We start from the raw sequence: 72,089 nt of genomic DNA, 5'->3' as shown, positions 1-72,089 counted from the left end.
CTTCTTTTACCGTGGTGGGAGTCAGCCAATTACAGGCGGCTGAAATGCGGTCACTCTCCATCTCCACCCCCTGCGCACCAGGGACACATGCTCGGCACAAAAAATAAACTTGAGGAGGCGGGTGAAGTGGAGGACCGAATGTACCCCTGACGCAGGGATTCGGAGACATATGTTTCCATAGCCTCCGTCTCCGCCTGTGAGAGGGGATACACGTGACTCCTGGGAAGTGCAGCATCTACCAGGAGATTTATTGCACAATTGCCCCGTCGTTGGGGTGATAATTGAGTAGGCGAGAGCCAAATCGGCATATTCAGGGGGAATGCGCACGGTAGAGACCTGGTCTGGACTTTCCACCGTAGTAGCACCAACGGAAACCCCTAAACACCTCCCGAGCACTCTTGCGACCACCCCGTGAGAGCCCTCCCATGCCAAGAAACAGTGGGGTCATGACAAGCTAACCAGGGTAGTCTTAGCACCACGGTAAACGCAGGAGAGTCAATGAGGAAGAGACTAATTCTCTCCTTGTGAACCCCCTGAGTCACCATACCCAGAGGAGCGGTGTTCTCCCTAATCAACGCTGACCCTAATGGTCGACTGTCTAAGGCGTGAACGGGGAAGGGCACAGCCACGGGAACAATGGGGATCCCTAAACTAAGGGTGAACAATCTGTCTATAAAATTCCCAGCCGTGCATGAATCGACGAGCGCCTTATTCTGGGAATGCGGGGAAAACTCAGGGAAAGAAACATACAAAAACATGTGTGCAACAGAGGGCTCTGGGTGAGAAGGGTGCCGGCTCACCTGGGATGACACCAGAGTGCCCTGCCTGCTGCCTCGATCCCCAGAGGAACCAACCTGGCACCGACCGGCAGTGTGACCTCTGCGGCCACAGATGGTGCACGAGCTGAAACCTCCTCCAGTCTCCCTACTCACAGCACTTCCCAGCTCCATGGGTACCGGGTAAGTTCTCTGAGGTATGTCTGTCGCTGAACTTTAAGCAGTCCAGAAGACAGCTAGACATCGAAAAATCTTCAATGAAGTGACATGTAACCGACTTGTAAGAAGTGGTTACCCTTGATGTCCAGCAGTCAGTGGTAAGGCAAACTGCAGTAGCTTTTTGGACACTTTCCCGCACTGAAGCCTGTGTGCTCTCGTACAGTTGTGGAATAAGTGATTTTAAAAGGGTTTTCCTGCTTGGAATTGTGTATGTTGGATTTAGACTATTGCTATAATTTCTAAAACCGCTGTCCTCCATGATCGAAAATGGCTGGAAATCGGTGGTCATAATTTTTAGCCAATTCAATATCAATTTGACCTTGTTTTTCTACAGACAGAGACTTTGGCATAAACTGGTCCATAGAAGACTGCGTTGCCATGGGTCGCGGAGTAGACCTACTTGACTGAGTGGATACATCTCCACGTGTGGAGGTGCTGGCTCCACCACTATCACTAGCACGCCCGCTAGTTTCTCGAAGCTCCGCTACAGCTAGCTTCACAGTTGGGTGCACAGTTCACATATGCCGGTGAAGGTTGTGCCTAGAACCGGCTTTAAATTTGATTTTGTTTTGGCAAATTCTACACTGTGCTCTAACATTGTCTACATTATTCAAATGCATCCAAATGCTACTATGCTTCCAACTCATTTTCCAGCTGTTGTTTTCACAGCTGTCCTTCCTCTCTCTCCTCGGCTGCTAAGTGTGTGACTGTGAGTGAGTTGGCTCGGCCCTCCCTCACGCATCTTTGGTTCATTGGTTGACACTGCGTGTCTGATTGACAGGAACAACAGGTGAGGCTGTTAGTCTGAGCAGACAGTCAGAATGAATGCATGTGCGCTAGAGCATTTAGGCCTATATTATTTTATTTATTTTTTCATTCTTTGAATTTGTTCATTCTATTCATTTATATCTTTTGACTATTCATATCTTAATTTAAAAAATATTTGTATAAATATACTTGGCTCTTCTGATATGCGAGCTGGCTCCCAACGTTCACCTACCTCGTTCGAAACAACCCATCACTAATCCTTATTGTGGCTAGCTTCACAAGACATAACCCGGTCCGGTCGAGTCTCATGAAGCTAGCTGGCTGCTTATAGCGTTAGCTTTGGGCAACAGGGTTAAGTAGCTGGCTAGATATGTATTTTCATGAACTGAAGTTCAATTTCAATAGGCGAACAACAAGTGACCACCTAGCTAATACTTACTCACAAGGATTCTTAAATCATTGCTAAGAATAATGAAAATGACTGCAGTTTCTACTGGTAATTGTTTTCAGGCTGGTTGTATTGGTGCTAGCTAGGTACCAAGCTAAAGCCAGCTAGCTACCCCAGAAGTTGCTGTCCAACAAATAATGCCTTATTACCAATGCATTATTGTACAGCTTTGACAGTGCTACTGATAGTAGTGGTGGCGCTTGGCTTGCACGTACAAATGAAGAATACACAAAATCATTCTATTATAGAACTGAGCTATTTACGTTTATTTAACGTGTCAAATGGTGTTATTTGACATGTATCTTTTTTAAACACGCAAAGACCCAAACTGCGTTCCATACTAGCTGTCTCTGTTATATCTGGGCCTGGGAGGTAACATGACTCCTGTGTGCGGACACTGTCCTGCTCTCCTCACATACAGTAGAGAAAGAGCTGTCACTCTGAATGAAAGACTGTGATCCTGCCTCGCCTTCCTGTTAAGTTTATTGTGTAATTGCCTGTCTCAAATTCAGGACCTGACATGTCTAACACACCCTGCTGTTCTGTCCTGCTGTGTGTGGGTAGGAACTTCACTTCAGACTGGGTAAGATGTAGCGTGAGGCTAGCTAAGATGTAGTGTGAGTCTGGCTGACTCGACTATGAAGTGCTTTGAGAGACTAGTCAAGGACCATATCACCTCCACCCTACCTGACACCCTAGACCCACTCCAATTTGCTTACCGCCCAAATAGGTCCACAGACAATGCAATCTCAACCACACTGCACACTGCCCTAACCCATCTGGACAAGAGGAATACCTATGTGAGAATGCTGTTCATCGACTACAGCTCGGCATTTAACACCATAGTACCCTCCAAGCTCGTCATCAAGCTCGAGACCCTGGGTCTCGACCCCGCCCTGTGCAACTGGGTACTGGACTTCCTGACGGGCCGCCCCCAGGTGGTGAGGGTAGGCAACAACATCTCCACCCTGCTGATCCTCAACACTGGGGCCCCACAAGGGTGCCTTCTGAGCCCTCTCCTGTACTCCCTGTTCACCCATGACTGCGTGGCCACGCACGCCTCCAACTCAATCATCAAGTTTGCGGACGACACAACAGTGGTAGGCTTGATTACCAACAACGACGAGACGGCCTACAGGGAGGAGGTGAGGGCCCTCGGAGTGTGGTGTCAGGAAAATAACCTCACACTCAACGTCAACAAAACTAAGGAGATGATTGTGGACTTCAGGAAACCTCAGAGGGAACACCCCCCTATCCACATCGATGGAACAGTAGTGGAGAGGGTAGTAAGTTTTAAGTTCCTCGGCATACACATCACAGACAAACTGAATTGGTCCACTCACACAGACAGCATCGTGAAGAAGGCGCAGCAGCGCCTCTTCAACCTCAGGAGGCTGAAGAAATTCATCTTGTCACCAAAAGCACTCACAAACTTCTACAGATGCACAATCGAGAGCATCCTGGCGGGCTGTATCACCGCCTGGTACGGCAACTGCTCCGCCCACAACCGTAAGGCTCTCCAGAGGGTAGTGAGGTCTGCACAACGCATCACCGGGGGCAAACTACCTGCCCTCCAGGACACCTACACCACCCGATGTCACAGGAAGGCCATAAAGATCATCAAGGACAACAACCACCCGAGCCACTGCCTGTTCACCCCGCTATCATCCAGAAGGCGAGGTCAGTACAGGTGCATCAAAGCTGGGACCGAGAGACTGAAAAACAGCTTCTATCTCAAGGCCATCAGACTGTTAAACAGCAACCACTAACACTAAGTGGCCGCTGCCAACACACCGACTCAACTCCAGCCACTTTAAAAATGGGAATTGATGGGAAATGATGTAAAATATATCACTAGCCACTTTAAACAATGCTACCTAATATAATGTTTACATACCCTACATTATTCATCTCATATGTATACGTATATACTGTACTCTATATCATCTACTGCATCCTTATGTAATTACATGTATCACTAGCCACTTTAACTATGCCACTTTGTTTACATACTCATCTCATATGTATATACTGTACTCGATACCATCTACTGTATCTTGCCTATGCTGCTCTGTACCATCACTCATTCATATATCTCTATGTACATATTCTTATCCCCTTACACTGTGCATAAGACAGTAGTTTTGGAATTGTTAGTTAGATTACTTGTTGGTTATTACTGCATTTTCGGAACTAGAAGCACAAGCATTTCGCTACACTCGCATTAACATCTGCTAACCATGTGTATGTGACAAATACATTTGATTTGATGACAACTGTCCTCTCTAACTCTGGTTTGTCAGCTACTACTGTGTGGATTGTTGGGGGGACTTAAATGGGAGTGGAAGATGCTGAAGATCAACAGATGCCCCCCCCCCCCCCCACACACACACACACACACACCTCTACACTGCTCATGGCTATTTTCTTAGTCATAACTCTGTGTAACCATAGGGTGAGGTCAGGGTGTGATGTGGGGTGAGCATTCTATGGGATCTTGTTTTTGTACAGCTCTTGTAGCCTATGGAACAGTACGTTAATTTTGGTTTCACTTTGTTATTTTGTTGCTGGTTCTCATTTAAATAAATACGATAACCACAAATCATAACGCACGTTACAGAAGATCCCACCACAAAAAGACCAAGCAGCGTTTTCTGGAGGAGTGGACATGGGAGGAGATACTGGAAGGCAAGGGTCCCTGGGCGCAGGCTGGAGAGTATCACCGTCCAAGGGAGGAGATAGAAGCAGCTAGAGCGGAACGGTGAGGATACGAGGAATTAGAGGAACGGCAACTATACAAGAGGTCACGGCACGGAAGCCCGTGAGGCAGCTCCCCAAATTTTTTTGGGGGGGGCCACACGGAGAGATTGGCGGAGTCAGGGTTTAGACCTGAGCCAACTCCCCGTGCTTACCGTGGGGAGCGTGTGACCGGTCGGCCGCCGTGCTATGCGGTGATGCGCACCATGTCTCCAGTGTGCAGTCACAGCCCGGTGCGCTATATTCCAGCTCCCCGCATTGGACGGGCTAGAGTGGATATCCAGCCAGGATGGATGGTGCCGGCTCAGCGCTCCTGGCCTCCAGTGCGTCTCTTCGGCCCAGGATATCCTGCGCCGGCTCTGCGCACTGTGTCTATGGTGCGTCTGCACAGCCCAGTGCATCCTGTGCTAGCGCCACGCATTTGTCGGGCGAAAGTAACCATCCAGCCAGGAAGGGTTGTGCTGGCTCTACGCTTGAGACCTCCAGTGCACCTCCACGGCCCAGTGTATCCGGTGCCTGCTCCACGCACCAGGCTTCCAGTGCATCTCCCCAGCCTGGTAAGCCCTGTGGCAGCTCCACGCACCAGGCTTCCAGTACGTTTCCTCAGTCCGGTGAGACCTGTTCCGGCTCCACGTAGGAAGCCTCCAGTGATGATCCATGGCACGAAGCCTCCAGTGATGATCCAAGGCATGAAGCCTCCAGTGATGATCCATGGCACGGAGCCTCCAGTGATGATCCATGGCCCGGAGCCTCCAGTAATGATCTATGGCCCGGAGCCTCCAGTGATGATCCAAGGCATGAAGCCTCCAGTGATGATCCATGGCACGGAGCCTCCAGTGATGACCCATGGCCCGGAGCCTGCAGTGAGGATCCATGGCACGAAGCCTCCAGCGTTGATCCGCTGTCCGGAGCCTCCAGGGACGGCCTCCAGTCCGGAGCCTCCAGCGACGGTCCCCAGTCCGGAGCCTCCAGCGACGGTCCCCAGTCCGGCACCTGCAACGAGGATCCCCAGTCCGGGGCCTGCAACGAGGATCCCCAGTCCGGGGCCTGCGGCGAGGGTCCCCAGTCCGGGGCCTGCGGAGAGGATCCCCAGTCTGGGGTCGACGACGAGAGTCCCTGCACCAGGGGCGCCACCAAAGTAGGGGGAGCCAGAGGTGGAGCGGGGTCTCTTTGTGTTTGGCCGAGTGTGGTTCCCAATCAGAGGCAGCTGTCTATCGTTGTCTCTGATTGGGAATCATACTTATGTAGCCTTTTTCCCACCTATGTTGTGGGATCTTGTTTTTGTACAGCCCTTGTAGCCTACGGAACGGTACGTTCGTTTTGGTTTCACTTTGTTATTTTGTTGCTGGTTCTCATTTAAATAAATATGATGACCACAAATGATGCTGCGCCTTGGTCTCCTTCAAACAACACACGTTACACCGTTGGTTTTTAGCCTGTGTCATTTTTAATATGTAGTGTTCCAGTACACCCGTTCCTGTACCGCGGCTTGTCAATGACAATGCTGTTGGGCGTTTGAGAGTCCATTTTGTGTCTGGCAGTTTGAAAGGACTTGTTTGAGATTAATTGTCTGCTTACTGTCCTTCCTTAGAGCTTTCAGATAATTAATATCCACCGCACTGTCACACTGGAGAGTACAAAAACATAAATCTGAACTGAAGAGTATTCATGTCATTTGTTTGCTGCTTTAGGTCTCACCAGATATATTTTAGGCTTATTCATTTTTAACCACAGATTGTTAATGCTTCTTATGAGATTTAGAAAGTTTACTGTATGCTAATTGCTGTATTTTACAGCAATATACTTTACTTAATCCCGCTGTCTGCTAATTTCTGTCATTTACAGCAATATATTCTACTTAACCCCTCTGTCTGCTTTACAGCAGAATATACTGTTCTTAATCCTGCTGTCTGCTAATTGCTCTAATTTATAGCAATATACTTACTCCTCATTTTCAGTTTGGTTCAGTGAATCAGGTATTTGATGTTTCTGTAATGTCAAAGTCACTGAATTGAACACGCCTCATCTAACAAGATTTGTGTACACGTAATGGAAGCTAAATTAGCATACAAACTGTATGTATGTATACATACTGTATGTATGTAAAGAAAACTACTGTTTGACCTACCTGTAAAACACACAACAGAGCAAATGTAATGGCATCAAACACCTGCAAACCATGTGTTTGATGGATTTGATACGGTTCCACCTATTCCGCTCCAGTCATTAACGAGAGCCCTCTTTCCCATTTTAAGCTGCCACCAACCTCCTGTGCTGTAAAATTGACCTGATTATTGCTCCTTTCCTCTGTTATCATACAGTAATAATAGGATACCAAATCTGATCAAGTTGATATCATGCCCCCTCCTTTTCCTCTCCGCTCTATCTGAGATGTCAGTGGACATTATAAAAGGCCCAATCCAGCGGGTGACCTACTGTGGCGTTTGTTAAGTAATTTGCTTTTTGTCCACCAGCTTCTACACAATCTGTTTGGACCATGCATCCAAGATGGCCGCTGTTGATGAGAGAGAGTGAGAGATTGAGGGAGAGAGAGAGAGAGAGAAAGAGACAGAGAGAGAGAGAGAGAGAGAGAGAGAGCTGGCATCAGTTGCACTCAGCTGTATGGTTTGTGGGAAGAACAAAGCAGCGAGAAGGCTGAGCTCAGCATCCAGTATTGCGGTGGGGTGTGTTAACCAGATCCTGTTAGCCAAGTCTAGTATAGCAGAGTGTCTATCCGGTCCTCCCTCCCATCACTCACAGGGGTTTAGGTCATGGTTTATTGGAAGCATCCGCAAGCATTTTGGCGCTCATTGGGAGTTAATGAGAGGGTTGGTGTCATTAAAGTTTGTGTGACCCCTGTAGAGATGCAGCTGATGCCAGACAGAGGTCATCAGAGCACAGGGTTCAAATAAACTTTTTATTAGGCCATTCTAGAAGCATCCATGCACGGATACAGTAATACCCTTTTCATACACCGACAAAGATCCCACTAATGTATCATGCCTGCATCTTTTTTTTAACCCTTTTTCTCCCCAATTTCGTGGTATCCGCGGCCGGTTACGACAGAGCCTGGGCGCGAACCCAGAGTCTCTGGTGGCACAGCAACTCCCGTACGGACTAGGGAGAGGCAAAGGTTGAGAGCCGCGCATCCTCCAAAAAAAAAAAACACTGCTTCTTGACACAATGCCCACTTAGCCCGGATGCCAGCCGCACCAATGTACCGGAAGAAAACTGTGCTACCATGTCAGCGTACACTGCACCCAGCCCACCACAGGAGTCACTAATGCACAACTAGTGCACAATGGGACAGCCAAACTCTCCCCCAGACAACACTGGGCCAATTGTGAGGCACCCCCATCACAGCCAGCTGCAACACAGCCTGGACATTTTATTTAACTAGGCAAGTCAGTTAAGAACAAATTCTTATTTTCAATGACAGCCTAGGAACTGTCTTGTTCAGGAGCAGAACCACATATTTTTACCTCCTCAGCTCAGGGATTTGATCTTGCAACCTTTCAGTTACTAGTCCAACACTCTAACCACTAGGCTACCTGCCACCCTAAACCACTACACCACTCAGGAGGCCTGATTCCTGCATTTTCACAGATCCTGTAACCAAAATACAGGTATCGGGTCTGTATCAACGATTATCTGCTTTTATGCATGCAAATTCATTAAGACGTCCATTGTTTAACACCTCCCTAATTTGAAATGCAAACTGCCCCAATGGTTTAGCAACACCAATTCCGATTTGTCAGTTATCCACTGATATGCATGAAAGGGACCTGCCAGGTGTTATTTAAGGGGCTGTTTGAAAGGGGATCATATAAACATAACCTTATATGTTTTACAGGCAATATACCACATCTTCTGTCTGAAACGGGTATAAGTTGTTTGTGTGTGTGCGCATGCCTGTATGTGTGTGGGTGCATATGTTTGTGTGTGTGAGTGAGAGAGACAGAAAGAGTTTCTGTTTGTGTTTGTGCCTCTGTTTTGTATATACTGTTGCCTGATCCTCCTGTGAAAGGTACTTACAAACACATTGACACATGACCTTGCTCTTATTCTCATTTGATTAAATGACAAATGAATGAGCCATGTTCAAATCCATTCACACCTGTTTATTGTTCCAGCAACCTTAACCAAGCACTACATTAAACATTCAACTGGATCACCTGGTGTCTGTATGGGTGAGTGAAAAACAGAGCTGTTTGATTACATATATAGTGATGGATAGCAATGTAAATTGACTCTACCCTCAGTGAGCAGGGAAGGGCTACAAATAGTTCCTATTCATCATGACCATTACCACAACTCACTGTACTGGTGAGTCCTGACTGATGAGCATGTTGTATACACTATAAACTTAGGCTAACTAGAGATACTTTGGCCCTGTGGTTATCTAACGATTACATCTGCTTCTAATCAAGACCTTACTGTGAAATGCGTACTGGTCATGATGAATAGGAACTATTTGTAGCCCTTCCCTGCTCACTGAGGGTAGAGTCAATTTACATTGCTATCCATCACTATATATGTAATCAAACAGCTCTGTTTTTCACTTAACCAACAGGTGTAGACCTTACTGTGAAATGCGTACTTACAAGCCCTTAACCAACAGGTGTAGACTTTACCATGAAATGCTTACTTACAAGCCCTTAACCAACAATGCAGTTCAAGAAATAGAGCTAAGAAAATATTTACTAAATAAACTAAGTAAAAAATTCAATAAAAAGCAACACAATAAAATAACAATAACGAGGCTATATACAGGGGGTACCGGTACCGAGTCAATGTGCAGGGGTACAGGTCAGTCGAGGTAATTTGTACATATAAGTAGGGGTAAAGTGACTATGCATAGATAATAAAAAGTGAGTAGCAGTAGGGTAAAAACAAATGGGGGGGGGGGTGAATAGTCTGGGTGGCCCTTTGATCGATTAATTGTTCAGCAGTCTTATGGCTTGGTGGTAGAAGCTGTTAAGGGGCTTTTTGGTCCTAGACTTGGCACTCCGGTACCGCTTGCTGTGCGGTAGCAGAGAGAACAATCTATGACTTGGGTGACTGGAGTCTTTGACAATTGTTTGGGCCTTCCTCTGACAACGCCTAGTATATAGGTTGTGGATGGCAGGAAGCTTGGCCCCAGTGATGTACTGGGCCGGACGCACTACCCTCTGTGATGCCTTACGGTCAGATGCCATACCAGGTGGTAATGCAACCAGTCGAGATGGTGCAGCTGTATAACATTTTGAGGATCTGGGGACCCATGCCACATTTTTTCTGTCTCCTGAGAGGGAAAGGTGTTGTTCCACTCAGCATTTTTCGAACCACATGAATTACACTTAATTTCTCTCTTTAGATAGTGGAGTTGCAGTGCCATCATTGTTTCCACTGTGTCACACTGTCTCATACTGTATGACGAGGCATCTGCAACACTGGCAACATAAATCTCTGAAACAAGCTGTGAGCCACAAATATACTTTTAAAAATTTTACTGAAAATGTTACCATTTGTACATCTGCAGGCCATACACAAGGCCTTAAACTGGTGGTGTTGATCAGAGACATTTCCACTGTTTTATAGGGAGAATAGGCATCAAAAACATATTTGTTTTCAAATAGAAGGGTTGATGATCAACAGTTTATCCAACACTTGCACTGACACATATGAAGTCATTCTCCAGACACTGTCATTGTGACAGAGCTGTACAGCTCATGCTTGAAAGACAGCTGATTAACCCGTGTCTCCTATAGGTGTACTATGGCTCCTTAGTATGTAGGGCACATAGAACATCACTGGTTTGATATGCTCTCATTGACATACACACACACACATTGTTGTTCAATACCATTAGATATGTTATCATTAGAAATCAGTTACATCTGCCAGGCTACTCTGACACAGGTAGGTATGTACCCCAGACTCACTCTGACTCAATAGTGTTCACCAGCATACCCTCAGACACTTCTTCAATTCCCATGTCTGTTTTGTACAGACACAGGCCTAGCCTAGCCATGCTGGAATGTCTGAGGTCATAGACTCACAGACAGAAATCATACTCAGTGAGTCACTGTATAATTGACTGGGTAAATCAGTGAAGAGACAATTAATTGACATTTCCTGTTTTTGAATGCATCCACATTGTAATGTTTTCAATCAATATCAGCTGTTGACATGATAACTTTTCAGTTGTATCTATTGTTCAGTTGCTTTCTCAGGTTAAAGTCCTCAATGGATTTGGTCTCCATAGTCTAAGTCAGGGTTTCCCAAACTCGGTCTCCCCTCTGCACCCAGCGGGGGCCCCAGGACCGAGTTTGGGAGGGTGCCTAGGGGCCCTGACCTCCAGGCACGGTCTCCCCATTGATTTTGTTTGTCATTCTCACTCAGATATCATATTAACATGGCATAAGTCATGGAAAAATATGTAGAATTGTAGGAATTTTGCTTTAAAACGGATATTTTTCTCTCTCTGCCCCATTGTAAAATGTGCAGAATTGCAGTAAATTAACTTTAAAACGTAAATGTTTTCTTCGATGTCAAGATTGCGGCCAATAAAATGTTTTCCGTCGAGGTGGAGAGACCTAACCAAATCTCACTTAGGGCCTCCCTGGCCAGAGGAGTCACAGTTTTTCCCCATCCATAGCAAACACGACTGACTAAACTAATTGCATTCTAAACTGAAGATCCTGATTAGTTGATTGTTGGAGTAAAGTGTGTTAGTTTGAGCAAAAGTGTGACACCAAGCAGGCTCAAACTGCATTTACACAGGCAGCCCAATTCTGATGTATTTTTCTTCAGTAATTGGTCTTTTAACCAATCAGATCATATCTGAAAAAGAGCTGATGTGATTGGTCAAAAGTCCAATTAGTGGAACAAGATCAGAATTGGCTGCCTGTGTATATGCAGGTGTTAACAACAACAACAAAAAACGCTGTCCTACTATACACATGCGCCTACTAACTGGACCCTGGGAACTGAACTCTAATGTCCCATCTATCCCAATCTTGTACTTTTTTCTTTAGTTAAAAAACTACAATATGTTCTTCTAATCTAGATGGTCTGTCAATCTAAACCAATAAAGAGTGGACCGTTTCCATGGAACCGCGTTTCATTGCACCCTCCCATTGATATTAAACTCTGTGCGAGGCGGGCAGTCAGGCGGCTTCACACAACAACTCCCAATCACACGTCAGAGGCGGTTTCATTATTTAAAGTTGAATCAAGTGGAGAAGAAAGTTTTTGCGACAGAGACAGTGTTGCCTAGCAGCTCATAGGTGGTGAACCTAGTTGTTTTGCAGTTTATCGCACAGTTCCTACGGATATAATTTTTCTAAATCAACTATGCCCCAGACCGTGACACTGAAGGGACCCTCACCTTGGGGGTTTCGACTGGTCGGTGGAAGGGACTTTAGTACTCCGTTAACTATTTCGAGGGTATGTAGCCTAAATGTGTTCCCATTCATTTATTTTAATGTCAAAATACGATTGCTGCGTTGCGTCTAATGATTTGTGTAATTTGTCACCACCCCTTGTTGTGAATTGATGTTGAATTTCGACAAAGAATAATGCCAAAATTGATCCACAAATGAGGCTGACACATTTCACCGATCGACTGTCCGTCTCAACCACAGATTTTCATTTGACCATATTCACATCCAGGTGTTTACGTGATTGTGTTGTCAGCATATTCTCGGAGGCTCGCAGTCCCGCTTCCTATAGTTCCAAGTCAGATGGTGAAAACTATCCTCCCGCTCGTGCTTCGAAGTTTATTCAAGTGTGGCACTCACCACATTGTGCCGTTGTAGGGCTGCTGTTTATTACCCCAAACACCCACACATTCTGTGTCTATTAGGTGTTCCCTTTCCATGTAGTATACAATTTAACTGTTAAGGTCTTCTCGCATGGTAAAGTAGCCAACTGTTGAATGAAGTGTAGCGTGTTACCATGCGGTCATTGTGAAATGCGACGGTTGTTAATCTGCTCTGCCCACATAGAGAATGGGTGCGTTCGATGGGATCACTTTTATTGTCATCGCGGTTCTAAGTGTTGCATTATAGTTGTGTGCGACTACGTCGACTGCACGAACTTCACAAAAATCATGTGATCAAAGGTCATGCAATTTTGATCGAGTTGCTGCAGTTGCGTCTTACCAACTGCATCATGCAGCCATCACCTGCATTATGGGGGGCGCTGTTTGTCAACCAATCATTAGGTTATTTTTGTATGACCCACGCGAACAGTGGCCAAATACATGCTGAAACAGGAACCAACTTTGTTCGAAAACTACAGGGGAAGCGATAGGTTCTCTAACCAATTAATTCTACACACGTTATGTTTCCAGTTTGATATGGAGGAAAGTTTATTTCGACATTGATACAAAAACTTTTAGAAATAAAAGCCGCTATGTCAGCCTGGACTCGGGAGTAGACGTAACATAGCAAATGTAAACTGGGGACAGTCCAATTATGTTTCATATTGTAATGAAACAGCAGGGAGCAGGTCTTGAACCCTCGACCTTCGAGCCCGAGGTCCGGTGCGCTATCAAATGTGCCGGAAAAGCATGCTCGTGCAGTAGTCGATTTCCGTGCTTATAAACCCAGGGTCGTTACAGTATGTATTAATTATGGATGTTCATCCACTACGTACGTATTTGTTACAAATTATCATTTCTATGATATGTTGCAAATTGAAAGAATTCCAATTTGTTGTTGCTAAAGTTATCTAGATGGCCAATGTTCGTAGAAGGATTATCTAACATGTAAAGTAGTGAAAAAGTAGTAAGTATTTGTTAAAATGCAAAAAAAAGTCAGCGATTGAATCTAAACACGCAATTTTTGCCTTAAGTAACCTGTCTTATGTAACCATGCCTAACATATATTAATTTGAGTGTTCCAGATATACATTTATTACGTTACGTCTGAGAGCAGGCTGGCTATGTTGATTCCATGTTGAACCCCTACAGTGTCCAACTTTCGGCTGTCACAGATACTGTTCCCCTGATTTCACTTGCATACTTTGGTCTACTGTCGGCATCGTTAGGCTTACTGCTTGAATACACCCAACGATAGAAGACTCTTAAGGCCCAAAAGCTTATTTTAGCATAGGCAGTGTCCAATGACTGTATATGAATGGACAAAGCCATTGCTCACGTGACACCATTCATTCCTATGTGAAGACTATTGCGCATTGAAGCCATATGAAGTAGGTTAAGAGCGCATCTCATGGACCCATAAAATGCTAATTTTGAGCTACACCTGGATGTGACGATGTAGACTAGCTCAGTGCTGCCCCCTCATTAACTCAAGTTGAAGGCCGACCGGGGTACTGCAGACTGCCATTAGCAGTTTGGGGTGGCAGGTAGCCTAGTGGTTAGAGCATTGGGCCAGTAACCGAAAGATTGCTAGATCGAATCCAAGAGTTCACAAGGTCATCAGACCCTGAACAAGGCAGTTAACCCACTGTTCCTAGGCTGTCATTGTAAATAAGAATTTGTTCTTCACTGACTTACCTAGTTAAATAAATAAATATGTAAAAAAATTAGCAACTAAATTATTCTCAACTTCTGTGCCTTTTATTTTTTTTATTTACATGAAGATTGACCATTTGACCTGTTTTCTGAAAACAATGCCTGCAGTACCGTGGTTGGCCTTAAACTTCCGTGGCAGTCGTTCTCTCCTGTTGAGGACTTCAACCATTTTGATGAAATTGTTATTACTATTATTACTATCTAGGTTGTCAGGAGGGATCAGCAAATTAATTGTATTTGTGAGTAAACATTCCTTAACTGCAGGTGGCAGTAAAATGCCAAGCTTGGCTTTATACCTGCTTTATACCTGTTCAAACAAACTCCTATAAGTCGTAGAAGAAAATTGACTACTTCAAAATTGAGATGGCCTCAATCAGACCGCCTGTGCGCTCTGACGCCATAATGAGACTGACACAATGACGTGGCCGCTATCATTCTGTCTGCCAAGAAGACTCAAACAAACTTGCTACAATGTTGCCACATGATGTGGGGCAGAGTGTCTATTGGCCCACATGATATACTATTGACCAAAATGTGGGTAAAGGGTCGCTTTCTAAGGTTCTGAATGAGTCAGGGGGCCAGCAGTGGATTTGGCAGTAGCCAATGGTTGGTCTCAGTCAAGGGTAAACTGTGGTGGGCTCCTGGAGTGGGCCAGGTGTTGACATTTGTTTTTCATCAGAGATTGTGGCGCTGCTGAGGGATTCCAGTTGTTGTCTCAGCTGTAAGATTCCAGACCCTTTAACTACCACTCCAACCAAGGATGTCATTTTTTGATTCATGAGAGAAGACTGACTCCAGGTCAGCTGAAGGTACCCTCTTTCATGTTCCAGGCCATTGACATAATCACTTGGCCTAGTTGTTTTTTTAAAGGCCTGAAGAGCTTTAAGTTTACAGTACCTTTACTTTGTGCAGTGTAAGGACTGATCATCTGATATCATGACTGTGGTTTTCATTGTACAAAGACATTATTAGACTTTCTCAAATCTTCCTTAGGCCGGTGAGATCCATACCATACCCAAACTACATTGTTGGCACTATAACAAGGCTATGATTCAAGGTTTGTCAGATTTTGGCTGATGTCACTGGTCGTGCATCCCAAATGGTAGAAACTAGTGCACTATATGGGAAATGGGGTGCCATATGTGATGTTAATCACAGGGTAGAGTGAGATCCAATGGGGCTTAAAAGACCATCAGACCCAGTCCATAACACCAAGTCAAAGTGTCGTATGTAGTCAACTCCAACTTAAAAAACTCATAATGGTGGGAAAGGAATCCAACTGGGCTTATCCAGGGCGACGGTTCTGAAGCATTATATTTTTGTTTTTGCCCTAGCACTACGCATTGGATTCACACCAACTCATCAGGCTTTGATGATTTGAATCAGGTGTTTAGTGCTATGGAAAAACATTGGCACCCCTTTGGGTCCCCAGTACCAGGCTTGAGAATCACTGAACCAGGGGGTTAGTTATATGCTACGGTAGATCTATTGTTCAATTCTGCTGATATAGTATTCCCGGCTTGCTATTAATCACATTCACTGCATTCCTGCTATACTGCACCATGAGTGTACGTACTACACCATATGCAGTACTGATGTAGCAAGGTTACAATGAGTAAATCCACATGGGGACATTTGGACAACCCAACCCCCACATGGTTCAAGCTCATCGTAACCATTTAGGAAAAAGCAGAGAAGACATGCCTAACCGGCGAGATATTTCAGTGTTTTTCCATCCAAGTGCTCAGCGGCACTCTATTTTACACAGAGGGAAGATTCCCCTGCGCATATCTGAGTTCATGATCTAGAACACCTGCATTCTGAGACAGTGAAAGTTCTGGGTCCCAGTACACAGTCATGATAGCAGCAGCTGGTTTGTAGCTAAAGGTGCTAATTTTCTGAGGTTGGGGAATTGGGCCGGAGTTGATGAATGTGAAGTCCATAGGACTAGTGCATCTAAATTGCCAGCCAGTGTACCCAGCCAGGTCACTGACGTAATTGCCAAAGCACTTTGAAGGGATGTGTAGAAAATGGCAGTTGTGGGAGAAGACCTTGTTAAATCAATGTCAATTCAACACTCATGCACGATATGACGCAAGTGGCCAGCTAATGGTGCCAATTCACAAGCAGTTTTCCTCTGAGACAGTAGTTCACTGCTCCATGTAATGTACATTTAATACAAAAATGTGTGTTTTTATTAAGGATTATTCACAAGTTTCCTTTTCTGAGAATGGATGATTCCCAGCTAATACAGCACTTTCCCTAAAGGTTATATTTTGGTTATTTTACCTAACTTCCCCACAACATTCTTGGAAACATTTGTTCGCTAGGTAGGCTATACAGTTGTTGTGGACCTATACACTGATGCCAAGGTCAGATCCAGTTCAAAAGGTCTATACATATCAAGCCTTTACAAACCATTGTCTTGTGTATTTTCTCTACTGACTGTGACAACTAACTTTTACTCTTTATCAGAGATGTATTGTCTCTGAGTAGATAAAGCTGGAGTCTCCTGTACTTGAATCGTAATGTCTAAGTTTCCTCCTTTCAAATGTAAGGCGAGGTTTACTTCACCGACATTTGAACTCTGTTTAATTTTCCTCTCCTCTGAAGTTAAGTTATTTTAAGAGATAAGGATGTATCTACCAGGCAGTAAATCATTATGTTTCCTTCTCCTGGTTCTTCCTAAATTTGATTTATAGGCCTTTCTTGTTCACTTGCTGTTTTATGATTGTTTTCCTTAACACCATGGTGCTGAACACATTAGCTGTGTTTGAATGCCCATACAAACATATAGTATATACTCATTAAGTATGTAGTATAGTGTCATTTTAGTATACTGTAAACTAACAGTATCCTTTCAGTTGAGTGTACTAGCTCTTTGCCTGTCTGGAAGTTGACTTTGTTGCTATGCAACCGCTAGCTAGCTAGTTAGCATAACAAATGACTAGTTTGGGTGTGTTAAATTCAGTGGAGTGCCAGAGTATGCTCAAATTCAGAGCGTTGTCGATTGTCCGTTTTGTAAATTGAGCTTTTTTCTCTTGGAGCGCACCTTGGACGCTCGGGCCGAGGAGTAGGGTTGATTGTGCACGTTCTGACCTTTTAACATCAGCCAAGCACCCAAGCGAATGTTGGCTGGCTTGCTAGCTTCTTCCAGACACAAATGAGACTACTGACCATTTTACTCACCCTAGCAGAGCTGGTTATCCAGAGCGTTGGTGACTGTGCTGCTGGCAACCATTTAATTATGCTTTTTTGCTTATGTTTACTGACACTGGCCATATTCAATGGGTGTTGCGCACTCATTATTTCATTATTCTGTGCTCTGAGAGTGCTCTGAAATCGGAGTAGATAGCTGGAGTGAATTTACAAAAGCAACCGAATGTCCATTGAGAACGCAAAACGACTTTACCATTTAGCTATGCTAAGAATGACGGGAATAATCAAGTCAATAAATGTTGGGTAGTTAGAGGTCGACTGATTTAATCGGCATGGCCAATTACATTGCGTTCCACGAGGAAACTGCGTGGGAAGCTGACCACCTGTTACGAGAGTGCAGCAAGGAGCCAATGTAAGTTGCTAGCTAGCATTAAACTTATCTTATTAAAAAAACAATCAATCTTCACATAATTTAAAAAATATATATATTTTAGCTTTATTTTACTAGGCAAGTCAGTTAAGAACAAATTCTTATTTTCAATGACGGCCTAGGAACAGAACGACAGATTTATCGACAGATTATTTGTCATAATTAAAGCAATGAATTTGTATCTGCTCTCATTGTACTTCAGCTGCATATCATCTGCCATATTCTTCAAATCTGAAAACAATGTAAAGCAACGGCTATTTCCTTAAGAATTGCCGTATGGGTCCTAAAGTACGGAAATAGTGTCCTCTGCGTGTATACTTCATATTTTGGCCAATTTAGTACGACATCCGGAAACTTTTGACATACTAACTATATGCATACTATGACCAATAAGTGTACTATATACTAAATTCATGTCACAAATAGTATGGTTAGTATGAGTATTCCAACCCCGCTATTGTCTCTGTGCCCCTAAGCATCCTGTCTCTGTGCTGCATACCTAAGAGCCATGTGGCTTACAGCCAAATTAGATTTACTTACTTTTTGTCTGCCAATATTTTCCTGCAGCCATTTCCAGCACTTGAGGCATTCAACATGGTTTCAATTACCGTCGTACAAATGACAAATTCATTTATACAATTCTAGCACATACTCAGTAAAGAGTCACAAATAAAATAATGGATATTGGTCAATGGACTGCACTGCAAGGAGTGGACTCATTTGTAATGAACAGACATTTAGCTACACCGATTGGAATCGGAGCGTTACTGAACGACCGACGCCATGGTCATGTACGCAGCATAGTAGGCTTCGACATCCCCCCTTGATGGTATTGAAGTTCAGGAGCTCTCTCCCTGGCTTTGCCATCTCATTAGAGAGCCAATGTATTTACTCATAAGCTGTTCCATTGTTTATGGCATTGGCTCATTTCAACTCCTTTGTAAGAGTGCGACAATCAAACGGCATTGGGAATAATGTACGTAGCAAGTAATGCTTTTCCATACGCGTCTCCATCAACAAGCAAATGGTTGTTTGTCTGGTTGCCAACATCATTCCTGTGTTTCACCATGTGAGCCTTTCTGTTACCTTGCCTAGGTGTCAGTCAGGCCCACAGGGCAAAACTGTTCAGATGAATGCTGCTGTACTGTGGCACACAATGATGACACTAAACAATACTTTGACCCTGCCTTATTTCACACCTCACCAAGCACTGTTGATCCTGCTGTCTCCAAGCAAACACTTTTACTGTACGTTGGGGGACGAGCTCAGTCTTAGGCAGGCCCCATGGCCTTTGTGACATTAAAATGTAATATGCTAACTGTTATCTGACTGAATGTGTTACTGATTAACTGTGTCTCATTGTGTGAAGGGACCACATTCTAGAGTGACTCAATGTTTTTAGATTGCTCAGGGAATGCACTGAATATACATGCAATCGATTTTCATAAAATATGCCTAAGAAGGGATCTGGAGTCTGAACCTTTCACCAAACACCCTCCATACATTTAAACAGGGACTTCTGGTTTTACTAATAGCGTCAGTATAGTGTGTATCGTTGGGAGTTTGTGTAAATGCATCTGAGCGTGTGTTCTGGATAATTAAAGGCCTGTTGTGGAGGCTTGGTGTGAGAGCATGAGTGAGTCTCCTATGGATGGCCATTCATGCCCTGACCCTGGTCTTTGTCCCTCTACAATAACAACACAACCTCCTGCACCGTGACACAGCCACATCATTCACAATACACCTCTGTTTTCTCAGGCGCAGTCAGACCCCATGGCAGTGACCCTTAAGTTTACCGGAACTGGGACTGCCTGTGACCGAGAGGAGTCAGAGGCTATAAATTAAGCATTCCACACTGAAACTCTTGTCTCGGCTATTAGTTTTTCATGGGCCATGAATTTATATGCTTTTCCTCTCAAAGCACTGCTCAGTGTGCTGGCCTGCTCTCCTGCTGTGGAATCACTTTTTCTCCATAGATATTGTGAAGTGCTATAGATCAGGGTTTCCCAAGAACATTAACATTGTTCTTAGATTATTAAACTGCCGGCTGCCATTTTATTTATAATGGGCTGTGTCATAATATTATTTTAACACAATTGTGTTCCAACCATTGGTCCCAATGATAATCTATCCTATTGCAGACAGCATTCAGAGTAATATGCCATATTGAGATCAAGTTGTGATTGCTCTTTTATGAAGTGAGAGCTGTGCAAGAACAAAGAAATTGATTACAGAATAGTGACACGTCTGACATTTAACAAACATCTTCACTCTGCTTGAAGTATGGATTGGATTGGTTAGGGTTCGGCCCAACAAAGTTCATGTCACAGGAGGTAAAACACTCATCCATGTGTCATAGAGAAAGGATATTGATTGCCACTCCACTTGTATACTGAGTATATCATGTACAATTGTAATTGAAAATGATTTTTTTTGTACTTATTTGTGGTGTGGTTTTCATATCAGCCCTTTTGTTCTTCCAACCTCACCTACACACTGTTTTTCATCTGTACGGTTTTCTTTCACTTTTCTTTTGGTGCGAACAAAAACGGCACCCTCCTATGGCTGGTCTAGTTATATGGGGGGACGGACTGTTGTGATGCTTGGTTTCATTTGACCTCTGTCTGCCAAATCGAGATGTCCGGTAATGGAGACATGGAAAAAGATGGGCGATGGAGGGGGGTAATTATGTAAACAAGTGTCTGAAGGGGAAATGTACTCGGAGGAAGGAGGTGAAACCTCCTTCTCCCTCCTCTGTGGTCCAGACAAATGTCCACAGGAGCTTAATATATCTTGAGTAAGGACCATGGAGAGGAACCTGCACTGTATTTCAGTGTTAGACAGGTCTCGTTAGAGGGCCGTTGTTCGAATGGACAGCACTCATTGGCTGGGTGCGTCTTTAAAATAAAAAACTAATCACTATATAGTCCACCACTTTTGACCAGAGCCTTATGAGTCCTAGTAGTACATCATACAGGGATTTGGGTGGACTACTGTTGACATCCTGTAGATTTGGGTGATATGATTTTATTTTATTTAGGTAGTGAGGCACATTTTGTCTTCCACTGTTGAATTTCATTTTTTTAGAACCTGCTTGTCATGTAATAATGGTGACTATCATTGCCTTGACACTCATTTCACAATTTGACAACAAGTTGATTCCAGAGTTCAAACTACCAAGCCTTAACAATAACGATTTTAAGTGGCTGCCTGCTCATTTTGCTGTGTCACTCGCTGCTACTTGCATTAGGATATGTAAACCTATAGTCCTAGGGTAGGTAGCATTACAACCTGACTAGACTGTCAGTATTATTGCATTTTGGCTGGGGTGTGGCACTTCCACCCTAATACACAAAATAATATATATTTGTTTGGTGGTTAGGTAACACCGGACAGTAAGGCAGCACAGGGGGACCTGTGTCCTGGGGACACCATCCTGGCCATCAATGGCGACAGCACAGAGACCATGACCCACATGGAAGCCCAGAACAGGATCAAGGCCTGCATGGGGGAGCTCACACTGGCCGTCAGCAGGTAAGTCTACATGGTACTGTTTGAGTCCCACATGGCACACTACCACCTACATACAGTGCCTTGCGAAAGTATTTGGCCCCCTTGAACTTTGCGACCTTTTGCCACATTTCAGGCTTCAAACATAACTGTATTTTTTTGTGAAGAATCAACAACAAGTGGGACACAATCATGAAGTGGAACAACATTTATTGGATATTTCAAACTTTTTTAACAAACCAAAAACGGAAAAATTGGGCGTGCAAAATTATTCAGCCCCCTTAAGTTAATACTTTATAGCGCCACCTTTTGCTGCGATTACAGCTGTAAGTCGCTTGGGGTATGTCTCTATCAGTTTTGCACATCGAGAGACCGAATTTTTTTCCCATTCCTCCTTGCAAAACAGCTCGAGCTCAGTGAGGTTGGATGGAGAGCATTTGTGAACAGCAGTTTTCAGTTCTTTCCACAGATTCTCGATTGGATTCAGGTCTGGACTTTGACTTGGCCATTCTAACACCTGGATATGTTTATTTTTGAACCATTCCATTGTAGATTTTGCTTTGTTTTGGATCATTGTCTTGTTGGAAGACAAATCTCCGTCCCAGTCTCAGGTCTTTTGCAGACTCCATCAGGTTTTCATCCAGAATGGTCCTGTATTTGGCTCCATCCATCTTCCCATCAATTTTAACCATCTTTCCTGTCCCTGCTGAAGAAAAGCAGGCCCAAACCATGATGCTGCCACCACCATGTTTGACAGTGGGGATGGTGTGTTCAGGGTGGGGATGGTGTGTTCAGGGTGGGGATGGTGTGTTCAGGGTGGGGATGGTGTGTTCAGGGTGGGGATGGTGTGTTCAGGGTGATGAGCTGTGTTGCTTTTACACCAAACATAACGTTTTGCATTGTTGCCAAAAAGTTCAATTTTGGTTTCATCTGACCAGAGCACCTTCTTCCACATGTTTGGTGTGTCTCCCAGGTGGCTTGTGGCTAACTTTAAACGACACTTTTTATGGATATCTTTAAGAAATGGCTTTCTTCTTGCCACTCTTCCATAAAGGCCAGATTTGTGCAATATACGACTGATTGTTGTCCTATGGACAGAGTCTCCCACCTCAGCTGTAGATCTCTGCAGTTCATCCAGAGTGATCATTGGCCTCTTGGCTGCATCTCTGATCAGTTTTCTCCTTGTATGAGCTGAAAGTTTAGAGGGACGGCCAGGTCTTGGTAGATTTGCAGTGGTCTGATACTCCTTCCATTTCAATATTATCGCTTGCACAGTGCTGCTTGGGAAATCTTTTTGTATCCAAATCCGGCTTTAAACTTCTTCACAACAGTATCTCGGACCTGCCTGGTGTGTTCCTTGTTCTTCATGATGCTCTCTGCGCTTTTAACGGACCTCTGAGACTATCACAGTGCAGGTGCATTTATACGGAGACTTGATTACACACAGGTGGATTGTATTTATCATCATTAGTCATTTAGGTCAACTTTGGATCATTCAGAGATCCTCACTGAACTTCTGGAGAGAGTTTGCTGCACTGAAAGTAAAGGGGCTGAATAATTTTGCACGCCCAATTTTTCAGTTTTTGATTTGTTAAAAAGGTTTGAAATATCCAATAAATGTCGTTCCACTTCATGATTGTGTCCCACTTGTTGTTGATTCTTCACAAAAAAATACAGTTTTATATCTTTGTTTGAAGCCTGAAATGTGGCAAAAGGTCGCAAAGTTCAAGGGGGCCGAATACTTTCGCAAGGCACTGTAGCTCTGGTCAAAATATAGGGGATAGGGTGCTATTTGGGGGCGCACCCTTCAGACGCTATACTGACCTCCAAAATTGTCTCCTAAAGTTATTTTTAGAGGAAACCAGCCAGCATTGACGAGGTCTGATTGGAATGAATGACACAATGCATTAGCTTGAATTGTCCCACGCAGCCATGTACTGTTCTTTTCAGTCACAAGGAAGCCAGTCAGTGATCAATTCTCTACCCTCACAGAGCACTCTTGCATCACATTCATTAGGCATACACATTGTGGCACAGCATGGCCTCTGAAATGGACTGTTGGATTGATATTGTTTGTTCAGCCCATGATGGGTGAAACGGCTCTTTCCACTGCTTACACCAATGCATCATTCTTAGTTCAGCAACATTTGCGACGAGTTATTTGGTGTTGGGGAGAACAGGAGCTACATGTTGTAATGCAATATAGTTCTCTAATTCTCTAATCCAAAGAGAGTGGTCAGGCTAAACAGCCATTTGGATCAGAGAGCTCAGAAATGGGGACAAAGCAGTGGAAGATTTATTTTTAACTTTTTCCAGCTTCCCAGTGGAGGGTTTGAAATTCCCAAATGAGAAGAGTAGCTGGCTACTGCGGTTTGGGATAACAACAGATCCAGGTTGAACATGTCCTGAGTAGTAAAGTGAAGAGTAGGCACAGAATTGTAATACACTTCAGCCTGGACAGACTTTGCACATGCAATGGAAATGGAAAGGAGAATCAGCCTCAATTCCACATCCATGGGTAACCTGATCCATCAGATGAGCAGGAGTCATGGAGTTGTTTGAGCTCAATGTTTTATCCTGTCTGAAGAAACTTTCCACTTTCCGTTTGTGTGTATCTAGAATGTGCTTTCCCCGAAACGCTCCGGCCTCTGAGAAACAGTCCATTTGTCAGACTGAGCATTAAGTGCTATATCCACATAGGAGTTGTAAATTTATTTAAGAATACTCAAGGTTGAGTTCAGTGCGATCTCGAGTTTGAACTGAACGGCCCATTGCTGTAGAAAGACACAAGGCGAGCTTTCCTATGTCGAGTTTACATAAATGTACTTTAATGCTTTTAAATTAATCTTGGCTCTGACATATTTCATCAAAAGCAATATCAATCAAAAATGTTAGCCTCTACTCCATCAAATGCATGCTCTTTTCAATCAGTCAGGAGCATGAGCAAATTATTAGGGAAACCATAACTGGAGGTTAGAGATGAAATGCCATCCAACCTCTCCTGCAGAACCAAATAAGTGAATGCTGTTTCACATTCATCCATCTTTTCTATTCTCCACGACTTAATGAGAACATCCAAAAGGCACGTCACATGATGGTATGGAGAACACAGCAGCACGACGCCCGCTATCTACTGGCATGTGACCTTTTTCACTACACCATTGAGTAATTTCTGTTGGCCTGAGCTGCTGACTCTGGATGATGTGTTGCACAGATAACTATGCATCCTTTTCTCCAGCCCCAGCTGAAATGAGCTGCTAGCATTCAGTGCTAGGTATGGAGCTGGTGGAATGGGGAGGCGGGGAAAATCCACGTGGGTATAAGAATGTTACTTTACGGGGCAGATTTGTGCTGTGTGTATGACTGGAAATTCAATTACATTGACTGCATGTATAGTGTAGTTTAGCATTGGATTTCTCTCTTAAACCCAGAGGATATAGGGCACTTAAAGTCCCTCACTTTATGTAATGTGTGTTACATATTTGACCTGCATTTGAAACCTCAGAAGGTACATTCCTTTCACACTTCAGTAAGCACAAGGGAGGGGAGATTTTGGAGGGCTTAATATGGATAATGCTAACTTTATTGATTTCTTAACAACAGGAATGTTGTGTTGCATGTCAAAATCAAAAGTATTTGTCATATGCGCTGACTACAACCGCTGTTGACTTTACCGTGAAATGCTTTTTACTGTATTGTCCCTTTCCCAACAATGCAGAGTTAAAAAGTAAGAATGTTGGTAAATATTATCATTGTAAAATAGCAAAAATGACACTATATACAAGGAGTACCCGTACTGAGTTAATGTGCAGGGGTGCCAGGTAGTTGAGGTAATATGTACAATGCCTGAAATTATTTATACTGCTTATTCTGTACAGGCTTCCTTTTCACTTAGGTTAGTCAATTAGGTTAGTATTGTGGAGTAACTACAATGTTGAGCCATCTCCAGTTATCTCCCAGCCATTAAACTTGAACTGTTCTCAGTCACCATTGGCCTCATTGTGAAATCCCTGAGTGGTTTCCTTCCACTCCGGCAACTGAGTTAGGAAGGGTGCCTGTATCTTTGTAGTGACTGGGTGTATTTATACACACACAAATGTTATTAATAACTTCACCATGCTCAAAGGGATATTCAATGTCTGTCATTTTTTTTTACCCATCTACCAGTAGGTGCCCTTTGGGAGGCATTGGGGAACACTCCCTAGTCTTTGAAATTCACTATTCCACTGTGGTACCTTACAATTATCTGTATGTGTGGGGTACAGAGATGAGGTAGTCATTTAAAATACTATTTCTGCACAGTCCATGTAACTTAGGACTTAAACATATTTTTACTGCTGAACTTATTTATGCTTGCCATAACGAAGGGGTTGAATACTTATTGACTCCAGACATTTCAGCTTTTAATTAGTAAAAATATAGAAAAACACAATTCCACTGACATTGTGTACTTTTTGAAAGCACTACATGTAGGTAGGGGTAAACGTGACTAGGCCATCAAGATGGACAATGAACAGAGTAGCAGCAGCGTATGTGACCATTGCTTGTGTGGTTATAGTCCAGTGAGTGTGCATAGTCAGTAAAAAAACAAAAAATCAAGGGCTCAATGCAAATCATTTGGGTAGCCATTTGATTCATTGTTTAGCAGTCTTATCGCTTGGGGGTAGAAGTTAAGCAGCCTTTGGTCCCATACTTGGTGCTCTGGTACTGCTTGCCATGTGGTAGCAGAGAGAACGTCTATGACTTGGGTTATGTTTCCTGGGGAGACAGAAGTGTTGAACTTGTAGATGTATTTTTGTTTGGAATGACCAGAAGAGGCGGAGGCCAAGTTAACCCAGAAAATAATATTTTTGAGAACAACAGACCAAGCCCTCATTAAAAGACTGCTATAAAGGACTCACTGTGAGGCTGGAGAGGCCTGTAATTTTCTGGTGCTGCCGTTGGATAAATATATCAGCATACATCTCTGCTTGTGAACCAAAATGACATTGGTTGCAGTGAAGCTTGAAGCACTTAAGTACAAGAAAGTCTAAGTTATACCTCTGAATTCATTACTTTCATGACATTTTTTTTTCATAACCTGTTTTTAAAGAGCCTTCATAGAAGAAGCCCTTAGTAGCTAACCAGAGAGCCTCATGAAAGCAAATCAAAGAAATCTATGCAGTTCATAACTAGGCTTGGAAGAGCAGCTGTTTTTGGAAAAGACATTTGTCACACAGCAGTTGGAAGGAAAGAGAAAGGCGGAGGAAGACACGCCAGGACCCGGTTTCCCAACAGCAACTTAAGGCTAAGTTCATTGTTGGAACCTTCATAGGCGCATCGTTAAATTTCCCAAAACCACCGTTAACGGTTCAATTGAAAACGCTCGTAATCGAACACCTGCCTCACCACTCGCAGGAGAGGATTTGTTGTATAGGTTTTTTGTTGCCCTCCTGTGTATAAAGTCACATCTCAATTAAACATCGAATCGCATCGCATGGTGTAGCAGTCTGTCTGACTCCAGAACAAAGTTGACCACGCAGTTGCTAATGTCTTTGTAATTGATACAAACAAGCAACGTAGAAAAAGATACAAATGAAGACCAAGATGACTGCATTCAAATATAAAGGGTAACCTTGAGGTACATCTCAATATGATTGAAATGTATTTAATGTTCAATAAAGAGCAAAATAACATTGTTGGCTGTCTAATTCGTCTCAACATATTTCATGATGTGTAGCCTAACATTTGCGCAATGATGTGCCAAATCTATATTTAAAATAAGCCACCTCAATATTTGCAGCCGTAGGTGGTAATATCTCTCTAGGAGCTGATCCGTCAGTATTGTGAAGGACCGATTTGAATGGAGAAAGCTATCGAAAGAGATCACATATTGTTATGTTGTGTTGCTACCATGCAGTGTGTCATGTTTTGCTGCCTTGCTATGTTGTCTTGGGTCTCGCTTAATGTAGTGTTGTCTGTGTTTTGTCCTATATTTAAATTGTATTTATTATATATATATTTTTAAATCCTAGGCCCCCGTCCCCACAAGAGGCCCTTTGGTAGGCTGTCATTGTATATAAGAATTTGTTATTAACTGACTTGCCTAGTTAAATAAAATATCAGTATCGACACATTCTAAGATGCACTTAGCGACCGTTCTTTCTGCGTAGTGTTTTGGGAAATGCATGTTACGTCTTTGGCCGGTTTGTAGGAAAGATGCGTTGTTTAAACACACTATCGTGAACCCGGGCCCAGCTTCAGTAGAGCTTGACACAGTCACCACTTCAACCCATCCAACCCCCTTGCTTCATTTCCAGCCCCTGATATGCTCCCTCAGCACTGCGCTGTGAGGTAAAATGGCTCTGCTAGTTCGGCATTTCTGGCAGCCTGATCTAAAGGTGTGTCTCGCAGGGAGACTGGCCGTTACTAAACAGGCCCCGCTCCAAGTTCACTGTGGCGTCAGCTTCGGGCGGACAGAAACCTGGCAGGTCAGGGCCGTATTGAAACATGTCATGTCTCCCTTAGCTGGACTGTATATCTTGAGCCTCAATGAAGACACGGACCAGCTGTGGTGCATCTCACCTCTCAACTAATGAAGTCATGAGACCAGTGGGGGGGGCGCTGAGAGGGGTACAGAGACTGAGGGTGAGAGCAAAACAAAGCAGGAGTTGAAATTCTGCCACAGTTGTCCTGGTCTGACTGCCTGGACAGTGAATTAAAGCTGTGGAATTATGAATGGTACAGGGATTTGACGCGCAGTACTCCTGCTAGGGAGGGAGGGGACAGCCAAAGAGGGGAAAAGTCATCCCAGGGCACTGATGTTGCGGTTGAAAATGCCGCATCAAGTGAGCCGGTGGTCAGGAGGGGAGACTCCAGCCCTGCTGCTGCCATTTGATTTGTCTTCAAAATCAGGAATCTAGTAAGTATCCCCCAGGTCTGGTGAGGAGACCCCATAAGTGCGGTTTTAACAGTCTCCAAGATCAGAGGCTACATTTGATCTTGTCATGTTACTGATAATGAAGTAGCAGCATGATGGTTTTGATTTATAACGGTGTAATATCAAAAGACTGGTTTTCAGTGGGATCAGGAGGAGTCCAGATTCATTTGATAACAGGAAGACGTTGATGTAATGCTGTTGCTCGTAATCTTGTTCTGAGGGTAGCTTCTCCCCTCTAGTCAATGCGGCATGGCATTTTCTCACAGCTGCCGAATTAAACCATCCACATTCTGGGATTGTAACATACTCTGTTTCACTGAAAAAATGGCTAGCTTGGGACATGCTGTCCGAGTCCGTACAGCCAGCAGGATTTTCAGTGCGTCGCGCCAACAGGAATACACTTCTCTCCGGTAAAAAGGGCGGGGGTGTATGTTTCATGATTAACGACTCATGGTGTAATTTTAACAACATACAGGAACTCAAGCCACTTTGTTCACCTGACCTAGAATTCCTTACAATCAAATGCCGCCTATCTCCCAAGAGAACTGTCCTCCGTTATTTTCACAGCCGTGTATATCCCCCCACAAGCGGATACCAAGACGGCCAGCATGGAGCTTCACTGGACTTTATGCAAGCTGGAAACCATATATCCTGAGGCTGCATTTATTGTAGCTGGGGATTTTAACAAAGCTAATTTGAGAACAAGGCTACCTAAATTCTGTCATGAGAGTAACACACTCGACCTCTGCTACTCTACTCACCCCTCCTATAGGCAGAAACTAAAACAGTAAGCGCCAGTGCTTAGGTCTATCCAACGCTGGTCTGACCAATCGGATTCCACGCTTCAAGATTGCTTGGATCACGTGGACTGGAATATGTTCCAGGCAACCTCGGACAACAACATTGATGTATACACTGACTCGATGAGGAATTTTATAAGGAAGTGTATAGGAGATGTTGTACCCACTGTGACTAAAACCTTCCCTAACCAGAAACTGTGGATTAATGGGAGCATTCGCACAAAACTGAAAGCACGTACCACCGCATATAACCATGTGACTGGGAATATGGCCGAATACAAACAGTGTAGTTATTCCCTTCGCAAGGCAATCAAAATATCAGTGTAGAGACAAAGTGGAGGCGCAATTCAACTGCTCAGACACCAGACTTATGTGGCAGGGTCTACAGACAATCATGGATTACAAAAAGAAAACCAGCCCCGTCATGGACATCGTCTTGCTTTCAGACAAATTAAACAACTTCTTTGTGTGCTTTGAGGACAATACAGTGCCACTGACGTGAACCACTACCAAAGACTGTGGTCTCTCCTCCTACGTGAGTAAACGTGTTAACCCTCGCAAGGCTGCCCAGACGGTATCCCTAGCCGCGTCCTCAGAGCATGCGCAGACAAGCTGGCTGGTGTGTTTACGGACATATTCAATCAATCCCTATCCCAGTCTACTGTCCCTGCATGCTTCAAGATAGTCAGCATTGTTCCTGTTCCCAGGAAAGCCAAGGTAACTGAACTAAATGACTATCGCCCCGTAGCACTCACTTCTGTCATCATGAAGTGCTTTGAGAGACTAGTCAAGGACCATATCATCTCCACCTTACCAGCCATCCTAGACCCACTTAAATTTGCTTACTTCCCCAATACGTCCACAGACGATGCAATCGCCATCACACTGCCCTAGCCCATCTGGACAAGAGGAATACCTATGTAAAATGCTGTTCCTTTACTACAGCTCAGCATTCAACACCCTATCACCCTCAACTCATCATTTAAGCTTGAGTCCCTGGGTCTTGACCCCGCCCTGTGCAACTGGGTCCTGGACTTCTTGATGGGCCGCCCACAGGTGGTGAAGGTAGAAAACATCTCCACTCCGCTGATCCTCAACACAGGGCCCCACAAGGGTGTGTTCTCAGCCCTCTCCTGTACTCCCTGTTCACCCACGACTGTGTGGCCATGCAGGCCTCCAACTCGATCATCAAGTTTGCAGATGACACAACAGTGGTAGTGAGGGCTCCCAGAGTGTGGTGTCAGGAAAAATAACCCCAATGTCAGCTAAACAAAAGAGATGATCGTGGACTTCAGGAAACGGCAAAGGGAGCACCCCCCTATCCACATCGACTGGGCAGCAGTGGAGAAGGTGGCAAGGTTTATTTTTTTATTTTTTTATTCCTTGGTGTACATATCACTGACAAACTGATAGTCCACGCACACAGACAGTGTGGTGAAGAAGGCGCAACATCGCCAACAATCGAGAGCATCATGTCGAGCTGTATCACCGCCTGGTATGGCAACTGCACTGCCCACAACCGCAGGGCTCTCCAGACGGTGGTGTGGTCTGCACAATGCATCACCGGGGGCAAACTATATGCCCTCCAGGACACCTACAGCACCTGGAGTCACAGGAAGGCAAATATCATATTTTTATTTTATTTCACCTTTATTTAACCAGGTAGGCTAGTTGAGAACAAGTTCTCATTTGCAACTGCGACCTGGCCAAGACCAAGCATAGCAATTAGACACATACAACAACACAGAGTTACACATGGAATAAACAAAACAAAGTCTATACAGTGAGCGAAGATATTTAGGTCAGTTAGGATCACCACTTTATTTTAAGAATGTGAAATAATAAGAATGAAATAATAGTAGTGATTCATTTCATATTTTATTTCTTTCATCACATTCCCAGTGGGTCAGAAGTTTGCCTACACTCAATTAGCATTTGATAGCATTGCCTTAAACAATTTAAACTTGGGTCAAACGTTTCGTGTAGCCTTCCACAAGCTTCCCACAATAAGTTGGGATCTCTTTGCTCGCACACGCTTTTTCAGATCTGCCCACAAAATGTCTATAGGCTTGAGGTCAGAGCTTTGTGATGGCCACTCCAATACCTTGACTTTGTTGTCCTTAAGCCATTTTGCCATAACTTTGGAAGTATGCTTGGGGCATTGTCCATTTGGAAGACCCATTTGTGACCAAGCTTTAACATCCTGACTGATGTCTTGAGATGTTGCTTCAATATATCCACTTAATTGTTCTGCCTCATGATGCCATCTATTTTGTGAAGTGCACCTGTCCTTCCTGCAGCAAAGCACCCCCACAACATGATGCTACCACCCCTGTGCTTCACGGTTGGGATTGTGTTCTTCGTTTTGCAAGCCTCCCCCTTTTTCCTCCAAACATAAAAATGGTAATTATGTCAAAACATTTCTATTTTTTGTTTCATCAGACCAGAGAAAATGTATCCAAAAAGTACTATCTTTGTCCCCAAATGCAGTTGCAAACCATAGTCTGTCTTTTTTATGTTGGTTTTGGAGCAGTGGCTTCTTCCTTGCTGAGCGGCCTTTCAGGTTATGTAGATATAGGACTCGTTTTACTGTGGATATAGATACTTTTGTACCGGTTTCCTCCAGCATCTTCACAAGGTCCTTTGCTGTTGTTCTGGGATTGATTTGCACTTTTTGCACCAAAGTACATTAATCTCTAGGAGACAGAACGTGAATCCTTCCTGAGCGGTATGACGGCTACGTGGTCCCATGGTGTTTATACTTGCATACTATTGTTTGTACAGATGAACGTGGTACCTTCAGGCATTTGGAGGTCTACAGAGGTCTTGGCGGATTTCTTTTGATTTTCCCATGTCAAGCAGAGGCACTGAGTTTGAAGGTAGGCCTTGAAATACTTCCACAGGTACACCTCCAATTGACTCGAATGATGTCAATTAGCCTAATTTCTCCACTAATCCCTCAAACGCTGACTCTATTGGCGCATACGCTAAACTAGATCACTGAAAACAATATGTTCCATTGTGCCTGGCCTATTGGTGTGTATCATATTGTCTGCCTCTCCATCGGCCTCTGTTTCCACTCGTACGTCTTTGGTCCTCCTCACGGCTTTCTTACCATGTTCTATGGTTCTTTTGTATTTAAGCAAATGTCAATTAATTTGCCGCCAATTGACATGCTCAATAGAGCGTTCATATGTATCCAAGGAAACATCCTGGGATATAAAGTCTTGATATAAGTAGTGGGAAGGTCAGATCATCCCACGCAGTCTGCAGCTCATCCATCAAACACTTGCCCATAAAGCAGCCTTGATACGAACACCTCTGTGCTCATTTTTGAGGCATTGCCTCATGTGGCCGCAGCCATGCCAGCTGAATCGAGTGACCTCATCCTCCAGTTGTGAAGTTTACACCAGTGGAGAACTCAGAGGAATCATTGTTTTCTCCTGCCCCAGAGGCCTGCCTGCGTCTATGTACGTAGGTGTGAATGAATAGCTGTCTGACTTGCTGAGTGGAGTGAAAATCATATTTGTTCCTCTACATACGCACACTGCCCTCTGCTCCCTCGCTGGGGCTGGTGTGATGACATGACATTGGCCTTTTGGAAGCTGCCCACATAACAGCAAATAGTCAAGCAATGGCACCCCTGACATGTTTGGAAAATGGTTCAGGAATTCTAAAAAGCATGACTCACTACTCAAGTCTTTCACTACCCCCTCAAGTGTGCCATTAAATGCTGTATAATGCCATGCCAATTTGGATTTCACCTTTTTATTACCATATGGTTTTATGGGAAGTTCTAAATCTGTCTGGGACATGTATCACAGGGCATGTAGACTAGCCTATTGCATTTTTAAAACAGGACAAACGTACAGTATACCAACAGATTCTGTATTTAGTACATAAATGGGCCTAGCCATGGGAAAAGCCATAGGAAAAAAGCCATAGGAAAAAATCACTTTGTACAATAAACCCCATTGTCCTTCATTCAAAGTCACCGGACACAGAGAGAAGACTATCCTTATTTAAGCCTTTCCATCCTATTGTTTCTGTCCACTTGGATGACTGTCTTAACATGTTGAGCTAATCTAATAACAAGATGTACTGAGTTCATGGCATAGTTTTGCTGATCTGCTGTAGAGATGACTATCATTAGTGTACTGGAATGTGGTCACCTTTAGCTGCCAGTGTTATGCCTGCCAAACAAAGACGCATGCCACTTGCTACTGTGAAATTATTTTTTGGAGGGCAGTGCACAATCTCATCCCATGGCGTATGCCACTTATATTTAGCAGTGGTTAGTGGTATTTAATATGAATGGTCAAGTCATCTTTTTTTGTTAACGGTGTTATGGTGTACGTGTCCTGAGTTTCATCCCTTTTTATTCCACGCTAACAATCATATCCAGAAATGTTATTTTAAGAGCATCTTCTTAGTGACTGCTGTGAGCAAATAACCTGTAAACACAAATTGATTGGAGCAGATATGACCTCTTTAAAAGACTGAGCGTTTTTATAGATAAACAATGACTAACGTAGCTCTCTTTCCTGGGTATTGTTTTTCAGGTGTGAAGACAAAGTCTGGTCTCCAACTGTTATTGAAGATGGCAAGACCAGTCCATTCATGGCTACGTTGGAGTCTGAGTCCCCACAGGTATGAGCTGCACTTGTTTACATGGATAAGATTATACAGATGATCTACTGATAAACTACTGTTTTTCACATGATTTAGAGTTCCTCTGTCAGTTGGAAAGTATTGAAATTGGGCCTCAATTTGTTTCAAAACAATGATCTGCCAAATGCGTAGTCAAGCAAGCCAAGCCCTTGCCGTTGACCTTTTCAGAGTTTTCTGACACTGACCAGTGTGAGGCAGAACTAGCAGACAATGCCTGTATTGTGGCTGGGATTTCTGAGAAATGACCATTCCTCTTTTTAATTGTGGGCATTGGTTGTCATGTTGGTCGTTTTCCCATGTCGCTTCAGTGGGGAAATCCCTGTCGACTGGGCTGAATGGTCACACAAAGGCCTGAAATGAAAAGCATCGGTCATCAATTGAAGGTTGAAACTATATACAGCAGACCGATGCCTGTATTGACTTCCACATCAGTAGGCAGGCTGGTGGACATCTTTTTATGAAAGAGCTTCAATACATAGCAAGTCAATTCTTTCATATCACTGTAGGTGAATGGAACAGCGACGTTTTTGTCTATGTAGCTGAGCCTGAGTTTACATTTAGTATTTTATTCTTGGGGATTTATCTTCAGAAATATTGACATTTTATTGATTTAATATGTGTGACATCCATTACTAAGTCAAAGCCACTGATCCTAACTCTAAATATTTCAAATGGTCTTGGGGTACATGGTTGATATCCTATTTTTGCAAGCATGGTAGCAATAAGATATAAATCTGCCTAGTGATGAACAAGGTGAAGGACCACCCAATTTCAGCCTCGAGGCAATCCAAGGAAACTTAAGTTTTCCTGAGAAGGGGTCCTGGGGATTAGGACCTCCTTTTTGGATTTCACCATCTCAACACGAGCTGAAGTCTTGTCTTGATTAATACGAGGAAATACCAGACCTGAACGAGGGGGAGCAATCAACTCAAACTTTGTATATAAACAGACATGCATGCTAGCAGTACCTCTGTTTGTAATCAGAGAAGGCTGTACTCTCTATCTCCTGGAAAAGTTAGAGGGAGTTTTGGAAACCTTGTATCCACTCCTCTCTACTGAAAGACTGGTCTCCTTTTAATAGAGTTAAAGTTGAACTAAAAACAGCAAAGTGAGTACCATTTTGGCTCATTTGCTTCAGGGGGAGGGAAATGGTTGGTCCCTTGAGTTAGGCTAAATGAATGACCCAGGTTATTTCCTGCTCCAGGCTAGTGTAATATACCTTGAAAGAGGTTACCGGCATTGAACAATGCTGATTGTGTTTTCCAGACATATTAGGCACCACACGTGAACTCTCTACCAGCATCTGAAGTCATTGGAAATTCCAAACTAGCATCTGGGAATTCTAGCTAGCAGGAAGTGACACGGTGGTGTTTCCTTGAACAAGGAGAACATGGGATATTCTCAAAGTTGAATGACTGCATTTTTGGATCTGAGCCTGAACAGCTTTGAAACGAAAACTATTTGTGGGGAAACAGGAGGAAAATTGAGTATTTCCATGAACTCGTCTTACTCATCAACAGACAAGAGTTTTGTAAGATTATCAGAAAAAGTATGACTCATTTTGACAGTATTGCTAGAATAAATGGGGACTTATGCCTGTGGTCTACAGTGTGATGAAGTAGGTCTACAGGTGGCCAACCGCATGCCTCTGTATTGCTCTGCATTGTTCCCTCAGACTCATTGGAATCACAATTGTGGCTTTTGCAGTGGGCTTGGAAACTATGGACCTTTAGAATGTGGAAACAATGGGACTTGCATCACGATGGTTCCATTCTCAAGCTGCATTGGCAAGAGGAAGAGAATTCTCCCTCCTAGCATTTGAGAACTGACAATACTGTCTAATTGTGATGTACTTATAGGATCTTTCTATAGGGGTTTAGTGCGCTGTTCCATACATACTCTACCTCTGTCAAACATGTTCAATTATGACAGTTTTCCTCAAAATACAACACAGTGCCATTGAGAGTTCACATTCACTGCACCACATTCATCCAGGCCTTCAGATCGTAAACTTGTGACCCCACATATTAAGTTGTTTGTTTCCAGTAATGGGTGAAGTAATAACTAATCAGCTGGTAATCCCCAGAAATGTCAATCTGTATTTGGGTTGACCAAGAAGTCCCTCTCCCCCTGTCAGCGCACTGGGGAGCGGATGGGGTCATGGAGATCAGAGAATGGTGCGCTAGCTAGCCCGTTGTTTGTCTAACAGGCTGCCTACAGCCAGCCAGCTCTGGACACACTGTCCCTGTGCCTGCCTCTGGGATAGGAACAGGGGTAATAAAGAGCTCGTTTGTGGTTGGTTAGCAATGCAGAGTGCTTTGTGAAAAGCATAATTACCATGGGGAGGTGTAGTATGAGGGGGAAACTGTTAAGCAGGAATATGATTTGAATAAGGGTCCCCTTCCTGCTCTATACTTCTCCCTGACCAAACTCTGCAGTGTGTTGACTTGGGTAACAGCAGTAAATATCTCGTCCCCCTCCTTTCTGAGTCCTTATTACTATAATACATGTAGCTTTAAGTCAGAGTTTTTTTTTCTCCCAGGAGTCCTGTGGTTCAGTCTAAACGGTCCCCAGTCTGAAAGGCATAACCCCCCCCCCCGCCTAGTCACACAGGCTCAGTAGCCAGTCACCCAGAACCCAGAGCCATGCTTATTCACTATTGTAAAACAGGTCAGTGAAATCTGATGACTGACAGAATTTCTGAGCAGACAGAACTGCTTCTCATAAATACTTGCTGCTTTCTCTCTCCAGTGTTTCTGAGCTGGAGTCAAGGTTTGAAGAAAGGGGATTTCACTTTTTCCCATGTAGGAACTGAACTGAATGTGAGCGACTGAAAGAGTGCCTGGTAGTACTATAGCAACATTAGTTTTGATTGTGTTGGTTTAAATAACAAGATAAGGTTACTAGGTGATGTTATCTGGTGATTTTAGTTATGATTTAACAAAGCACACACTGTGGAAGGAGTGTCACCAGTTGGCACGATCTCCATTAACTATTTTGTGCCGTTTTAAAATCCCCATTACAGACCGGCATAGGTACGATAAATCAGTTTAATGGGACAGTCTGCTTACTGTGATTTATTTAATGAAAGTAATGGTTACTTCCATACCTAAGAGCAACTTAAAAGCACTTACAGTTCCTAAATGTTACCAACCTGGCACTTTTAAAAGCTATGCACCAGATGTGCTGCCTTTTTATAAATCTGCCATCCACTCGTATCTTTTTGCTGCAGACACGAGGCCATAGAACTGCATATTATGCAGAAAAAAGTGTCTTCCAACTAGTGGTCTCTAGAGTGGTCTCGGCATTCAACAGACAAACATGTGTGCCAGGGTTTTGAAGCAGACTCTTTACTCTCTTGGTCTCCCTAGCTCCATCGGTTAATGTGAAAATTGCCACTAAACAGGCAACATCCAAACATGTTTGTTCATTTAACATGCTTGAATACAGTAAATAATCACTGACGTTATCTGCACTCACTCTCATGAGGGTTTGGTGTAGCCAAAGTGTTTGCCAAGCATTTCAGCAGCCCTGTCGCTTTTCCCTCTTGGTGAGCTCGCTCAGGGCCCTGTCGCTTTTCCCTCTTGGTGAGCTCCCTCAGGGCCCTGTGGCTTTTCCCTCTTGGTGAGCTCGCTCAGGGCCCTGTGGCTTTTCCCTCTTGGTGAGCTCGCCCAGGGCCCTGTGGCTTTTCCCTCTTGGTGAGCTCGCTCAGGGCCCTGTGGCTTTTCCCTCTTGGTGAGCTCGCTCAGGGCCCTGTGGCTTTTCCCTCTTGGTGAGCTCGCTCAGGGCCCTGTGGCTTTTCCCTCTTGGTGAGCTCGCTCAGGGCCCTGTGGCTTTTCCCTCTTGGTGAGCTCGCTCAGGGCCCTGTGGCTTTTCCCTCTTGGTGAGCTCGCTCAGGGCCCTGTGGCTTTTCCCTCTTGGTGAGCTCGCTCAGGGCCCTGTGGCTTTTCCCTCTTGGTGAGCTCGCTCAGGGCCCTGTGGCTTTTCCCTCTTGGTGAGCTCGCTCAGGGCCCTGTGGCTTTTCCCTCTTGGTGAGCTCGCTCAGGGCCCTGTGGCTTTTCCCTCTTGGTGAGCTCGCTCAGGGCCCTGTGGCTTTTCCCTCTTGGTGAGCTCGCTCAGGGCCCTGTGGCTTTTCCCTCTTGGTGAGCTCGCTCAGGGCCCTGTGGCTTTTCCCTCTTGGTGAGCTCGCTCAGGGCCCTGTGGCTTTTCCCTCTTGGTGAGCTCGCTCAGGGCCCTGTGGCTTTTCCCTCTTGGTGAGCTCGCTCAGGGCCCTGTGGCTTTTCCCTCTTGGTGAGCTCGCTCAGGGCCCTGTGGCTTTTCCCTCTTGGTGAGCTCGCTCAGGGCCCTGTGGCTTTTCCCTCTTGGTGAGCTCGCTCAGGGCCCTGTGGCTTTTCCCTCTTGGTGAGCTCGCTCAGGGCCCTGTGGCTTTTCCCTCTTGGTGAGCTCGCTCAGGGCCCTGTGGCTTTTCCCTCTTGGTGAGCTCGCTCAGGGCCCTGTGGCTTTTCCCTCTTGGTGAGCTCGCTCAGGGCCCTGTGGCTTCTATTGTAACTGTCTGAGGGAGGCGCTGGAATCCATCCACACGTCATGTTTACACGGATTAAAGAAGTCGTAAAAGGCCAAGTTTACTGTCATGTCACTGCAGGAACACTTCGTAATACAATGCACTCTTATTTTTCTTCCCCTCTCTTGTACTTTGTTGCCAAAACCAGAAAATGAAAGGCTTCCTGGTACAATTACTGACGGTTATCATTGGAATGAGAGGGGGAGGGGCTGGGGGAGGGGCTTGGGAGCGGTGGTGGAGGGGTTGGAGGACGAGGGGGGGGCAGGCAGTGGCGGGCGGTGGCTGACGGGGGAGGGGTTGGACTGCTGGCTCAGATACAACTACACTCACCCTCTGCTCTGATGGTCTGGTGGTCCTCTCCTTGTCACCCCCTCTAGGAGCTACTTGTCTTGTCTTGGTTTGAAACACAGCTTGGGGTTGGGTATGGTGTCTAGGGCTCGGCAGAGAGGGGATTTGGAAATGGCCTATGCGTGGGTGGTCTGGGCCAGCCAGGGAACAAGGACCAGGCCACATCTGCTGAGATGACAGACAGGGATCCTGCTGCCTGCCCGGAGAGTCTGAACCTCTGTTTCCTGGGGCCAACCAGTGAATTCACCCAACACTCAACACACACGCATGTGTTAATCAACGGCCTTGGCTGTGTGGGATGACAACTATGTCTTGCACAACCATTTAAACAAGTCACTGCATTTGACATATTTACAGAGGATTTATGATTTATGATTGTGTGCCCCCTACAACAGCCATTAAGTCACTGTCTCTTGTTTGTTTGACAGTCATGCAACTAAAATCAACCGTTAGAAAAGTGATAACATCAACAAAAGATTGCAATCTGTAGCTTGGAGAGATGAACACACATGTAGCACCCACTACACTGTAGATTATCAGTATAGTTTGTAGAAGTCTGTCTGCAGAAGTAAACGTAACCAAATACTTCAACGTCATTGTATAGTTTGTGCAGGTCCTTGCTAAATGTTTTGACCTCTGTGCCAACAGTCACCTTCATGCCTTGGAGATGATGTCATTCATGTTCCCATAAATGTTAGGTGACGAACAAGCAGACTATGACAGATATATAGAAGTGCATTGGAAACAACCATACTTTCTTAATGGCTCCTCTGCTCTTTCCTTCTCCAGAATTTCCGACCAATCAGCACTGGACCAATCACCGGTGGATACATTAGTGGCTACAGCAGCGGTCACAACGGCAGTGGATACAGCAGCGGTCACAACGGCAGTGGATACAGCCGAAAACCCTCCAACATCTCCGAGGCGCCGCACCTCAACAACGGCACCTCCAAGCAGCTCAACAACATGCAGTACAACAACCCAGCCGGCCTGTACGCACACAACAATGGCAGCAATGGAGACCGAGACAGGGTCTTGCCAAAACAAATGGGCAGCCTGAGCCTGAGCTCCCCACACAGGTGAGGCATGGTGGCCATGGAGGAGTGGAAAACCTCTGCAGTAGTTTCAAGATATCATGGTATATTCACCATGTCAATGTGAAGACCACGTATGAAGTGTTGTATAACTTGTTAATGTTACAGTATCTTCTGGGATTTTTACTTTGTTAAACTGCATTTTCTTTTTAAATGTCACAGCATTTTCGAATGAAATCTAAAGACAATGCAACATTTAGTGGAGGCCTTTCAGTCAAGAAGCTGTTGATCACACTGAATTCAGACTAAAAATGACTTAATTTGTTATCTCTTTCAGCCCTGAGCCTCCGACGCATTCTCCTCTGGGACGTAATGGGAACGGTCCTAGTTTTGAAGTCACCACAGAGTCAGACGTGTATAAGATGCTGCAGGACCCAGAGGAGCCAGCCTCTGCACCCAAACAGTCCGGCTCCTTCAAATACCTACAGGGCATACTGGAGGCAGAGGATGGAGGTACCCTCATTTGTGGCTCTATATGACTGTCCATTTATTTAGCGGTTTGTACATGTCATTCACCCTATAGTTTATTTATTTATAAATGTGTGTATATGGGTCTCTCCCTCGAATGCCTTCTTTATCTGTACTACTTTCAACATTGTAGAATAATAGTGATGAGATCAAAACTATGGAATCATGTAGTAACCAAAGTGTCAAACTAAATTAAATTTGCGATTTTTCAAAGTAGCCACCCTTTGCCTTGGTGACAGCTTTGCATCCTCTTGGCATTCTCTCAACCAGCTTTACCTGGAATGCTTTTCCAACAGTCTTGAAGGAGTTCCCACAAATGCTGAGCATTTGTTGGCTGCTTTTCCTTCACTCTGCGGTCCAACTCATCACAACCCATCTCAATTGTGTTGAGGTCGGATGATTGTGGAGGCCAGGTCATCTGATGCAGCACTCCATAACTCTCCTTCTTGGTCAAATAGCCTTTACACAGCCTGGAGGTGTGTTTTGGGTCATTGTCCTGTTGAAAAACAGATGGTGGGACTAAGCGCACACCCGATGGGATGGCGTATCGCTGCAGAATGCTGTGGTAGCCATTCTGGTTAAGTGTGCCTTGAATTCTAAACAGTGTCACCAGCAAAGCACCAACACACCACCACCTCCATGCTTCACTGTGGGAACCACACATGCAGAGATCATCCGTTCACCTATTCTGCGTCTCACAAAGACAGTGTTTGAAACCAAATAACTCATCAGACCAAAGGACCGATTTTCCACCGGTCTAATGTCCATTGTTCGTGTTTCTTGGCCCAAGCAAATCTTTCTTTTCAGTAGTATTTTCTTTGCAGAAATTTGACCATGAAGGCCTGATTCTCAGTCTCCTCTGAACAGTTGATGTTGATGTGTCTGTTACTTGAACTCTGTGAAGCATTTATTTGGGCTGCAATTTCTGAGGCTGGTAACTCTAATGAACTTTTCCTCTGGAGCATAGGTAGCGCTGGGTCTTCCTTTCCTGTGGCGGTCCTCATGAGAGCCAGTTTCATAGCGCTTTTTTGAGACTGCACTTGAAAACCCTTTCAAAGTTCTTGACATTTTCTGCATTGACTGACATTCATGTCTTAAAGTGGGCTGTCATTTCTCATTGCTTATTTGAGCTGTTCTTGCCATAATATGGACTTGGTCCTATTTGGCAAAATACCATCTTCTGTATACCACCCCAACCTTGTCACAACTGATTGGCTCAAACACATTAAGGAAAGAAATTCCACAGTGTAACTTTTAACAAGAGACACCTGTTAATTGAAATGCATTCCAGGTGACTACCCCATGAAGCTGGTTGACCGAATACCAAGTGTACAAAGCGATCATCAAGGCAAAGGGTGGCTACTCAAATATACAATTCTGATTTTTAACACTTTTTTTTGGTTACTGCATGATTCAATATGTGTTACTTCATAGTATTAGTGTCTTCACTATTCTACAATCTAGAAAATAGTAAAAATAAAGAAAAACCCTTGATTGACTAGGTGAAACCAGACTTTTGACTGGTACTCTGTGTGCATATTCTGTATACTCATGATTGTTTATGTACATTTAGATATGTTTGTATATTTGAGCGAAATGGTTTCCGTTGGAAGTGTAGTGTGTGATTTTATTTCCAGACACCGGACTGTGTGAAGTTTATTGCATAACAACCTGAGAAATCACTTCCTGGTGTTTTTTGAACTATTCACATTCCAAGAAGTAGGCCTAGGCTCTCTGAAGTCCTTAGGAGTCATGTGATGTTTTAGGATCAGCTTCTTCCATCATGGCCATGCCCTAGCTCCTCAAGGAGAACCCAAACAGACCAGATAATCCCTAGGAACCTGGCATCCTGTCTGTCGGAGCTCCCTGAAGGTTTTGGATGAACTGCAGGCCTTGTTATTCTTTGAATTTGTCACTAATCACTTGCAGGTGTTACAGGAGTTTAAGGAAGAGAAGTCAATGGTTTCAACAGAATTGGATTAAATTGCACCAGGACGATTAAACTGCAGCAGCGTTTTAAATGTTTGTTTTTCACAACCACAAAGGGCGTAATTGACACTGGGTTAAGCTTCTGGTAAGATGCTGACACCTTGAAGCTCTGTTTGTTGCTCTCGGTCTGGAAATCCTTGTTTTGTTCTGAAGGATTTTATACTCTTTTCCAGCTCAGCGTTGATGTTAAGACCGAGAGGAGTGTTTGACTGCGTGTGATATTGTCATCCTCATCCTTTTCAAAATAAAACGTTCCGCTTTTGAAAATGTCGGCATCCCTGGGATTTCAAGGGAGAACAAACGAGTTGGTCTGTTATGCTTGAGCCCAACAGGCTCGGATCTTACCATCTGTGGTGTCAGACAGGGTTGTTGGTGGAGACGATGGCATGACGGATTCGGTTTATTAGGAGTGAAATCCCTGGCTATAGCAATCACTGAAAAATCCACTACTTTACAGTGACAAATAATAGTCAGACATAGGAGGGAAGTGATCATTTATTTACTTTGCTTTTGAGGATGCAGATGTGGCACACACTGTACCGCCTGTAGTTGAAAAATAAACAAGTCAACTCTGAAGTCTCTGCCAATCCCCTGTGTAGGAGTGTAACCCTTTTGAGGTTGTTCAAAATAAGAAATATAGACTGGGTTCCATAATGTTTTATTTGGTTTGTTTAGGAATGTTACTCCCATTAGCCACTGCGGGTAGCCATGATCTGGTTCTAAAAAGATGCTCAAATAACTAAGATAAATAGGTGGAAACTCCAGGCACCGGATCTACAAGTTGGGGGGGATCACAAGCTATGAACTTTATTCATAAAGACTTCTTAGTAGATGTCATTCCTACACATATAGCATCTTAATTTGACCAGTATTGTCACAGCAAAATAATCCTGCTGCAACAGGATTTGAACGTTTTAGTCCATAATGTTGCTTGATCAGAGGTTAGCCTACTTTTGGCTAATAACCTCTGTAAAGTGCCATACTGTTAATATAACAGTTAGTGTTGGTTTTCAGTGAATTTATGTCAATCACAACACTCATCTGCACTTCCTGTGGTGCAGGAATATTCTCAGTAACAAGAGTGATCAAATTAAGATCCTACCATCTGTATGTTCCATCCTCTCCTATGGAGTTTATGGATGGGAGTATCACGGGGGCAGCTCTCCATAATAAGACGATTGTCTGAGACATGAAGTGTATCTGTCAAATGACGCTAGCGCTGCTTAGTGGCTCTGTACAAGTCCTATGATTGAACCTCCCTCTCACTTGTGAGCATCCCATGAGAACTTCTGACTAGAATTTGAGTGTAATGATGACTAGATGCGTAATAGACCAATTATTACGGCAAAAATAGGCCCTGTTATTACTCAAACCTCGTAGTCACAGAGCATTAGTGAAGTGATGGAAACTTCTTTGTCAAGTACCAGGTACTTCACCAGTATGGTGGGTAGGCCATGCCAGGGGCATGCTGGGTTAATGGGGCATGTTGGCACCTCATCACTCCGTGGTTCAGGGGGAGTGTGATTGTAGCACTCTAGTGTGATGGTCTGCTCCTTAATGTGGAATGTTTGCTCTGCCAGGCAACTGCTTATTTCATCTCCTAATTGATGTGTTCCTGCTGTGTGTCAGGTCCTGGCATCCCTGGTATGTGGAGGAGGGGGGAGGCACAGGTAGAGAGGTATAGAGAGAGCAAATTAAGAGATGGGGAAGAAAGAAGTAGAGGCTAGCAGTGTGAGTGCTGCTCTGGCCATGTGCCTGTACCCCTGCCATGCCCTCTGAGGGTAACGCACAAAGGGAGTGAAGTGGTAGCTGAGGAGTGATGTCTCTGTGGTGGATGGGAGCGGACCTTGGTGTCTCCCTGAGCCAAGTGTGAACACCCTTAATTCTTCGTCATCTTTTCACTCAGAGCTGAGCACTGCTTTCTGAGCTCATACTGGTGTAGGGTAAAGTTGCCCCTAGACTGATCATGGGTAAATTTGTCATTTTTCCCAACTAATAGTCCAGGTTAGGATCAGGGGAGGGGAAGCTGATCCTAGATCTGGTCCTAGGTGAAACTTCACCCTGTAGCCCCATGCATTACCTTCGCCCTGTAGCCCCATGCATTACCTTCGCCCTGTAGCCCCATGCATTACCTTCACCCTGTAGCCCCATGCATTACCTGGAACTCTGCTGGTCTTAACTGAGGTGTTTTCTTTGTCCACAGGTGTGTCCCCCACTGACAGATCTGGAGTGAGAAGCCTAAGGTCCCCAGTTCAATCCCCAGTCCCTAAATTGGGCAGCCCCATTCCTGGTCCCATGGGCCCCATGCCTGGCCTACAGAAACTCCCCCAGTGCACGCGCTGTGGCAACGGCATAGTGTAAGTCATTATAAAACCGAAAAGATGACAACGATACGGTAGACTAGGTGTGCGTCCCCAAATTGCACCTTTTTCCCTCTAGGCCTATGGTGTGCTACTTTTGACCAGAGACTGCATAGGGGATAGGGTGCCATTTGTGACACAGTCCTGCTCCAACGGGTCCAAGCTTATAAGATGTTCATATATCACTTTTTTAATAATTCAACCTCTGCACCACACCCTCTCCTCCTCAGGAACCCAGATGTGCTGGTAATCCCCACACTGCTCAAGCACCATGGATAAACAGTGATGTCATTTGAACAAGACTGTTGTGGAGGCTTAGCACAATGGATCTGTTGTATAGAGCGTTTACACTGGGTTTTAGGCAGGGCACTAAAGAATGAACCTACTTTTATAGCAGTAGTGGGTAGGATAAAGGGCTGGATACAGGGGACGTTCAGATTCAACCAAAGTTATGGCTGTTTTTGAAGCTATTTAGTCCTTATTGGTTATGCAAATGCTCACATCCATGAATGGCATACTTGTAACTTGAATAAACAGGGATGTACTTAAGAAAATGTATGATATTCAAATAGCTCTTAATTGCTTCTCAATAATTATATAAATTCTTTAACATTTTACTAACGTATAGCACTTTGTGACAACTGCTGATGTAAAAAGGGCTTTATGAAATGCATTTGATTGATTGACTAATAACATGGTCTGTATAGGGGCACCATCGTGAAGGCCAGAGACAAACTGTACCACACAGAGTGCTTCATGTGTGATGACTGCGGCCTGAACCTCAAGCAGAGGGGCTACTTCTTCATTGAGGAGAACCTGTACTGTGAGACCCACGCCATGGCCCGTGTCCAGCCTCCTGAGGGATATGACGTGGTTGCAGTCTACCCCAATTCCAAGGTTGAACTGGTCTGAGCTGGTCAGGCTTTAAACACGACCCCCCCCCCCCCCCCCCCCCTTCAGTCTTATCCACAGCTCCCAGCAGGCAGCAAGGTTTTCCAATCCAATGCGCAACATGTCCAAGCTATCGCCGGAAAAGATCATGTCAGTTTAGAGTGGGAGAGTGGTGTCCAGAGATTTCTAGTCCCTCTCTAGCTCTTTCACACATAATGTACAGCATGCTATTCATTTTTTCTGACAGACCTTCATTTTTTTGTACCTCAGCAGGAGTAAAAATGTGAGGGCTTTTCTTTGTCAAGAGCACTTTTAGATCTTGTTAAAACATAAGCAATATTCAACAGAACGACATCTCACATCTGGGGGTGGTTTTCTATTTTTAACCTTGCTGACTAAAATGCAGTTAATGGAATTAGGGTCAAGCACCTGACTGAGAATGGAATGGAACTTTTACTGCTCCTCACACGGTTACTACAGTTAAAGAACACCAGCTTTAATACAGCTGGTGAAATGCATTCCAGTGCCACAAGAGAAAGCCCTTTGTATCTCCACTGTTGCAGTGTTTAAAAAGCTGTGGGGAGTAGAGTCCCAAGACAAGGACATGGGAAAACAATGACTCTAGGATCTAACCCGTGAATCTAGGAACATGCGGGAATAATCCATCTATTTAGGTTCTTTGGCACATTTTGTAGAAACAGACAGTGCTTGTTGGCTGAGAGCCGGTATTTGAAAGTGTATATTGTTTTCTTGTTTGATATATATCACAGCCAAGTCCACTGAATTAATCAGACTTCTACATGTCCAGGGAGGGCATTTATGTGCTTTTGGAAATGACAAAAATATTCACGCTTGCAACAGTCTCTTCCCCTGAAATTGTAGGATGAATTAGGATGAGGATTGTGGACCTGTACAGAATCATGCAGCCTGAGGGACGGCAAACAGTAGTTGGATGAAAAGTGCTATTTGTCAAATATTTGATTCTTTAAAAAAACCAGTTTTAATTGTATTTTAACTCTATCTTAAAGTGCTTGTTATTCAATATCCATCATGACCCTAACGTTTAGCTACTGGAATGCCAACTAGGACAGGAGTTTGTAAAGTATGTGAAATGATTTTGGTGTTTTTAAGTTCTAATTGTACATATTTGTTTCATGTCTAACAAACTTAACTAGTCACTGCTATCACGTCTGTCCTTTTTTAAATGCTTACCGTGTGTAGTCACAGAATCCCCTCGTGTTTAACTTATTGTTTTGTCGACACATTTCACTCTGGTTTCTTCTATTTGTTTTTTAAGATATAATAAAGTAGGAAAATAAATAAATAATCATACTCATGATTCAGCTATTTATTTTTTTACAGGCATGCTGTATATAATGTGAACTTGAGAATTGTACTTTAACTTGCCTGTGGAAACGCAGCATAAAAATAGCAAGGGGTTCCAATTTGTGAAGTTCTGTCCCTGACAAGGCACTTTACCCAACAGCATGTATTTGACCTCCAACTTGGAGTTGAGGCTTGTCCCCCAAATTACACACTATGCCCTACATAGTGCACTGCTTTGGTGCCATTTGGGATGCACAGAAGTTGACTGATCCAGAGACATCCACTTCCTAGAGACCCTGTATTTGTTTGAAATTCCAGTGCCACAAAACAGGTTTCATGTTTTCATAACATTGTCTCTTACGTGTTTATGGGTTGTGAGGACAAGTACTCAAGGGTTTTTAATTTGTCACAAGCACACTTTAGTGCTAGACGTTTAACACCACTGCCATTTTGAATAATGTTCTAAATGGTGGGATGAAAAACCTACACAACATGAAAGTAATCATTTATTGTATGGTGAATGTTTGATTTTCCTCCCACAAAATGTTTGAGGACATTTTGGGTTACTTGATAGAACATGAGAAGCTTGAGGGTTGTTTAAGAACAAATGTCAAGTTTATCATACAGATGTATGGCTGAGATTCAGTGGTTTACTATAATCTGTAACATAAGGCGGGGGAGCCCTTCATACCCCATTAAATGTCTTCATGCCATATTAACGCGTTCAAAAACCACAATGGGTGCAGAGAGCGGGAGGGAGTGAGACAGAGGGGGAGAGATGCACGAGGAGGCAGAGAAAGGAACAGGGAAATTGGTTGGTTTTAATTAAGTCTGTTAATAGCACAGTGATGTGGTTTAGCAACATGGCCAACAGTTAGTGACTTGATTCCAAGGCTTTGAACACTCCTCTTAAAAGACCGTGTGTCATATTTTCCACATTGGTGGCATGTTATGCCGTTAATCATAAGTCACTCACCAAACAGCAGCAGCAAGGAACATTGCATCTAGGATGCTCGTCTCTCATACTTTCATCATGCATGGATAACATGATAGACCTCAGACTTAGCTCCCCCTTATACTTTCACAGCAGCTGAAATCGCTCACTATTAGGTTAGAATGCTTTACTCTTCATTAATATATGTACAGTGCCCTTGTGAATTATTGGCATCCTAGGTAAATATGATTAAAGAAAAACTGACAGTCTGAAAAAAAATATCAGCTTGATCTCACACTCCATATCATACTGTATGACTCCAACCTTAAGTAAAAATTGTTCACAGAATAAATCATTGGTATTTTATTGGCACCCTTGCATGTAGTACTTTGCACCCTCCCTTTGCCAAGATAGCCACTCTGGGTCGTCTCCAAGAATGTTTGAAGTGGGAGAACACACCCCTTTGCCAAGAAAACCGCTCTGGGTCGTCTCCTAGAATGTTTGAGGTGGGAGAACACATAGGAAGGGATTTGAGTCCATTCCTCCATACAGAACCTCCAGACTCCCAGGTCCACGCTTGTGGACTATCCTCTTCAGCTCATTCCACAGGTTTTTAATGGGGTTTAGGTCAGGGGACTGGGACGTCCATTGCAAAAGCTTGATTCTATGGTCAGTGAACCATCTTCGTGTGGATTTGGAGGCATGCTTTGGATCATTATATTTATCCGTTATTTTACCAGGTAAGTTGACTGAGAACACGTTCTCATTTGCAGCAACAACCTGGGGAATAGTTACAGGGGAGAGGAGGAGGATGAATGAGCCAATTGTAAACTGGGGATTATTAGGTGACCGTGATGGTTTGAGGGCCAGATTGGGAATTTAGCCAGGACACCGGAGTTAACACCCCTACTCTTATGATAAGTGCCATGGGATCTTTAATGACCTCCGAGAGTCAGGACACCCGTTTAACGTCCCATCCGAAAGACAGCACCCTACACAAGGCAGTGTCCCCAATCACTGCCCTGGGGCATTGGGATATTTTTTTAGACCAGAGGAAAGAGTGCCTCCTACTGGCCCTCCAACACCACTTCCAGCAGCATCTGGTCTCCCATCCAGGAATTGACCAGGACCAGTCCTGCTTAGCTTCAGAAGCAAGCCAGCAGTGGTATGCTGCTGGAAGATCTAATGACGACCCAGTTTTAGCCACCTGGCAGAGGCAGACGGATTTTGGCCTAAAATCTCCTGGTACTTGGAGTCCATGATGACATGTATCCTGACAAGGTTCCCATGGCCATTGGAAGTAAAACAGCCCCACATCACAGATCCACCATCATACTTCACAGTGGGGATTAGGTTATTTTCTGCATGACCATGGCTCTTTTTACACCAAACCCACCTCTGGTGTTTGTTGCCAAAAACAGACCATAACCTGGTTCCAATCAAAGTTCCAATGACATTAGCCAATTCCAGGTGCTAAAGTCTGTTTTAGTGACAGCAGAGGCTTTCATCTGGCAACCCTTCCAAATAACTTGTCATGGAGGTGGCGTCTAATTGTAGTTTTGGAGACTTTCTGACCCCAAGATGTAACCAATTTATGCAATTCTCCAACTGTGATCATCGGAGTTAGTTTTTTTTGCCACTTGAACCCTCCTGACTGCGTGGAGGCAAAATACCGTTACGTCCTCTTTCAGGCAGGTTCATCAGAGCTCCAGTTTTACATTTCTTAATTATTACCCGAATAGTGATGGGTATTTTTAGGGGTGTAGCTAGCTCATTTTTTATAGCCATTACCTGATTTGTGAAGGTCAACAACCTTTTGTCTCATTTCTTTCGTGTGTTCTCTGGCCTCTCCTATGTTGATGGATGACTGAGTTTAGCCTGGTGTCACCTCATATTTATACTTCAGTGAAACAGGAAGCCATGGATGACCACTTAAGAGTTCCCAAAGACTCAGATGAACTTTGTATTTTTTTATCTTAATCAGAATTAACATCAATAAGATTTTATTCATAGGAATGTCTAGGGGTGCCAATAATTGACATGCATGTTTTTGAATAAAATGATTTATTGACGTTAGAATCATATGTTGAGTGTAACATCCTTTTTTGTTCATATAGGTTGCCAATAATTCAGGTCACTGTACATTCAAATGGAGTGTAGTTTAATAATAGAGTAGATACCAGAGGCACAAATACCATATGTAGTACTGAAGTTACTGGACATAACAGAGGGAGAGCGAGAGAGAGAGAGACGCAAAGAGAGTACTTGGAAACTCCATGGAAAGACTTGTGAGCTCCAGTATTTAAACTCATTTTGGTTCTGCTGTAAACACTGAGCTATGCTGAGGCTAAACACTTCATGTCTCTGTAACCGTCTGTCTTATGTAATGTGTCCCTGCTTCGGCATCAGCTAGCTATCTGTCCATCAGAATAAACACGATGTGAGGAGTCTTTTGGGAGAGCTTCAAACCCCCCAAAACATGACAAACGCCGGGCTTCTGTGAGGCATATATATATACAATCTAATTGTCACTGAATCAGGTCGTATTGGCCTTAGATCCATTCAGCTTGAGAGTTCTAACTTCTAAGGTCTAAACAAATCCATCTTTACTTTTAAAGCTCAGAGGAAGATAAACGTGCTGTATCTGGAAAGCATTGGCTGCGTGGTTCCTCTCCTTCCACATGCACGTTCCCATGGTGTAATTCATCAACAGGATCAGATAGGAATGCAGCTCATTCACTTGATGTGGAGGATGCCTGTCACCCCATTGTACTTATGGAGCCCACTGTCATTTGGGCTTGGTTCCAATTCGTTTCTAAAACCAGGCCTCACTCAATCGTTCAATCACTCATTCCATCTCGCCTTTCTTCAGTGCATTCCTGTCCTCCCCTTCCATACGGTACCAACCTGTTGTTTCTGACAGCTGTGATTTGTAGTATCTTATTGGATGGGTGCCTGTAAAACCTGGGGTTAAGCACTCTACATACTAGGGTACTAAAAATGGGCATGTCAGTTATTCCCTATCCACCTTTGGAACATTGCAGCTTGAAAGATGCAGCTGAACTTGAAAGATGGAAAAATATATTGAATATATGGAAAAATATATTGAATGATAGAGGTTATAGAGAAACTTTTTCTATGTTCAGTATCAGAGGACATTTCTGAGATGCAACCAAATTCCATTCCGATATGCCTGTCACTACGACAACACTTGAGAAGTTTGATCCTTGCACCATTTGCAAATAAGACTTAAGTTTAGATTGCATTATTGTGCAATGTGAGAACGCAAGAATAACAAGGCTAGAGGAGCATCATGCCCCATCTTGTGTCTTTTCTTTGGTTTTGTTTATTCAACCCCCTGTATTACAGAGATTTGTGCCCTGAAAGTTGAAAGCAGTTTTGTTTGGGAGGATTCTGGGAAAGAAAGCCATAATGATCATCCAAATGTTTAGCTAGTTCTTGTTGGGAGGAGCTGTGCTCTTAGACTCGTGAGAATGAGATTGAGAATAAAGAGTGACCTTGACCTCCCCCCAACTCTTGGGAAAGGAAACTACATTACTATTGAATAAGAATATAAAGAAAGGCTGTCCATCAGTGGAAAAAGCACGAATGCACATGTTATTTTGGTATTGTTGAGGGCACATTGAGCATCCATTGCCCTGTAGTTAATATGACACAGAGGGAATCTATCCTTAGGAGTTTGTTTACATCCAGTGTGAGAAGCCAAGGTCTGATAGTGGCTTATAGACCCATGCAATACACTAAATCTCTACCTTCTTAGAGTTGTGTACATAAAACTGGATATGAAAACCAAACAGATGGCTTTAGGTTTGATAAACATGTCTGCCCCACCAAACATGGCTAAAAGACGAGGAAATTAGTCAAATGGAATGACACCAGACACAACCTCTCCTTTGGAGTACCTTTCGCCCCAAAAATTAATTCCACTCCATTTCCAATCTGTGATTTGACTGCTTAGATAAAGTAAAACATCATCCAAGAGCCCTCAAACATACAGTATATCCAAAATATTCACATATACAGCATCAATCAAACGTTTGGACACACCTACTCATTCAAGGGTTTTTCTTTATTTTTACTATTTTCTACATTGTAGAATTTTTTTAAATGTTTTAATTTAGCCATTATTTTACCAGGTAAGTTGACTGAGAACACGTTCTCATTTGCAGCAACGACCTGGGGAATAGTTACAGGGGAGAGGAGGGAGCCAATTGTAAACTGGGGATTATTAGGTGATCGTGATGGTTTGAGGGCCAGATTGGGATTTTAGCCAGGACACCGGGGTTAACACCCCTACTCTTACGATAAGTGCCATGGGATCTTAAATGACCCCAGAGAGTTAGGACACCCGTTTAACGTCCCATCCGAAAGACAGCACCCTACACAGGGCAGTGTCCCCAATCACTGCCCTGGGGCATTGGGATATTATTTTTTTTAGACCAGAGGAAAGAGTGCAGCCAGCTTCATGATGTAGTCACCTGGAATGCATTTCAATTAACAGGTGTGCCTTGTTAAAAGTTCATTTGTGGAATTTCTTTCCTTAATGCGTTTGAGACAATCTTTTGTGTTGTGACAAGGTGGGGGTGGTATACAGAAGACAGTCCTATTTGGGAAAAGACCAAGTCCATATTATGGCAAGAACAGCTCAAATAAGCAAAGAGAAACGACAGTCCATCATTACTTTAAGATATGAAGGTCAGTCAATCTGGAACATTTCAAGAACTTTGAACGTTTCTTCAAGTGCAGTCGCAAAAACCATCAAGCGCTATGATGAAACTGGCTCTCATGAGGACAGCCACAGGAAAGGAAGACCCAGAGTTAACTTATCCTCTGCAGCAGAGGTAATTACAGTTACCAGCCTCAGAAATTGCAGCCCAAGTAAATGCTTCACAGAGTTCAAGTAACAGACACGTCTCAACATCAACTGTTCAGAAGAGACTGTGTGAATCAGGCCTTCATGGTCGAATTGCTGCAAAGAAACCACTACTAAAGAACACCAAAAAGAAGAGATTTGCTTGGGCCAAGAAACACGAGCAATGGACATTAAACCGGTGGAAATCTGTCCTTTGGACTGATGAGATATTTGGTTCCAAACGCTGTGTCTTTGTGAGTCGCAGAGTAGGTGAACGGATGATCTCTGCATGTGTGGTTCCCACAGTGAAGCAGGAGGGGAGGAGGTGTGATGGTATGGGGGTGCTTTGCTGGTGACACTGTATGTGATTAATTTAGAATTCAAGGCACACATAGCTGTCATTAAGGCAAAGGGTGGCTACTTTGAATAATCTAAAATATAAAACATATTTTGGTTTAACACCTTTTTGGTTACTACATGGTTCCATGTGTTATTTCATAGTTTTTATGTCTTCCCTATTATTCTACAATGTAGAAAATAGTAAAAATAAAGAAAAAACCTTCAATGAGTAGATGTGTCACCTTTTGACTGCTTCTCTGCTCTCTCTCTCTCTCTCTCTCTCTTTCTTTCTCTCTCTCTCTCTCTCTATATATATATATATATATATATATATATGAGAGAGAGAGAGAGAAGCAGTCAAAAGGTGACACATCTACTCATTGAAGGTTTTTTCTTTATTTTTACTATTACTAGAATAATAGTGAAGACATCAAAACTATGAAACAACACATATGGAATCATGTAGTAATCAAAAAGGTGTTAATATATATATATATATTTGTATATATATATATTTGTATATGTATATATTTGTATATATATATATTTGTATATGTATATATTTGTATATGTATATAAATATAAACATATATATATGTATAAATATATATATATATATATATTTTACTGTAATTAGAGCAATGTAATAATTTGATATCAAAGTTGTACATTATCGGTGACTGTGCAACCTGATTCCCTGGTTGAACATGCACATTAAAGTATAGCATACATACTTCTACTAACCTCTGAAAAACAAAAACACAGCTATCAGGGCAGACTTTCCTTTGGTGTTTTTTGGTCATTATTGTTATCGGATGTTTTCCCTAAATTCCAGCCGAGTGTCTGAGGATAAGTGACTGATGCAGACAGGAAACAGGAAAGACCAGCTCAGCTGTCCCAAACATCAGGCTGTAACGCCGGAGATCCCCTCTAAGGAACAATAGGAGCTGCTCTCTTGCTCGCTCTCCTTCCTTGCTTCTCCTCCCTCTTTCTGTTTCTTTCACATTGATACACTCTGCCCCTACCCCTCCCCTCTCTCTTTCCCTCTCCCTTTCTCTCTTAGAGCAGCTGGCAACATGTTTTAGTAGTGTCCATAGCAACCGCATGAAAAGTGCCACACCAGCGGGCAGTGAGACAAACAGGTCAGTCGTGGGAGTGCCCCTCTGCCACTGTGAGAAAGAGACAAGGCTTCCTTTTCCTCAACAACTTGGCCTCAACTTCATAAAATGGTCCTGTGTGGCTCAGTCGGTAGAGCATAGCACTTGCAACTCCAAGGGTTGTGGGTTCCATTCCAGCTGGGGTCACCCATACGTAAAATGTATGCACGCATGACTGTAAGTTGCTTTGGATAAAAGTGTCTCCTAAATGGAATATATTATATAGCCGTGATTCAATCATCTGGGGGGGGGGTCAAGTCTGGACTAAATACAGCAGGGAGTGCCTTTTCATCTTGAAGAGAGAGGGAAGACAAAGAGAATGTCTGCCTTTGTCATTTAGACCCAGGTGACGTTGTTCCTCCAAGCATCAAATAATTGGACAAATTCCAACTTATCAGGCGTACTTGAAGAGTAAATCTGATTTACCATGCTAAAAATGTATATTCATGAGATTTCCAAACATATTTTCTTCTGCACACTACTGGTAAGAATGATCATAGTCTTTTTATGTGGAATGTATACAGCTTCCATATGATTTTGCACACATCATTATTCGTTCTTGTATGACTTGCGTTTTGCTTTCTCTTCCCCTTTTGTCAGCCACTAAAACACTGACCACAATATGAAGATCATGAAAAGAAAATAACCTCCTGGACGTACATCCAGAACACCAAAAACCCTCGATACTTCTCATCCAGTGTGCTACTCTCTGAAATGACATGGGTGGTGTAATTATAGCTGAGTTAATATGACATAATAGCCAGGCCATCCGCAGATGTGCTGAGGTTTCCTAAAGACAGCATGAGTTAAACCAAGTCTGCATATTATGTTGTTAGAAAGCATTAACTCATTACCAGCTAATGGCAAAATGAGACTTGCATCCCTAGGAGGCTGAAAGTTTGAACATTGAGCGAGAGAGAAAGAGTGTTGAAACAATGAGTTGTTACTGTGAAGATGCACAAATCATGGCACTCCAGTTGAGAGGATGCCATGATCCTCTGAGGGGTAATTTTGAGGTGGCTGGATGAATAGAACTAGAACCAGAGAATAGAGGCAGGGATCCAGACATGCTGCTGGGATCCAAACACAGACAGTCTTTATTGATTGATGTCCTTGAGGTGCTTACCGCTCCACACTCCTGGCATGGAACCCAATACAGACCCTTGAGGAGCACCTAGCCCAGCTCCAGCTGTTACTGCAGGTGTTCCATACACTGGCAGTTCTAATAGCTCTAGATCTTTTTTCCTTTACTTCTTTAATAATTTGGCGTACCACAGTTTCGTGGGGCGCCCTCAAGGTCAGAGCAAGGGCTTTTTTTCCCTCATGTTTTTTTTTTGTTGGGGGGGGGGGACAGCTAGTTCTACACATTTGCCAGAAGACTGAGTGAAAATGTTGCTGTTTTAAAGCTATTTTCCTGCAATTCTACACACATTGCCATGGGGCAGAGAGAATATTGTGCAGTTTTATCACTAACCTCATGCAATTCTAAGCATTTTTAAATGAGGCTGAGAGAATTTGGAATTATTAAACTAATTTCCTGCAATTCTAGATATATTGCCAATGTGCTGAGAGAAATTGTTACAGTTTTACAGCTAATAGACGTTATTTATTTTTTGGGTTGGGGCCTCCAGAGCCCGTGGTCCCCTCCTCCTTGTAGGCGCTGTAGTGGTGTGTGGTACGCCAATGATCCTGGTGCCATATGTTCATATCTGCTACGAATCAACTTCCTGCCCAGGAAGGGCATTGCTGAGAGACATGATGATATGCTACTTATACCATCACCCCCCTCCAACCCCATCTTCTCCCAATTATGTTTGTGTAGCCTTGCTGCTTACATTGGTAAAGACATTCCGCTATGCTTCTACTGAAACAATAACAAAGTAGGAACCCTGCCTCTGTTTTGGTAAAAAAGCTGAGGGATGGGCCTGGAGAAATGTAACCACTCTCAAATTCATAGACAGCGTTGTGGATGCAAGGACTGACCATCCATGATATCAACATTATCATCAGAACCATGTTTTGAGGCTATACAGTGTTTGTTTACATTTACAATGTTTACAAACATTGAAGTAACACAAGCTTTGGGTTCTGATGGAGTGTTATAGTTTAACTAAGATCACGCAGCATTTATAAGTTACATTCTTCAAGAATCAATGGTGTATCATTCATTTATAAGTCCAAAAATGTATGTAGCAATGGCAGATTGCCCCTTTAAAGATATGGTTCATAAATCCATACATTTCATTAATCTCTGTCATTTTTCAATGAAATTAAAACAACATCAGGGCATGCCTATGTTTCCCCATTTGGATGGTCAAGCATTGTGTTAGCTAGGCTACAATTTGCTTGTCGAGATGACTCTCCAAGGGGGAATCTTCAAGTATGTAAAAAGTAATATCTAGTCATCACACAGTGCTATCTGCACTAAAGACAGCTGCTACTCAGCTCTACACACAAGTATTTAGATGAATTCAGAATACATTTCTCTTCTCTTTCATGGACCACATTATGAAAAGCCCCCCACTTCAACTGTGCTGAGTCAGACATCTCTGGCAGCAGGGATCACAGCAGGGATCACACATCCTATTTTCAAGGGGGGGGGGGGGGGGGCGTTTTCCTTGGGTCTTGATGTGGGGGGGGGGGACATCTAAAAATAAATTGTGCGTGTTGTACATAAAAAAGACGGTCTCTCCCATCAATCTCCCCACAGTGAGCCTGCATCGTCTGGGCCTGTCTGGCAGACAACCAAGCAATATGGTCTGACTCTGGGGTCTGCTCCTGCAGTCATGAGAGGAGAGCTGTAATTCTGTAAACAGTGGTAGAACTCACAGTCCAGAGCAGCTGCTGCTGCAGCCAAACCCATATACCACATAACTGCTTTAAGGGGAGGCCTGGTCAAAGGCTCTAAGCAGTGAACAGAATGCTTTCACATATTGACATACTGTGTCATGGTTGGAAGACATGGGAATGTTTTGTGTCCATGTTGCAATCATACAATGCATAGTAAATTAACAGCAGAACAGGGATTATAGATCAAGAGTTTCTGGGGGATTCATTCATTGGCGACCCGTCGTTCAGGGCAGGTAGGGCAGAGCAAAAGTACCAGTCAAACAATTGGACACCTAGTCATTCAAGTTATTTTTTTGTGGGGATTATTTTCTACATTGGAGAATAATAGCGAAGACATCAACTATGAATCATGTCGTAACCAAAAAAGTGTTAAACAAATCAAAATATATTTTAGATTTGTTACGATCGTTTAGAGAAGAATTAGACCAAGGTGCAGCGTGGTAAGCATACATCTTACTTTATTTGATGAACACCAAAAAACAACAAAATATAAACGAACATACCGTTCTGCAGTAACAATACAAAATCAAGATCCCACAACTGAAGGTGGGAAAGGGTTGCCTAAGTATTATCCCCAATCAGAGACGACGATAAACAGCTGCCTCTGATTGGGAACCATACTAGGTCAACAAAGAAATAGAAACATAGATTTGCCCACCAAGTCACACCCTGACCTAACCAAATAGAGAATAAAAAAGGCTATCTAAGGTCAGGGCGTGAAAAGATTTTAGATTCTTCAAATTAGCCACCCTTTGCCTTGATGACAGCTTTGCACACTCTTGGCATTCTCTCAACCAGCTTCATTAGCTAGTCACCTGGAATGCAATTTCAATTAACAGGTGTGCCTTGTTAAAAGTTAAATAGTGGAATTTATTTCCTTCTTAATGTGTTTGAGCAAATCAGTTGTGTTGTGACAAGGTGGGGGTGGTATACAGAAGATAGTCCTATTTGGTAAAAGACCAAGTCCATATTATGGCAAGAACAGCTCACAAGTAAAGAGAAACGACAGTCCATCATTACTTTAAGACATGAAGGTCAGTCAATGCAGAAAACGTCAATAAACGTAGATCTAAGCTTAAAATTTCTGCCGCGCTCAAAACAACCGTTAACTCAGAACTGAGAAATCTGACTTCAGTGAGTTCAAGATAGCTGGGAACCCAGGAAAAAACTCAGGATTTTTTTTTTTTGAACAGTCATCCAACTCGGAATTGTAAGTCGGGCCTCTTTCTAGAGCACTGACCTGAAGATCACTGACGTCATCATGATTCAAACATTTTTTTTTTTTTGAGTTCCCAGTTGCCTTGAAAGCACCATAAATCTAGAGAATGCCTGACTTTGATGACAAAGTTTGATAAAAAAATGCCAGGGAGATATGTACAGTGGCAAGAAAAAGTATGTGAACCCTTTGGAATTACATGGATTTCTGCAACTTCACAACAACGGTGTGCTTAAACTAATAACATACAAATGATTGTATTTATCTGTCTATATTGAATACATAATTTAAACATTCACAGTGTAGGTTGTAAAAAGTATGTGAACCACTAGGCTAATGACTTAGGAGTCAACATACCTGGAGTCCAATCAATGAGACGAGATTGGCGATGTTGGTTAGTGCTGCCTTGTCCTATAAAAAACACTCACAAAATTTGAGTTTGCTATTCACAAGAAGCATTGCCTGATGTGAACCATGCCTCGAACAAAAGAGATCTCAGAAGACCTAAAATTAAGAATTGTTGACTTGAATAAAGCTGGAAAGAGTTACAAAAGTATCTCTGAAAGCCTTGATGTTCATCAGTCCACGGTAAGACAACTTGTCTATAAATAGAGAAAGTTCAGCACTGTTGCTACTCTCCCTAGGAGTGACCATCCGGGCCGTCCTGCAAAGACTGCAAGAGCACAGTGCAGAATGTGAAGAAGAATCTTAGTATCAGCTAAAGACTTACAGAGATCTCTGGAACATGTTAACATCTCTGTTGACGAGTCTACGATACGTAAGACACTAAACAAGAATGGGGTTCATGGGAGGACACTACAGAAAAAGCCACTGCTGTCCAAAAAAACATTGCTGCATGTTTGAAGTTTGCAAAAGTGCACCTGGATGTTCCACAGTGCTACTGGCAAAATATTCTGTGGACAGATGAAACTACAGGTGAGTTGTTTGGAAGGAACACACAACACTATGTGTGGAGAAAAAAAGGCACAGCACAGCACACCAAACATCAAACCTCATCCCAACTGTAAAGTATGGTGGAGGGAGCATCATGGTATGGGGCTGCTTTGAAATCCCAAATGAATCAAGACATTTTGCAGGAGAATGTAAGGTTATCTGTCCGCCAATTGAAGCTAAGTTGGGTGATGCAACCGGACAATGACCCAAAACACAGATCAATCAACAACAGAATGGAATCAACAGAAGAAAATATGCCTTCTGGAGTGGCCCAGTCACTCCAGAAGTCCTGACCACTGAGTCCTGACCATTGAGATGCTGTGGCATGACCTCAAGAGAGAGAGAGTAGTTCACAGCAGACATCCCAAGAATATTGCTGAACTGAAACAGTTTTGGAAAGAGGAATGGTCTAAAATTCCTCCTGACCGTTGTGCAGGTCTGATCCACAACTACAGAAAACGTTTGGTTGGGGTTATTGCTGCCAAGGAAGGGTCAACCGGTTATTTAATCCAAGGGCTCACATGCTTTTTCCACCCAGCACTGTGAATGTTTACAGTGTGTTCAATAAAGACATGAAAACGTATAATTGTTTGTGTTATTAGTTTAAGCAGAATGTGTTTGTCTATTGTTGTGACCTAGATGAAGATCAGATCAAATTTGATGACTAAATTTATGCAGAAATCCGGGTATTCCAAAGGGTTCACATACTTTTTCTTGCCACTGTAGCTAAGAAAGTAATACTAAGTGTATGTGTGTAGTAAGCTGTTAGTAGCCCATGTGCCTCACCCTAATAATTTGGTCTATTTTCGCCTACTGCTCTGACTTGGTGGTGCAAATGTAGCCTATAACCTGTTTTAGAGAAAAGTAATCATTGAATATTGTAAGAGTTTGCATTGTCTGCTTATATGCCCCCTTAATTTATCCTACAGTTCTGACTTGATGTACAGGGAGAACACTAAGAACGGCCCATGTTCTGACTTCTGTTGCTGTACATTTCAAATGTCTTAATCGAAATTACGGATTGCCACTTTTCAAATCAAAGTTTATCTGTCACGTGCGCTGAATACAACAGGTGTAGTAGACCGTACAGTGAAATTAGTGCAAAAAAGTGCAAAAAAGGTATTAGGTGAACAATAGGTAAGTAAAGAAATAAAACAACAGTAAAAAGACAGGCTATATACAGTAGTGAGGCTATAAAAGTAGCGAGGCTACATACAGACACAGGTTAGTCAGGCTGATTGTGGTAGTATGTGCATGTAGATATGGTTAAAGTGACTATGCATATATGATGAACACAGTAGCAGTAGCGTAAAAGAGGGGTTGGCGGGTGGTGGGTAGCGGGACACAATGCAGATAGCCCGGTTAGCCAATGTGCCGGAGCACTGGTTGGTCAGGCCAATTGAGGTAGTATGTACATGAATGTATAGTGCCTATGCATATATGATAAATGGAGAGCAGCAGCAGCATAAAAGAGGGGTTGGGGGGGCACACAATGCAAATAGTCTGGGTAGCCATTTGATTACCTGTTCAGGAGTCTTGTGGCTTGTGGGTAAAGCTGTTGAGAAGCCTTTTTGTCCTAGACTTGGCACTCCGACAACACAGGTATCTTTTGGTTATCACTACGGCAACAGCTTCCAGGAACAACACAATATTTACATCTTACAGTTATTCAGAAAATAAGCAAAAGGATTAAAACAACAATATGTACATAACAACTGCCAAGTGGTACAGTATTTGGAATTTCAAGTACAGAAGAAAGATCTTTGGTATTGTGGTAAAAATTGGTCAGATATAGAGCTAAGGGTAAACAGAGTTAGAATCCTTTGGAAGGTTAGTAATAATTTATTGTCCAATGATTGCACGTTGGCGAGTAAAATTGACGGTAATGGCAGCTTTTCCACTCGCCTTCTACGGGTCCTCACGAGGCATCCGTCTCTGTGTCCTCTGTACCTGCGCCTCTTCCTCTTGCAAATAACGGGGATGTCGGCCCTGTCGGGTGTTTGGAGAATGTCTTGTGCTTCCTGCTTGTTGTAGATTTTTTTTTTGTTTAATCCGAAGTGAGTGATCGCTGTCCTGATATCCAGAAGCTCTTTTCTGCCGTAAGATACGGTTGCAGAAACATTATGTACAAAATAAGTTACAAATAACGGAAAAAAAACACATAATAGCATAATTGGTTGGGCTCCCGTAAAACTGCTGCAATTTCTTTTGGCGCCATTTTTTTAATCCGCTCGTCGTACCCTTATGCCATAGTTTGTGCATCTCAATTGTCAGTAGAAACTACATTTGTTTAAGCAAGTCAGCCATATCAGCTTTGTTTTTTTTAAGGTAGTGAATATGGCTGAAGGAACTGTTTTGCTGCCAGACAAGGCTCTGTTGATAGGCAGGTGTAGCAGTGGTAGGTAAGGTGTTGGGACTGCTGTCGGGATAGCTTTATGTAGGCCCTAACAGTTTGTGGGCACCGTTTGTCACTGACATAGTACAATTAATGTATTGTTTAGTGTTATGTAGTGGCTTTGCTTGCATGCATCCCCTCCAAAAATATCGCTAATAGATTTATTACACCATGACACCATGAAATACTGTATGGCAGTACGAGGCATAGGGCTGTGCTAAGCATTTCAGCTTTGTGTGTGTGTTTCTCATAAAGCATGTGTGGATAATCAACATCCACAACCTATCTACCTCCATCCCACACCCACTTTAACCATGTTGATTGAAGTTCCCTGCCTCAAAATAAAGCCATCGTGGGCCAAAAAGGAATCCATCAATGTCTAATACCTGACTTGTCTTTGGTCATCTGAACGTTGTGCTCTAATGAACGGTTTGAAGTTACTTTGGTGTTTTCACCATGAACACTGACACAGCAGCAGACCATAGAAGCCGATGCCAGATAGAAGAAACCTGCCAATGTGGGCACTACTTGTTTTCTAGTCAGCTCCATGGTTTCAGAGGAGAGAGGCAGCTCCACTGCTCTCTGCCAGTCGGCTATTAACTCTGTATCCACGGTGACACGACCATTTGGATGTTGATTCAGTCAGAGGCCTTTCCTACAAAGGCTGTGTCACAAATGGCACCCTATTCTCTACCTAGTTCACTACTTTTGAACATAAGCAATAGGGTGCCATTTGGGATGCCTTGCCACTGCTTCTAAGGTCTAATTGTGCATTCAAGGGGTCAATATGGGTGGCCACTATACACTGGCTCCTCTGTTTTCCCAGACACTGCTGTGTGAATAAGTTATTGACTGGGACATGTTTGGAGACGTGACTTGAAACACATTGCTGCCCGTGGTGAAATGAGTGAGCATGACAACACTTAACAAAGAACTGCAGTTAGTTTCGGAATTGGTAGCAAGGAATAAGTTAGTCCTAAATATTCCTAAATATTTCCAAAACTAAAAGCATTGTATTTGGGACAAATCATTCACTAAACCTTAAACCTCAATTACATATCGTAATGAATCATGTGGAAATTGAGCAAGTTGAGGTCAACTGTCATGGTCAAAACATATTGATACATCATTAGCTAAGGTGCGGAGAAGTCTGTCCATAATAAAGCACTGCTCTGCATTCTTAACAACACTATCAAAGGCAGGTACAACAGGCCCTGGTTTTGTGGCACCTGGACTACTGTTCAGTAGTGTGGTCAGGTGCCGCATACAGGGACTTGGGAAAATTGCAGTTGGCTAGAACAAATCAAATCAAATTGTATTTGTCACTTGCGCCGAATACCACAGGTGTAGACCTTACAGTGAAATGCTTACTTACAAGCTTTTAACCAACAATGCTTTAAGAAAAAAAGTGTTAAGTAAAAAATAGATAAGTAAAAAATGTAGAATAAAAGTAACAAATAATTAAACAGCAGCAGTAAAATAACAATTGAGGCTACATACAGGAGGTACCGGTACAGAGTCCATGTGGAGGCTATATACAGGGGGTACTGGTACAGAGTCCATGTGCGGGGGAACCGGTTAGTCGAGGTAATTGAGGTTATATGTACATGCAGGTAGAGTTAAAGTGACTATGCATAGATTATAAACAGAGAGTAGCAGCAGCGTAAAAGAGGGGTCTGGGTAGCCCTCTGATTAGCTGTTCAGGAGTCTTATGGCTTTGGGGTAGACTTGGCGCTCTGGTACCGCTTGCCGTGCGATAGCAGAGAGAACATGACTATGACTATGACTAGGGTGGCTAGAGTCTTTGACAATTTTTAGGGCTTTCCTCTGACACAGCCTGGTATAGAGGTCCTGGATGGCAGGAAGCTTGCCCCAGTGATGTACTGTGATGTACTGGGCCGTACGCACTACCCTCTGTAGTGCCTTGAAGTCGGAGGCCGAGCAGTTGCCATACCAGGCAGTGATGCAACAAGTCAGGATGGTCTCGATGGTGCAACTGTAGAACCTTTTGAGGATCTGAGGTCCCATGCCAAATCTTTCCAGTCTCCTGAGGGGGAATAGGCTTTGTCATACCCTCTTCACGACTGTCTTAATGTGTTAGGGCTAAGATAGTTTGTTGGTGATGTGGACACCAAGGAACTTGAAGCTCTCAACCTGTTCCACTACAGCCCCGTCAATGAGAATGGGGCGCGCGCTCGGTCCTCCTTTTCCTGTAGTTCACAATCATCTATTTTGTCTTGTTCACATTTTTGTCCTGGCACCACACTGCGAGGTCTCTGACCTCCTCCCTATAGGCTGTCTCATTGTTGTCGGTGATCAGGCCTACCACTGTTGTGTCATCGGCAAACTTGATGATGGTGTTGGAGTCATGCCTGGCCGTGCAGTCATGAGTGAACAGTACAGGAGGGGACTGAGCACGCACCCCTGAGGGGCCCCTGTGTTGAGGATCAACGTGGCAGATGTGTTGCTACCTACCCTTACCACTCTGTCCAAGTAAATCCTTCCCGTCCGACTCGTTGAAGAAGAAAAATTCCTCCAGTACGGGGTAAGTAATCACTGCCCTGATATCAAGAAGCTCTTTTCGGGTCATAAGACACGGAAGCAGAAACATTATGTATAAAATAAGTTACAAATAATGCGGAAAAACATATACAATAGCACAATTGGTTACGGGATTGTAAAACGGCAGCCATCTCCTTTGGCGCCATTATAACAGCTCATCAGGGCAGCATGGCTGGCCCTTAAAAGTACACGGAGAGCTAACATTAATGACTTACATGTCAATGTCTAATGGCTCAAAGTGGAAGACAGAGTGACTTCCTCGTTACTTGTTTTTGTAAGAGGTGTTGACAAGCTGAAGGTACTGAACTGTCTGTTTAAACTACTAGCACAAAGCTCAGACACCCATGCATACCACACAAGACATGCCAACAGAAGTCTCTTCACAGTCCCCAAGTCCAGAACAGACTATGGGAGGTGCACAGTACTACATAGAGCCATGACTACATGTAACTCTATTCCACACCAGGTAATTGATGCAGTAGAATCAGATTTAAAAAGCAGTTGAAAATAAACCTTATGGAACAGTGGGGACTGTGAAGTAACACAAACACAGGCACAGACACATGCATACACATACATGATAAGATACGCGCTATACACACACGTACACATGGGTTTTGCGTTGTAGATATGTGGTAGTTGTGTATGGGCCTGATGGCACACACTTAGTGTGTTGTGAAATCTGTATTGAAATTGTAATGCTTTTAAAATTGTATAACTGCCTAAATTTTGCCGGACACCAGGAAGAGTAGGCAGCAGCTAATGGGGATCCATGATAAATACAAATACAAATATCAGGAGCCTAATACTGCATCCCAAATGGCACCCTATTCCCTTTATAGTACTGGTCAAAGGTAGTGGTCAAAGGTAGTGGACTATAAAGGGAATATGATACCATTTGGGAGGCAGACTAACTCAAAGGTGAAGTAAGGTTGTTCTGCTGCTTGTACTGTATGTGTCAATCTGGTGAAATCCCTTTTTTCTCCAAATGATTTCCCCCATGCCTCTCCTGCTCTCCATGGATGGGTGGTGGGGAAACTGTAAAGACTTCAGTGATCAACTACCCTTTGTTGGTGATAAGAGGCCTCGTTGTCTCAATGGCCCTGAGAAGTGGTGAGTTAGTCTGGCCACTGGCCACTTACTTCAGTATGTGCACGTCCACTTCCATTACAATGCCTCTGGACCTTGATCCCACTATCTACTTACAGCTAACGACTCCAAACAAATAATATGTCCAGTGGGAAGGGCGAGGGAGGGAGGGCTGGGACCGGCAGCAGGCCTGTTTAAATTGATGGAGGAGATTGTGATAAGGAAGACGTATGACAGGAAGGAGCTCTTGGCGTGTCCTTGGAATGGAACACAAGCATTGTTGACCAACGATGAGTGGACAGGATTGGCTGGTATATGCTGACCAACCACCGCCCTCTGACACTGAAGTCAATATGTCCTTCATCAGGAGACAGACTGCTCCCATAAAGAAGACAACACAGACGTCCCAGAAGAATGACAGGTTTAACTGTGGACGACCCAGAAGAATGACAGGTTTAACGGTGGAGAGGACCCAGAAGAATGACAGGTTTATCTGTGGAGATGACCCAGAATAATGACAGGTTTAAATATGGAGACGTCCCAGAAGAATGACAGGTTTATCTGTGAAGATGACCCAGAAGAATGACAGGTTTAACTGTGGAGATGACCCAGAAGAATGACAGGTTTAACTGTGGAGAGGACCCAGAAGAATGACAGGTTTAACGGTGGAGATGTCCCAGAAGTAGCCAGACATCCAGTATGGATCCCAAATGGCACTTTATTCTCTATTATACTCTGGGTGGTTTGAGCGCTGAATGCTGATTGGCTGACAGCTGCAGTATATCAGACTGTATACCACGGGTATAACAAAACATTTATTTGAACTGCTCTAATTATGTTGGTAACAAGTTTATAATAGCAATAAGGCACCTCTAGGTTTGTGGTATATGGCCAATATACTCCGTGTTGTGTCGTGGCTAAGAACAACCCTTAGCCGTGGTATATTGGCCACATACCACACATCCTCGGGCCTTATTGCTAATTAAACAGTATATAGTGCACTACTTCTGACAAGAGCTCTATGTTCCTTGGTCAAAATGAGGTGCACTATAAAGGGAATAGGGTGCCATTTGGAACATAGACCTAGTCATTTCTCTCAACCATGATCCTAAAATGGAAAGAATGAATATCATTTTCCATCAAATGTATATAAAATGAGTATTACTCTAGCTAGCCAGACATTGTTAAGAGGGTTCCAGTACAGTCCCAGCCAGACGAAGAGAGGGCCATACTCTATTTGTAGCTGCTGAATGTGGGTTAGTACATTAACACTCCTATCACGTTCCACTTTCTCATCTGGATGTCTTTCAGAGCCTTATTGTGATGCTGAGCCCTACATGGATGGGGAAAAAGCAGCAGCAGGAGAAAAAGAGAGAGCAGCTAAATGAAGTCATTGCCTTTACGGAGCCCAATTGATTTGATTATTTAGAGCTGTAACCCAATTATTCCCAGGCCACATGTTTTCAGAACAGAGGCGTCGCCGGGGGAAAGCCCTTCTGGTCTCCGCAGCGGTCGTCTTTAATAAAAGAAGAAGAGAAAAGGTCCTGTAAGTGTTATTCCATATGACTCACGTCTAGTGTTACCCCCAAATGTAGGGACCATGAATGAGGGAAGCCATAAACGGCGGTTATTACTAAAGTTTGAGAATAGACGCAACGGGAATTCTCTTAAGAGCTGAGCAACGACATCGGCTTCTCCAGCTGGAATGAAAATCGTCTGACTAGCTTTCATCAAGAAGCTCTGCAAGGTCCCTCCCATGAGACAAAGAGAGATTGGAGGGAGAGTGAGAGTGAGAGTGAGAGAGAGAGAGAGAGAGAGAGAGAGAGAGAGAGAGAGAGAGAGAGAGAGAGAGAGAGAGAGAGAGAGAGAGAGAGAGAGAGAGAGAGAGAGAGAGAGAGAGAGAGAGAGAGAGAGAGAGAGAGAGAGAGAGAGAGAGAGAGAGAGAGAGAGAGAGAGAGAGAGAGAGAGAGAGAGAGAGAGAGAGAGAGAGAGAGAGAGAGAGAGAGAGAGAGAGAAAGAAAGGGAGAGAAAGAAAGGGGGAGAGCGAGAAAGGGAGAGAGACAAAGGAAGGGAGAGAGAGAGAGATGTTGGTCAGGGGAGGGAGCAGGGGGATGTGGTTAGTGTACAGGGACGAGGCAATTAATGATGTGAAGCAGAGTAGACATTACAGAGAACTACACACACATGTCATCATATCTCTCTCTATGCTTCCCTTTTCCTTTTCACTCTCCTTCTTCATCCCACCTCCCTCCTTCCTTCTTCCCTAGGAGTCCTGCCACCACAACAACATAGTCTCTTCCCATTTAACCATGCCAGAAACACTCTCTCAAATGTCTGAGCATAGATGGCATTGGATAAGTCAGTATATAGTCCATCCTGGTTCATTCTAAATGTTTAACTAGTACTTTCTCAGGAGGACGTTGTTGAGATACTCTTTGTTTCACAATAAGGGTGTAATGATATCTTTCTTTGTAATTTTGGCAAGTTGTTCCAAATGTGATCTCAAAAGAAAATAAACAGTAACCTGGAGATGGTGTAGGAGATGTGCAGGTGTTGGAACGGATTTGAATCCATTCTTAAAGTATGTTGTGATTGTTCTCTTTGTCTCATGTTCTGGAGCCATAGGCTACTAGTCCCCTCCCTAATCACTTCTGGATCAGGACCACCCTCTAGTGGATAATGTGTGCTGTTACACATGTCATCTAACTCATCGGTCTCGCTAAGAAGCCGATTGTCTTGTTATCAATGGACATGGTTCAACAGCAAATATCCAAACAAGGAAAGTAGGTCACCATGGCAGTAAGTGTTGTCTTGTCCATGGATTCACCCTGTCCATAGATGTGTTTATGATATGTTGGGGAAAACAGGTGCATATTTTTAACTGTTCTCTTTCACACATTTTTTTAAATGTTATTTAACTTTGATTTAACCAGGTAGGCTAGTTGAGAACAAATTCTCATTTACAACTGCGACCTGGCCAATATAAAGCAAAGCAGTGCGACACAAACAACAACAACAGAGTTACACATGGAATCAACAAACATACAGTCAATAATACAATAGAAAAAGTATATATATAATGTGTGCAAAGGATAAGGATAAGGCAATAAATAGGCCATAGTGGCGAAGTAATTACAATATAGCAATTAAACACTGGAGTGATAGATGTGCAGAAGATGAGTGTGCAAGTAAAGATACTGGGGTGCAAATGAGCTAAATCAATCAAATAAATAACAGTATGGGGATGAGGTAGTTGGATGGGCAATTTACAGATGAGCTATGTACAGGTGCAGTGATCTGTGAGCTGCTCTGACATCTGGTGCTTAAAGCTAGTCAGGGAGATATGAGTCTCCAGCTTCAGTGATTTTTGCAGTTCGTTTCAGTCATTGGCAGCAGAGAACTGGAAGGAAAGGAGGCAGAAGGAGGAATTGGCTTCGGGGGTGAACAATGAAATATACCTGCTGGAGCGCGTGCTACGGGTGGGTGCTGCTATAGTGACCAGTGAGCTGAGATAAGGCGGGGCTTTACCTAGCAAAGACTTGTAGTTGACCTGGAGCCAGTGGGTTTGGCGACGAATATGAAGCGAGGGCCAGCCAACAAGAGGTGGGTAGTATATGGGGGTTTGGTGACAAAATGTATGGCACTGTGATAGACTGCATCCAATTTGCTGAGTAGAGTGTGGAGGCTATTTTGTAAATGACGTCGCCGAAGTCAAGGATCGGTAGGATAGTCAGTTTTACTAGGGTATGTTTGGCAGCATGAGTGAAGGATGCTTTGTTGTGAAATAGGAAGCCGATTCTAGATTTAATTTTGGATTGGAGATGCTTAATGTGAGTCTGGAAGGAGAGTTTACAGTCTAACCAGACACCTAGGTATTTGTAGTTGTCCACATATTCTAAGTCAGAACCGTCCAGAGTAGTGAATCTGGATGGATGGGCAGGTGTGGGCAGCGATCGGTTGAAGAGCATGCATTTAGTTTTACTTGGATTTAAGAGCAGTTGGAGCCACGGAAAGAGAGTTGTATGGCATTGAAGCTCGTCTGGAGGTTAGTTAACACAGTGTCCAAAGAAGGGCCAGAAGTATACAGAATGGTGTAGTCTGTGTAGAGGTGGATCAGAGAATCACCAGCAGCAAGAGCGACATCATTGATGTATACAGGGAAAAGAGTCGGCCCGAGGATTGAACCCTGTGGCACCACCATAGAGACTGCCAGAGGTCCGGACAACAGGCCATCCGATTTGACACACTGAACTCTGTCTGAGAAGTAGTTGGTGAACTAGTCGAGGCAGTCATTTGAGAAACGAAGGCTGTTGAGTCTGCCGATAAGAATGTGGTGATTGACATAGTCGAATGCCTTTGCCAGGTCGATGAATACGGCTGCACAGTATTGTCTCTTATCGATGGCGGTTATGATGTCGTTTAGGACCTTGCGTGGCTGTGGTGCACCCATGACCAGCTCTGAAACCAGAATGCATAGCAGAGAAGGTACCATGGGATTCGAAGTAGTTGGTGATCTGTTTGTTAACTTGGTTTTCGAAAACCTTAGAAAGTCAGGTTAGGCAGGGTAGCCTAGTGGTTAGAGCATTGGACTAGTAACCGAAAGGTACAAAATCTGTCGTTCTGCCCCTGAACAGGCAGTTAACCCACTGTTCCTAGGCCGTCATTGAAAATAAGAATTTGTTCTTAACTGACTTGCCTAGTAAAATAAAGGTTGAATAAATAAATAAATAAATAAAAAATATATAGGTCTGTAGTAGTTTGTGTCTAGAGTGTCTCCCCCTTTGAAGAGGGGGATGACCTTGGCAGCGCACATATGACACAGCAGCAGTGGCATGTATTCATGGATACCAATAGAAGCCAGGCTTCCCCAAATATTTGACCAATAATGCAAATTATAAAATAATTAATCTTTGTTTCTCTGTGTTTTCATAATTTTATGTCAATTCACAAGTGGCTGAATCTCACCAGAGAAATCATCCAAGCGAGGGAAACAGCACCCCCTCTGTCTCAGTATATGTTGCGGCGGTAGCATTTGATTGATTGATACCAGGAAGCATGTGGCCTTTCTTGATAAAAACAATTATAAAATAATTAGCCACTCAGTGGTGAGCTGAGCTCAACTGTGGGTTGTCCTGGTGGACAAAGTTGGGGAGTTGGACTTGTGGTTTTGACTTAATTCTCTGTACAGGCCAATGTTTATGATGGCAATTCTGATCAATCGTCTCAGGCCAGTGGCACAACATATTCATTTATGGTTAGAAGTTCAATATGTAGCCTAGATGTAGCCTATAGGCTCACTTTAACTAGATAGCTAACTTAGCTGGTTCATTGTTGCCCATGCAAGGAAGTTAGACGAACAAGCATTTTAGCTATGTAGCCTATGACAACAAGAACTAAAAGCACACTTTATTTTTTAATTTCTATCCCCTTTTGACCCCAATTTCGTGGTATCCAATTGTTAGTAGTTACTATCTTGTCTCATCACTACAACTCCCGTACGGGCTCAGCGCGCATCCAACCGGAAGCCAGCTGCACCAATGTGTCGGAGGAAACACCGTGCACCTGGCGAGAGGTTGTTGTCCTTGCACCACACGGCACCACCTTATAGTCTGTCCCGTTGTTGTCGTGAGTCGGTGTAGTCAATTAATAACTTTCTCACACAGTTCCTTTTGTTCAGGTGTGAAAGAGCAGTGTGGAGTGCAATAGAGATAGCATCATCTGTGGATGATTGGCGTGGGTCTAGGGTTTCTGGGATAATGGTGTTGATGTGAGCTATGACCAGCCTTTCAAAGCACTTCGTGGCTACAAACGTGAGTGCTACAGGTTGGTAGTCATTTAGGCAGGTTGCCTTAGTGTTCTTGGGCACAGGGACTATGGTGGTCTGCTTGAAACATGCTGGTATTACTGATTCAGACAGGCGTTGAAAATGTCAGTGAATAACTTGCCAGTTGGTCAGCACATGCTCGGAATACACATCCTGGTAATCCGTCTGGCCCTGTGGCGTTGTGAATGTTGACATGTTTAAAGGTCTTACATCGGCTGCGGAGAGCATGATCACACAGTCGTCTGGAGCAGCTGATGCTCTCATGCATATTTCAGTGTTTTTTTAGCTCGTCTGGTAGGCTTGTGTCACTGGGCAGCTTTCGGCTGTGCTTCCCTTTGTAGTCTGAAATAGTTTGCAAGCCCTGCCACATTCAACGAGCGTCGCAGCCGGTGTAGTACGATTTGATCTTAGTCCTGTATTGACACGTTACCTGTTTGATGGTTCGTCAAAGGGCATAGTGGGATTTCTTAGAAACTTCCGGGTTAGAGTCCTGCTCCTTAAAAGCATTAGCTCTACCCTTTAGAGTAGCGCGGATGTTGCTTGTAATCGATGGCTTCTGGTTGGGGTATGTACGTACAGTCACTATGGGGATGATGTCATCGATGCACTTACTGATGAAGCCAGTGACTGATGTGGTGTACTCCTCAATGCCACCGGGAGAATCCCAAACATATTCCTGTCTGTGCTAGCCAAAGAGTCCTGTAGTTTAGTATCCACTTCATCTGACCACTTTTTTATTGACTGAGGTCACTGGTGATCCCTTCTTTAATTTTTGCTTGCAATCAGGAATCATAGAATTATGGTCAGAGTTTCCAAATGGAGGGCGACGGAGAGCTTTGTACGCGTCTCTGTGTGTGGAGTAAAGGTGGTTTAGAAATG

At 43.6% G+C, this 72,089-nt stretch overlaps 1 protein-coding gene across 1 annotated transcript; it reads left to right on the top strand.

Annotated features, from left to right (window-relative positions):
• Nucleotides 1–12,075: 12,075 nt before the first annotated feature.
• Nucleotides 12,076–47,030, top strand: LOC109872771 (PDZ and LIM domain protein 4). Its single transcript, XM_020464093.2, has 7 exons — nucleotides 12,076–12,399; nucleotides 21,463–21,614; nucleotides 33,872–33,959; nucleotides 39,679–39,968; nucleotides 40,261–40,436; nucleotides 44,644–44,797; nucleotides 45,508–47,030. Exons 1-7 carry the CDS (start codon nucleotides 12,307–12,309, stop codon nucleotides 45,710–45,712), a joined length of 1,158 nt encoding a protein of 385 aa, XP_020319682.1. The 5' UTR covers nucleotides 12,076–12,306; the 3' UTR covers nucleotides 45,713–47,030.
• The last annotated feature ends 25,059 nt before the right edge of the window (nucleotides 47,031–72,089 follow it).

Source organism: Oncorhynchus kisutch, linkage group LG28, assembly GCF_002021735.2.
Source record: "Oncorhynchus kisutch isolate 150728-3 linkage group LG28, Okis_V2, whole genome shotgun sequence".
Taxonomy (NCBI): Eukaryota; Metazoa; Chordata; class Actinopteri; order Salmoniformes; family Salmonidae; genus Oncorhynchus; species Oncorhynchus kisutch.
This window is presented reverse-complemented; position numbering and strand designations above follow the sequence as displayed.

Coding starts and splice junctions, on each gene's coding strand:
- LOC109872771 (XM_020464093.2), top strand. CDS start 12,307: ATGCCCCAGACCGTGACACTGAAGGGACCCTCACCTTGGGGGTTTCGA. Junction 39,969..40,260: donor AGCCTGAGCTCCCCACACAG/GTGAGGCATGGT, acceptor TATCTCTTTCAG/CCCTGAGCCTCCGACGCATT. Junction 44,798..45,507: donor CGCTGTGGCAACGGCATAGT/GTAAGTCATTAT, acceptor TGGTCTGTATAG/GGGCACCATCGTGAAGGCCA.